The sequence below is a fragment of the Bos indicus genome, chromosome 14, assembly GCF_029378745.1.
Source record: "Bos indicus isolate NIAB-ARS_2022 breed Sahiwal x Tharparkar chromosome 14, NIAB-ARS_B.indTharparkar_mat_pri_1.0, whole genome shotgun sequence".
Taxonomy (NCBI): Eukaryota; Metazoa; Chordata; class Mammalia; order Artiodactyla; family Bovidae; genus Bos; species Bos indicus.
In genome coordinates this window covers 68,686,344-68,758,432 of record NC_091773.1, presented here as the reverse complement: position 1 = coordinate 68,758,432, position 72,089 = coordinate 68,686,344, and the positions used below count along the sequence as shown (strand labels likewise).

Sequence of the window (72,089 nt, the reverse complement as noted above, 5' to 3'; positions counted from 1 at the left end):
CAGGTGCTGCAAATGTGGACAGATCTATTTAGTTTAACATGTCCATGTTATCTATAGTGGTGCTAGTCCTAAGAAAGGGAAGGGGTTATTCTATCTGGGATGTCAAATGGATTAAAAGAATAACATTTCATCTGCTACTTTCATTCAATGCTGGTAATTTGGTTTTAGATACACATATATTTAAAACCAAATTATATATATATATATATATATATACACACACACACACACATACACACATGCATGCATGATAAGTCACTTCAGTGTTTGCAACTCTATGGACTGTAGCCAGCCAGGCTCTTCGGTCCTTGGGGATTCTCCAGATAAGAATACTGCAGTGGGTTGCCATGCCCTTGTCCAGGGGATCTTCCCCACCCAGGAATTGAACCTATGTCTCTTATGTTGTGTTAGCAGGAGGCAGGAGGGTTCTTTACCACTAGAGTCATCTGGTATATATAATTCATTTCACAGGTCTTAAACACATGTATTCCATGTGGCCCGGAATCTCACTTCCAAGAGTTCATCCTAATAAAACTATTTAGCATACACCCAAATATTTAGATACAGGATGTTCACTGAAACACTGTTTATAAATTAATGATGCTAAAACATATACTGAGACCATTTAAAATGATATTATAGAAATATGTTTACTCACATGGATCAATGATCATAAAATATTACATTTTAAAACAGAACCTGAAAAAGAATAGATACATATATATGCATAACTGAATCTCCTTGCTGGACACCTGAAACTAAGGCAACATTGTTAATCAACTATACTCCAATATAAAATAAAAAGTTAAAGAAAAGATTGCAATGTATGATTCAGTATAGTATGTGTGGATGAGTGTCAGCAGTCTATGATGTTCCTTTAAAGACAGCTACCACTAATACTTGAATTTTACTAGTTCTTTGATCCTCTTTTCATGCTTAGATTAAGGAGTCCTACTGCAAGGTTGGTTGGAATCCTACACTTGAAGCACTTGTTTTTGCTAGCTCAGTGTTTTCTTCTCCAGAGTACACTAAGCTGAGGCCTTGCGAGTGACATAAATGGGGACTGAAATTATAGCTACACTCTGAATCCAGACTCATGACACTTCTCCTCCAGTCCCTCTTTCTATGTTTATATGATCTTGACACTTGGGATGAATTCCTTCTCAGGAATCCCGTAGATCATCTTTGATAATTTGACTTCTACTGGGGAAACAGCACCCAAACACACGCGCAGTTTGCCAAACATAACTATCCGTGTTTGGACCCCACATTTGGGCCTGTCTTAGTTCTATCCTCATGATGTTCCCCAGCCTCCATCTGAATCATGTGGACGCAAACATACCCTTGGGAAGACGAGGTGGTGGGCAGCAGTGACATCTAGAAGCACACAGCAAACATGTCTGAATCTTAGCTCTGGATTACTCAGCTTATTTTGTCACGTTTTTGTGTATCTAACTGTGAAAAACATTAATGTGAAGACCTGAAGGATATGCACCAAAAATACTGACAGTCCAGTGGTGGGTTATGGGTAATTTGTTACTATTGTCTTCTTTTATCCTACCTATGTATTCTAATCTACAGGGATCATGTATTCCTTGTGAACATTAAACACCAGAAGTAATTTTTAAAAGACACTCTCAAAAAAAAAAAAAAAAAAATGCTTCTCTGTTGACTCAGCTGGTAAAGAATCTGCACGCAAAATGTGGAAGACCTGGGTTTGATCCCTGGGTTGGGAAGATCCCCTGGAGAAGGGAATCGCTACCCACTCCAGTATTCTGGCCTAGAGAATTCCATGGACTGTATAGTCCATGGGATTGCAAAGTCAGACACAACTGAGAGACTTCACTTTCACTTTTTTGAACAAACACTCTGAGGTGTCTATTGCGTCACTTCCAAACATTCTATAGTGATACCTGTCAGGTGAATTCTTGATTCCAGGGCCATCAACTCAAGTGTTTTTGCATTATATAGCAATTTTTAGTAATTTTTTTCTGATCAAACCCATTCCTTCACAGTAATCCTAAAATGGCCTATTTATTTGGGATTGATAACTTTGATGAATAATGTGAAGAGAATAGACAAAGTATCCAAGTTTGAAAACATGAGAGAAATCATTACAGAGAAGATTCACAAAGCATTTGGGAAACAGTTGGGTATCACTGTAGGATCCTCAGGGAGGCTTTACAAGCTTAAGTGTTTGTAGTGTGATGAAAGTGGCCAGATTTTTGGTAAGACACTGGCTTCAAGTCTGAGAGATGGAATGTAGTACAGTTGGATGCAGAGAACAAATACGGACTCCAGTTAAGTTTGGGAGGTGACATAAAAGAGATAAGGGCAGATTTCAAATTTACTGTAGAGGAGGAGAAACTTGGCAACAGCCATGGGCTGACTCCTTCAGTTTCTGTTCAAATTTTCCCAGCCCCTCCCACTCTATGTGATACTCAGCGGGATGCTCCAGCCTGTGGATCCACCCAGGCTTGATCTCAGGAGTGACCTCCACGTTCAAGAAAGCATCTGCCACTATTTGGTCCAGTCTTAACCCCCCAGCCTCCTCAGAGACAGGGCATGCCAAAGTTCTTTTGTAAGTATGTAGTGAGAGTTTGAGTCACACTCTTGCTTAAGAGGATATTCTATGCATTTTCAGACATATGACTAACTGGGCAAAAAGCTTAGAAAATATAACTCGGAATAACACAGTGTTCAGCAGGAGAGTTGTTCTTTGCTTTTCGCGTTGTTGGAGGGGAGAGGGAGGAGGATTGGCCTGAAATATGGAACACCATAAAGAGACAGATAGAGAATCAAAGTCCCTGAATGGCATTTAATTCCATGTTGCTGTTTTTCCTGGTCGGGTTTCAGAAATCCTCTGACAGTTGGACTATTTGCTATTTAGTCATTTTACTGTACAAATTTTACTGACAATCAGCAGGCATTGCCTAATTTCACACTCAAGCTAATAAAAAAGACCAAAGCAGACTACAGCATCAAGTATATGTTTAACTTGATGGGATTTTTAAAGAACATTTCCAAGATAACACATAAGTTGTAAGAGTAGCAAATATACAAGATTGGACGACATTTAAGTACATTCAGGTTTTAGCCAAAACAGCTTGCAATAACTAGACTGAAAAAAGAAGGACAAGAAGCCTAATTGGAGGCTTTCACATTAGGTTCTGAAACATTTTTTGGTCCCCTTGTGCCTTGTTTCCAAGATGGTAGCACCTGGAAAAACATGCAGCTTGATTTCTGTAATAGATATGAGCTCAGATAGTATGGGCTGCTTTACACCAGCCCCTTTGAAATGGGTGGCAGTTACTGCCAGAGTCCAAGTGGCTAAATCGCATGCTTGGAAATAGGAGTATATTCATCTGTTTGTGAAAATCACCAGGCATAGACTGTTTCCACCCAACACACCGAAGAAACTCGCAAGCCTCCTGTTACCAGCAAGAAATAAAGCCAAAACTCAGCAAGAGCAATGCCAGATGATCACGGCTGTTTTCCCGAAGCCTCGATTTTGAATGCTGTGTTACTATTTATTCTTCCAGGAGTCAGAAGCTTCTGCCAGACTGACGACAGTGTCTTCCACGAGGCAGTGGCAATTTCCACCCAATCCTGGTCCCCAAAGCGTCTAGCGTGTGTTCACTTTTCATCACAACTTGATCAATTACCCCCAGGAAACTTCATTTCATTTCACTTGCTACAATGAGAGTAATTAGAGCAGCCTTTGACCCTTTCTTCTCTACCCCACTTAGTTTACAGTGAGCTGTGAAATGTGATAAGTTAATTCTTAAATACATGCTTTTATGCCAAGAACAGATATCTCTTATTTGACTTGCTGTTCCCCCACAGGAATTTGGTATTGTTTATCTAAGAATTTGACATCCAGCAATTTTGTCAGATAAAATTGGGAAGAAATGTCCTCCAGATGACATAACTGCCCTATCCATGGACAGTTCAAAACTTGCCCCTTTATCTTTATATCTGTAGTAATAACTGGACCCTTTTCACTCCACGTAGAAGGTACAGTTTCATCCCCAGTTTGAACTAAAAATGCTACAGGGCTAGAGATATAGTCAGAGTCCATTATAATAAAATGCGCAAGCACCTAAAGGATCCTACTTGGAAGTCCAACACTAAATTTTTCAAGCACTTGGAAACATAACCTTTATATACTTGAGGGGGCATCATGGGCTAATTGAAAGCTATCTTGCATTAACCCCAAAGTACGAGTTTTCAGCCTTTTATTAATATGTTCATATAAACTAATAGGCAGTTTATATATACTGAAGAAAACCTGGGAAACAAGAGCTTAAAGAAGAAAACGAAAATTAATTCTATCTACAAAGATAACTACTCCTCAAATTCCAGTTTCTTTATTTTCAGTCTACCTTTTATACAATTATATAAACTTACATTTCACCAAAAATCTACATCTTGTGCTATAGACAATTTTAGCTTTTTTTCCACTTTACTTTTTACTATAAGCATTCCCCCCCGTCACTAAACATGTATCAAAAACATGATATCCCATGGTGGCAAAGATTTCACAGCCCATGAACTCTTTGGCATCAGGGTTACCTGCATTCTCCTTGAAATGCAGTGACCAGGCAGCATCATGTCCGTGCCAAGACGCCCCAGTCACAAGAGGTAGAAACGTAAATAAGAGAGTTCATCGGCTTCTATTAAAAGGACTCCCGCTGGCACCCCTGTCTTCTGGGCTTCAGTTACGGTCTTCAGGCCTCAGTCTCTGTCTCCCTGTGTCTCCTTACCTCTGCTTGGCTTCCTACCCAAGCACGCAGGAAGGCTCCCTCTATGTGGAAGCACTACAGCACTAACATCGCCATGCCTGTATCCACTCGCAGATCCACGGCAATCAGAGAAAACGAGAAAGTACTTTTCTCAGTGGCCCCCTGAAAGGCTCATGGAGGTCTCCGGTTGGTCTCAGAGAGATCACATGCTCATCTCTGAGGATGGAGTGCCCTGATTGGCCAAGTCTAAACCACGTCAGGGTCACGCACAGGGGTCAGCTCCCTGGGACGGGGGCCCAGGCAGGGAAGTTGTGAGAAGAGTCTCCACCCTCTGTCCACTGCGTTTCTTTCCTTTTCTTAAAATTTGTCCTCACTACGCATCAGCACCAGTTCAGTGTGTGATTCAGTTCTTGCCTCATAGGCTTTCTTAAGCTAAATGTGCTCAGTACATTTAGGAACAGTTATATTCCCTGAACTCAGAAGAAAAACTAATCCCAGACTCATTTCATGAGAATGCCAGTTATCTTTACATGGTCTAGCCTTGGGTCTGCCATTAAGATTATCAGCCAGTCACGTAGATATCAAGTGACCGTATCTTGATTGTAGGATGTTGAATGGAAGCTAATGATACAATAACTTTGAAGGAGAATCAAGATCCAGAATCACAGGTGCACTTTATTTAGTGCCGCCACCATCATTACCGATCCACCGTAGTGCCATCCTTCTCAGAAGGAGAAGACCAGGTACGGTTTCCCATGGCTTCTCAGCCAGCACAACAGAGAAGGCACATCTTGGAATCAACTGTGGCAAGCATGCTTGATACAGTGCCGTCCCCAGTCTCAATGGTGCTGAGAAATCGTTTTCTTATTCCTGTAGGGATAGCTCTTTTTGCTATATTTGACCAAGAAAGACTAAGAAAAGCTATACATGGAATGGTTTCAGAGAGGCTGTGTGCTATCTTACTGCAAGTTAAAATATGCAAATTCTACCGCAGGTTGAGATACCTTCAAGGGAATGGTCATGGACGCAGGGACTCCAGCTCAGCAGTGTTTGAGAGAAGTCCTCTGACTTTGTGAAGGTCACCTTCAGAGTGCCGTCTTAGGAGGATCGGTCAGTCGTGGTAAGAAGGCCAGCTGGAGGACAGCGCTGCTGGTGGTGTACTGTGTTAATCTATTGAATCTGCATGTCTCTTACTAGACTGTGGGCTTTTCCTAGTATCCACCTAACGTCCTATAGCAGACCTCGCACTCACCCCTTCACATCCTCTTGGCCTCAGTTCACAGCTCTGGAAAAGAGTTTCACAAGTTTCCAGCTACTCTCCACTGACAATGCATGCATCAAGCCTGCACCAAACCCCTGTCTTCCTGCCTGGGGGGTCCCCTCACTCCCTAGGAAGGGGTACAGGGTGCCTGCTTGACATCCATGTATGTGCAACCCAGAAGTGTGCAAGCAGTTATGCTTTGAGGGGTAGCTCCCAACCGCAGCAGCGCATGAGCCCTCTGATGCTGCTGTACACTCTTCACAGGGTGCCGGCAGACTGGATACCAGCCGCTCTCACTGGTGGCCCTCTCACTACGTGTCCTTGTATTGGCTTTACTCCCTCCCTCCCTGTTTCATTCTTCTTGATCCCTCACTTCTGCCTTTTACAATCATTTCCCAAATCCATCTACATGTAAACCTTTAGTCTCAGTATATTAAGGGAAACCCAGGCTGAGAAAACCACTGCACAAGAATTGCTTAGCATAGAAACTGGCTAGATCAGGTATACAATAAGTATTTTTAAGTCAACAAATAAACCAAGTATAAATAAATTAAAATTATTTTAAAAACTAAGAGGTAGAAGAAGAAGACAAAAAAAAAAAAAAATGAGACCACTAATACAGTTTAGTACAAGAAAATTTGGGGCTTCCCAAGTCGTGCTAGTGGTAAAGAACCCACAGGGGATGTAGGAGATGTGGGTTCAATCCCTGGGTTGAGAAGATCCTCTGGAGGAGAGCATGGCAACCCACTCCAGTATTCTTGCCTGGAGAATCCCCATGGACATAGGAGGTCAGTGGGCTGCAGTCCATAGCATCGCAAAGAGTCGGACAGGACTGAAGCGACTTAGCATGCACGCACAAGAAAGTTCAGCATTGCTTAAACCTACCAGCTCAGCAGAGACCCTCCCTATGCCATACTGGTGGACTCAGAAATGTGCTTTCTTTGTACGTAGGTGAATTTTCACCAAGACCTATCTGTTTAATCCTTCCTCTCTCAGCTTGAGAAAGCTTGGGATAGTGGAAAAAGAATGAGAGTTGTCATGACACCCAGCTGGGCCTGACTCTCCAGGTTTGCCACTGCTTCCTACCAACAGGACCTTTCCATATTCTTCAAGGTCAGTTTGCCTGTCTGGGCTTCCCCAGTGGCTCAGCAGGTAAAGAATCTGCCTGCAATACAGGAAATTCAGAAGACATGGGTTCAATCCCTGGATTGGGAAGATGCCCTAGAGGAGAACACAATAACCCACTCCAGTGCTCTTGCCTGAAAAGATCCCATGGACAGAGGACCCTGGCAGGCTACAGTCCCTGGGGTCAAAAAGAGTTGGACATGACTGAGTACCAACTCATGCAATGGGAACATGAATATTGTCTTATAGAATTGTTGTAAAGATTAAAAAATAGGTCCTCAAAAATTCCCCATATTCTCTGCCCTCCTTTGCTCCCTTCTCTGGTGATACCTATACATTTTCTCTGAGGACTTGTTTTAAACTTGTGGTCCATGGCTCTGAGCTGCAACAATCTTCTGACTCCATTTGTTTGTCTTTACAGTTTCTACACTTGCAGTACACCAGCCAGCTGTCCCAACACTTGAAAGACAATCTTCCTCAGGTAAAGATCTTTATAATTACTTTAAAAAAATCTTTCCAAGGCATTTAGGTCCAGGGGGCTCCCCCCTAGGGACGCCACGGTGTGTCATGGGCCCAGACGAGAGGTGCACGTGCACACACGGGGCCCTGTGAGCCTGCAGCTCTCCACCCTTCTCTGGCCAATAGTGCCTTTTGTCTGCCTGTGCTCCTCTCAAAGGTCAGACCCTTGTGAAAAATACTTGCTCTATTAATCATCTTGGAAGACTGCTCCAGACACATTTTCAGAAGGGATGCAGTAAGTTTTGTCTGCACTGTGCACCCTGGGAAAAGAGTTTCCCCTTGAAAAGCAATCTTGCCCGCAGCCAAGTCTTTTTTTTCCCCCTAACTTTTTAAAAAGTAATGAAATTATTGCATGTTCTTAAGGTGTCGGGAGGCAGCGCCACCCCTTTGGTGTGGGCATGTTTGTGTACTCAGGAGATGTGTGCCCAATTAGTGGACTGCACATGAATGCTGGTGTTGGCGAATGACCTACAGCCAGCTGCTGCTCAGTCTTTTGGGGGAACAGTGGAAGGTTTAACCATTATTTTGCACAGACTTGTTCAGTCAGGGACAGAGTGGTATGAGGATAGCTACATGCCCAGAGCTAATGAAAGATGAGCCAGTGATTAGACTGGCTCACAACCTGGGTAATAATTTTTATACTCACAATTAGATCATGGAATTAAACAGAATGAGACTGATTCCCCCGCTGTACTGCATAGCAGGGGTCAGGATACATGACGTTCTATTCCCTTTTTTTCTCATCTGAATCTTAAAGCTTTAGATCTTCAAAGGGAGAGGTACTTTCACCAGTCATTTGAATGAAAGCGAGTTTTTCATCCTCCTGTCTTGTTCAGTAAGGGATCACTTCATGTGTGCAAAGAAGTGGGCACAGAAGAGAGAAATTCCTGGGCTTGCTTTTGTCTCATGTAGGATTTTCATCTTTTGCCTTTTCCACTTGTGTGGAAACTTTTCCTAGTCGTTACATGATCTCATATTCTAGTCCACGCAGCCAGTCTTGGTAGCAATGAGAACGAAACCTTGACAAATGTGCCATTTGTTCATTAAGTCTCGCATCTTATAAGGGTCAGCTTTTTGGCAAAATCATGATAATATCTATTCTATTTCAGATATAGTTTAACAACTCTGCATTCTGAATGGAAGCAGGATTGATTTCTATAGTAATTCTCAGTTGAGATGAGAAATAACTAATTAAAAATGTCTCACTGAGACTCCTCCCAAACGTCATGCCAAAGGAGGTCGACAGCCGTATTCAGTAAAAACTGTTTAACACCTTGGACTGCTTCCCAGTGGGATCAGACCAGACAAGAAGAACAAGGCAGGCTGCTTAGGAGACAGTCTGGGGATTTTTGTGAATGACATTTGCAATAGATAGATACGCCGCCCCCACGCCCCGCCTCAGATTCTTGCTCTTGTGCATATGTAGGACTTACAACTGAGTCATAGCTTTCAGGAATGAATGTAGGTATCATAGTCAGTGACCTGTGGTCATAAATAGCTTGCATCAAAAGTACCCCAGGCACGGCTGAGCCCAGACAGTCCCTTGAATGACTTAACTCCAAGCCCACTTCAATAGCCTCTTTTTATTGTCCACACCCCCTTTTACTACCATGGCCTTGCATAATTCCCACAATCTCCTAGAAGATTTTCAGTGAAAAACCATCTTTGAACAAGAGCACTAAGAACTGGGAAGTGGACACCAACTTGTAACTGAGGTATCCTGAAAATAGTCCTAACACATTTCCCAGACCTAACCACTTAGGGTAATTTGGAGTCAACAACTAGCTGTCATGCAACAGACAGGGAGCGTCTGCCGAGGGCCAGACACTTGATTAGGTTCCTGCTGAGAGAAACATGGAAGGAACAAGTCTTACTCTGCCCAGGGGGAGGTCTCAGGGACAGAAAATGTCAACAATCTTTCTCACCACAATGACGCTCAAACAACTGTCTCAAGTGAGAACTGGAGAAGGTGCCACACAAGAACTGGTCTTCTAGAGGGAAAGGGAGTTGGTCTGTTAGAAAAGAGAGAGTATACCCATACCAAGATTTGACCAACATTTCTTTGGTCAAAAGCATGGAAGTGTGAAAGACCATGGCATGTAGAGAGTACTGTATAGCAGGAGAGTGCGTCAGGGATGGATGGATCAGGGCACAAAATGCACTTGTTGGGCAGTTGCAAAAACCTTAGAACTTTTTGAACTAGATATACCAGGGGAGATTTATTATGAGGAGGCACAAAAAGTTCATGGATCTCAAGGGCAAGAGGTACAACTAGGCTTAGGAATGGAAACACTATCAGGAGCTAGAGCTGGAGTCATTCTCTCTACCTTTTTCTTCTCTGGGCCATGAGGTTCCTTATTTCTGCAGATGGACAGCTCTGAATTGATCATTACTCTATCGAATAGGAACTGATACTCTTCTCTGTGCTCAGCATGCTCACATGCAGTAGGAAGTAGATCAGGGCTGGCTTCATGGGAACAGACACATGCAATCAAATGACCCCCACATTAGGTTTAATGCACAGCTGTGGCTATCTTGTAATTCTGAATATTTTCACTGAGCTTCTGTTTTGGAAGTGAAGTCCAATAGGATGTGGAGCATGGACATTGAGTAGAAGAGATGCCCAGAGAACTTTGCTTTCCCATTCACATATAGCATTTGAAACGCCCCACAGGCACACAATTTGAGTGGCCCACAATACATGGGCATTCAAGGAGACTCAAAGCAAGTAGAAGGAAAGTATGTTACTGCTGCTGCTAAGTAAGGTGGGTGAGGGAGGTGCGGACATCCTAGAGGCCATGCTTTCCATTTGTCCTTTGAACCAGAACAAGGACCAAGGAATCCTTTCACGTTCTTATCCATGTTCTTTCCCTGGATTAGCCAACTACTTCATGCTGAAATGATGCCATAGAAGGAAAGGGAAAGATAGGGCAATATAGACTTCTTTTTCCTTTCAGTCCTTCCTTACTCATTATTAGGCTGAAGGTGGAGAGCTTTGGTGGAATGCATCAGGAAGTGAAACAAAACTGGTGAGTGAGTTTTGTGCAGCATTTCCCCTGTTCTGGTAGGAATGACATGCATAACAAGTATAAGCCATGAAATACGAATCATGTGATTTTCATGATTTGCATATGAGTTAAATGCTGTTATATTTGCATTTAAAGCTGGCATTATATAATACAAAAATGAACTGTAAAATCTGTACTAATAATTTACAATTTCAACTTTTTCTTTACTTAGAATGTCATTAAATTAGCAAATAAAAAGCACAATAGCAAGTTGAATGATCACTCAAGAAAGGAAAACATTTTATATCTTACTGCCTTCAACAGTATTCAATTCCTGCTCTTTGAACAAAGCACTCAACAACCTCATTTTGTACCAGGCTCCACAAATTGTATAGCCAGCCCTGTTCTGGTGATGAGTGGGCACACAAAATAGACAGGATGCCTATTGTCTGTGGAGTTTATTTTCCACTGAGGAAAACAAGAGAAAATAAAATCAATAAGTAAATAAACAAGAAAAACCTCACTAGCTTATAACTCTTTGGAGGAAATAAGCAGGGTGACATGATTATCAAGGGAAGGGGATCCTCTGTAGCTGGGGCAGTAGAGAAAGCCTCTTCAAGAAAGTGTTCTTTCAGCTGAGACCTGAAACAGGAGCAGTTAATGATGCTGACACAGTGAAGTCGGCCCCCTCATTCTTAGACTCTGGTCCACACTCTGCGGCCAGCCTGAACAAGCCTGGCCCTCTCACAGTTTTACAGGTGATGGCCAGGTCTCCCCAGGAGTCTTCACTGTGTCTGTGCCTGTGAGTGAGGCTCCTCTGGACTTCCTGTCGAAGGAAGTTCCAGAGACTCTTCTCATCAAACTATCTAAAGACCATGACAAGTTGAAGGGAAAACATGAGATGCACCTATTTCGGCCCAAGAGTTTGAGGAGCCTAGAAATGTAATCCCTGGAGGACAAATCCCCCGTTCCAGGAACTCTTTGGAGGGGCTACCTGGCCAATGCCCTGCCTTTTGTCAGCCATGCAGAGAAAGTCACATCAGAAGGGAGGATGATTTGAATGAGCCCAGATGTTTCACTTAAAACCACAACCAGGCCTAGCATTTCAGCAGGTTTTTTTTTTCAGTCATTTCTTTTCACATCCTGTACATACTTGAAAGTGGTCTAAGGAGACAGCATGCCTTAAAAGAGGGACAATTGCAAATGGCAGAAAATAGCAAACACGATAATAACTTGTCATGTCAAACAAAGTTACAGCCAAGGCAAGCTGTCTAGCAGTGAGCAGATGTGGACCGAGAGGGAGATTGCAGAGAGCTAAATGTGGCAGGCCTCAAAGCATTTTGGTCAAGGATTGTAGAATACTACCCATGGTAGAACATATAAAGTAAATATAAAATTTCAAGAAGGATTTAGAAATATGCAAGTTTTACTATGTGAGAGTTTAAAAGAGAGCAATTGAAGTCTCAATCAAAGGGGGTGAAGAGTTTTGCCAAGTGAAGTAGAATATGATTATGTAGAGGATTGGAAGCTACGATTATTATTATTTTTTTCCAGAAAGAACACTGCACTTGGCAGCAGCCCCAGTTCCAGTACACAGAAGTTAGTAAACTAATGACGTAGCGAGGGATTCATCTAGAGAGGCTGATTTCTTTGTCACCTTCTGCCAAGACCATTTGGAAATAAGCCCTTCTGTCCTATTTCTGCTGTTGTTGGAAAGAGATGGAGGTTGACCACGAAAGACTCAACAAGTAACAGGTGAATTTAGGCATTTGGGCATGGTATGTTTTCACTAAATATTTGTAGAATGAACACAAGGACCCTGAGGGATGGGATGGAGAGGGAGGTGGGAGGGGGGTTCAGGATGGGGGACACGCGTACACCCATGGCTGATTCATGTCAATGTACGGCAAAAATCACTGCAATACTGTAAAGCAATTAGACTCCAATTAAAATAAATAAATTAACAAAAAGAGAGTCTAGAAGTTTAGGTCGGAGGACAGTTTTCTGGACTAGGCTATGGGTATGCTACATCTCGCAGTGGCATGGGTACAGATCCTTATACGTATGGATATATGCATGTGTAATTATCTGACCTATTCCACCTGTTGAGCCCTAACTGCATGCCCATAATGAGTTGGAGAAGTTTGGTCTACACATGAAAAAGATGGGTTCACTTGCCACTGGGGGCACCATTGTGGAGAAAAGGGAGAAAAGGCAGCTTGACACTTGATTGCAGTCAATAGCACAGGCTGGTGTGCCAGACCACCACTGCCTCATCCCGCGAGGTTGGGGCCAGCACCTCTGTGGGCAAGTCCACGGGGTGATGTGATGCAGCAAGTGATTCCACTTGTGAGTGTTCTCCAAGCCAGTCCCCACAGACACCACCAGTTTATGAGATATTTGGGAGCAGTTAAACCAGCGTGTGGCAGATACCATTTATTTTTATGCCATCAGATGGGGAAACTGGATGACGACAGTTACTGAGCTGCTTCCTCAGATCAAAGACTTTCGGGAACTGAAGGACCGAGAAAGCCAATTCGTCAAAGTGCTTGTTTACACAGAGGTGCTTTCTTACAGTTATGACAAAACATGAAAGTACATTGAACCTGAAATGTCGAGAAAGAGAGAGAAAGCAATGAGCATCACTGTACTTTCCGAAGTTTGCTTATTTGTGTTAAAACTGGACAGATAACTTTTAAAGAAGGCAATCATTATGCAAATTAAAAATTAATGTGAAGCATTTTAGGATTATCAGTGAAAACAGTGTTGCAATTTCAGAAGCACATTGTCAGCATTGTTGGATTAGAGTCACAATTTTAAGGAACAAACAAAGATTTCCTCTGAAAGAGTAGCACATGTTAGCAGCCTTTTGTAAATCTGAGAGCACAGCAGTCCCCTCCAACAACTTTGTGGATAAGCATGTGAATCCAAGAACTTATATTTCTATGACATGTCAAACTCTGGCAAATGTTTCGATTCCTCTGGGCTTATTAAAATCTATGATTTCTTCATTCTTCGGATAACCCAAGAAAGAGTCACCATCGACACCACAAACCTGGAGTGCATCCTGACTGAGGGTTGAAGATGATCATCATATTAGGTATCAGGATTCGAATCCTTATGCATGTGGGAGACCAGGATTCGATCCTTGGGTCGGGAAGATCCACTTGTAGAAGGCATGGCAACCCACTCCAGTATTCTTGCCTAGAGAATACCCATGGACAGAAGAGCCTGGCAGGCTACAGTCCATGGGCTTGCAAGAGTCGGGCACAAGTTAGTGACTAATCCTCCACCACCGTTTTGAACAGCTAATGAGTTTTACCGTTGTTTTTATTACCTTTTACCTTTTGGAATTTCTAATCATGTGGCTTACTACCAAAAAAAAGTTAGATTTTCTAGCTTTGGGTCGTAACATATGTAGAAAGTGAAACTTGCCTTAGAATTCCCTCCTCCGAGGCCACTTAGTGCTCCTTTTGGGTAGGGAGTGAGATCCGTCTGTTTATCTTTAGCCTTGCTCTTCTGGCAAACTGGCTCACACACTGGCAATGTGATGTCTGTTACTTTGTATTTCATGGAGGATTTCCCCCAGCCCCAGGAGTTCCATGACCTTTGCGACTCAGACATTTATGGTCAATTCTCTTCCATGCTCTCTGGATCCAAGATACTGGGTAGTGACATAAATGACGAGTCATTGGCTGGTTCTGAAAAGATTTCCAAGAATAACTGCCACAAAACTTTTTAAAGAAAACGATGACTTTTAAAGATCTAGAAATGCTGTCTGTCAACTGAGGTCTAGAATGGAGACTGCTGGTGGCCAAATCATCTCACAGGCATGTTTTGCTTGGCCAGGCTAGTGTTGGCCTGCAGAGTGTTTAAGAAATATTTAATTAGTTCCCAACATTTGAAAAATCAGGACATGTCATGTAAAAAAATCCAGATTTCTGGCATCATCTGATTTGGTAGCTCAGAGTCTGCATACCCACCTGGCAATAATTGGCTACCCCTCTATAGCAGTCATCCCAGCTGGTTGGGCCAAGCGCACTCCACTCATCAGTCCCTACCACTCCACACCAGACTTCTTCACTCAACTCCATAGCATGCCTGGCTCAGTAGGCGATTTGAGGTTGAGATCTTTACTTTAGAACTTCACTGTGCCTAGCATGCTGCTAAGAACTGTGGAGGAAACAGGAAAAGGATTAGCATTGTAAGCTGGTTAGAGAAAACAAGAATATTAACAATAAAAAAAAAGTTAATTTATGGATCAATTAAGGTCTCCATCGTAAGGTATCAAGCACAGACGTGACCCCTGACCTACACACAACACACACGTGTGTCCTGTCTGTAGAAGTGATGATGAAAAAGAGCCAGCACTGCAGGAGACCAGTTGAAGAACTCGACAGTTTGTCCAGTTAGGTCATGAAGGTGCCTCCACTGTGGACGTCAGAGACTCATTCATGTATTTATCTACTGTTTCATTTGTCAACAAATATCTGTAAACTGATGGGGAGGCCCCAGAAGCCCACCACTCAGCCCTCTCTCCAGGGAACCTTCCTGGGGACCTTGGTGGACGACAGTCACACATACTGAGCCTTTGCATTCACTGTGGATCCAACCTCCCAGAGACCACTTTCTGCCACGATCTGAGCTTGGTGGGGGTTCTGGACCGAGGCCATTCCTGCCCAATATGGGATTTCTCCAGGGAGCAACCTTTGTGTGGGCCCCACCTTCAGTCTAGCCAAAACTTGCTGAGAACTGCACCGTGGTCTGAGGCTCTTCTTACCCAATCTCCCTTCCTTCCCTCTCTCCTTTCACTAGCCTCCTGTCAGACCTGTGTCACAGTCTAAAACCTCTCCCAGCCTTCTCTCAGCTTCCTCTATGTTATCCCTTATAGGTGTTTCCACTAATAAGCTGCTTGGGTGTCTAATCCTTGGCCTCTGCTTCTCAAAGAAGCAGATAGAACTTGCAGTTGTATGTCAGACACTGTGCAATTAAGTGAGGGTACATACACCATAAGCAGTAGAAATAAGTTATTTAAACTAGGGAAAGGCTTGAGAATGACTTTCAGATTTATTGGGTGGTCAGGAAGGTCTTTCTAAGGAGATAATGCTTAAGCTGACATTTAAATAGTAAGAAGGGGTGCATGCATGTGTGTACTTAAGCGCTTAGTCGTGTCTGACTATTTGTGACTCCATGGACTGTAGCCCACCAGGCTCCTCTGTCCATGGGATTTTTCAGGCAAGTATACTGGAGTGGGTTGCCATTTCTTCCAAGAAGGAAGAAGAAGGAGATAGATAGTCAAATGAAAGTCTTAGGAGGGAACATTCCAGGCGGAGGGAAGAGCAAGTACAAAGGGTGGAGACAAGAACATCTTTGGTGTATTTAAGAAGAGATAAAAGGTCAGTGTGGTTGAACAGTAATCAAAGAGGGAAAGAATGGAGTGAGCAAAAATGTCAGAGAACTAGGGAGGAGCCTGATTGCTTTGGGATTGTCAGTAACAGTAAGCAGTTTAGAGCAGGTCAGGGAGAAGATTATCCTCTATCTCCAAGGACAGATGGAGCTCTGTTAGGTCAAGACAGGACTCTAAAAGACTTGTGTCTCCTGCTAAATGTCACAATAAAAAGACAGAGGTTTTAAGCAGACTACAAATACAGAGCTATTGGTTGCATTTATATCATGCAGGCCTTGTGGGCCATCCTGAGAAACTCACAAATGTTACATCGGTAGAGAATGCTGGGTTCCAAGCTGTGTGTGTGTGTGTGTGTGTATGTGAGAGGGTGAAAACAGCCATTGTCTAAGCTGAAGCTCATTCCTATGTGCTTTCAGAGTTCAGAGAAGGTATAAAGGGCTGTGAATTACAGTAAGTTAAAGAGAACTTCTTGGAGAAATGGGAAGTTAGCTTATTGAAATCATGTTGCCTGCTAAGAAAAAGGAAAAAAGCCACAGCATTTGTCTTGCTAAAGCTGGCTGACTGGATTTCCATTCTAAGAAAATAAGGAGTCAACAACTCCTATTGCAAGTGTGCCAGCACTTTACCTGACCACTAGCAAGTCTGCAGGAGCTCCTGAACAAATGCTAGAATGCAATGACATTGGAAAGGGACTGTGTGCCTAGGTATAGACAGAAGACGTGCAACTTGTTTGGAGAATATTCCTTGAATACCGGCTTCAAGAGTCCACGCCTCAGGCATAAGCTACTGCTCTTGGACTGGAAGTTCCTGAGAATGTTTTTTGACCAGAGGACCCTTGAGGCTATTGTTATTTTCTGCTCCTACCTGGTTTGAGTTCTTCAAGAGGCTTTGGATTTTTCTGTTTTGTTTGTAATGTTGCCTTCCCACCCCATCAGGGGCAGAACAATGAGAAACAGGTCTGTGATAGTTCACTAGTCCTTTCCTTTGGAGAGTAACGGGACAGTTACATGCAGTAGGAAAGTTTCCTGACATAGGACTGTATTATCCGATGACTGGAAAGGATGACGGAAAAGTTCACTTAACTATAAGGAAACTGATGAAAGGCCTGGATGGTTTCCCATTGTCCAAGGAGCTCAGCTTCTCTAAATAGATCTCAATATGTTCATCATTCAGCCCTTGTCATGGCTAGGTCAACATGATGGCAGACAACGGCCCTGAGCATTGAGAAGTCCAACTGCTATCTCATAAGAGAATGCCACCTATTTGAAATACTTGTTGTTTTTTTTAATTTCCATCTGAATATTTTTAAATCAACTTTTTGTTGAAACTTGTGCATTTATACATATGAATTTTAAATAAGTGATCAATAAATTTTCAAAAAGTGAATATAACTGTATACCCACAACAGATCAAGAACCAGACATTATCAGCACCCCATGAGTCCTCCTGTTGCTCCCTTCCTGGAGAAGGCAATCTACTATCTGGGATTCTAACACAGATAGGTTAACTTTTCTTGTTTTGTATTTTATATATTAATGAATTGAATCTTACTTTACGCACTTCCGATTGCAAGGAAAAAGTCTTTAGTATTTCACCATTGAATATAACATTTTTATATGTCAGATTAAAAAAGTTCTCTCCTATTGCTACTTTGCTATGAATTTTCATCATGAATAGATATTGAATTTTGCCAAACGCTTTCTTTTATTCTATTGAAGTGGTTTGCTTTTTAAATATTTTTCTTCTATTAACATAGTGAATTATGTTAGTTGATTTTTCTAATGGGAAAACCTTCCAAAACCAAAGTAAAGTCTATTAGCTATATTGTATTATTCTTTTTATATATCACTGGTTTCAATTTCCTGACATTTTGCTTAAAAGTTTTTGCATTCATGTTTATGAAAGAGCTGACTTGTAATTTGAATAGCAAATTTCATTTTTAAATAGATCTTTAGACTGTTCAGAGTTTTAATTATATTTTTAGTTGTAGTAAGTAATATATATTTAAGAGGTTTGTACATTTTATCCAAATTGCTAAATACATTAGTGTCCAGTTTACTGTAATACCCTGTTACTATTGTTTGGTGTCTTTAGGATTTGTAGTCATGTTGTCCTTTTCAATTTTGATACCAATCATTTGTTTTTATTTCCTAACAAGTTTTGCCAGCAACTTATCAATTCTGTAAATCTTTTTAAGAAACTAACTTTTGGTTTTGCTGATTTTCTCTATTGTATGTATGTGGTTTTTTAAAATTTGTCATTTTATTATTTATTTCCATTTACTCCTCTTTACTCATTTTTTGAGATGAAGGTTTAAATAATTCATTTCCTGACTTTTTTAATTTTCTCCATTTAGAGGTATGAATTATCCTCCTTCTACATAGATGGCTGTATGCCACAGTTTTGATATATCATATCTTCATCATCATCCAGTTCAAAATATTTTAATTTTCAAAATGATTTCTTCTTTGATACATGATTGTCTATAAATTTATTTTTTTCAATCTCCTAGTAGTTAACTTTTTCTAATCATGTTTTGTTGCAGTTTTTTCTTGATTCCACTGTGGTCAAAGGATCTATTTGAATTCTAAGTAATTTCAGTCCTTTCAGTCAGTTCAGTTCAGTCGCTCAGTTGTGTCCGATTCTTTGCGACCCCATGAATCGCAGCACACCAGGCCTCCCTGTCCATCACCAACTCCCGGAGTTCACTCAGACTCACGTCCATCAAGTCGGTGATACCATCCAGCCATCTCATCCTCTGTCGTCCCCTTCTCCTCCTGTCCCCAATCCCTCCCAGCATCAGAGACTTTTCCAATGAGTCAACTCTTCGCATGAGGTGGCCAAAGTACTGGAGTTTCAGCTTTAGCATCATTCCTTCTAAAGAAATCCCAGGGCTGATCTCCTTCAGAATGGACTGGTTGGATCTCTTTGCAGTCCAAGGGACTCTCAAGAGTCTTCTCCAACACCACAGTTCAAAACCATCAATTCTTCAGTGCTCAGCTTTCTTCACAGTTCAACTCTCACATCCATACATGACCACAGGAAAAACTATAGCCTTGACTAGACGGACCTTTGTTGGCAAAGTAATGTCTCTGCTTTTGAATATGCTATCTAGGTTGGTCATAACTTTCCTTCCAAGGAGTAAGCATCTTTTAATTTCATGGCTGCAGTCACCATCTGCAGTGATTTTGGAGCCTCCCAAAAATAAAGTCTGACACTGTTTCCACTATTTGCCCATCTATTTGCCATGAAGTGATGGGACAAAGTGCCATGATCTTCGTTTTCTGAATGTTGAGCTTTAAGCCAACTTTTTCACTCTCCTCTTTCACTTTCATCAAGAGGCTTTTGAGTTCTTCTTCACTTTCTGCCATAAGGGTGGTGTCATCTGCATATCTGAGGTTATTGATATTTCTCCCGGCAGTCTTGATTCCAGCTTGTGTTTCTTCCAGCCCAGTGTTTCTCATGATGTACTCCGCATAGAAGTTAAATAAGCAGGGTGACAATATACAGCCTTGACGTACTCCTTTTCCTATTTGGAACCAGTCTGTTGTTCCATGTCCAGTTCTAACTGTTGCTTCCTGACCTGCATACAAATTTCTCAAGAGGCAGGTCAGTCTTTTAAAATTTATCAATTCTGGCTTAATGGCTTAACATATGGTTAATTTGTATACCAGTACATTGTTAATTATGTATACCTAGAAAAGTGTTATTTTGGGGTGTAATGTTTCATATTTGTCAAATAATATAAGCTTGTTAAGTTCAGAATTTTTATCATTTTGAGTTTTTTGGTTGCTTATTCTATCAGCTACTGACACAAGTATATCATAATTTCTTACTATGATTATTTATCTATTTTAAGATTAATTTTTCCAATTTAAAAATACTTTGAAGATTTGTGGGGTTCAATCAAATGTAAGGATATACTGTCTTTGAAATGGAAAGTCCTCTTCATTATTAGAAAATGCTTGTAAAAGATCCAACTGACTCACCTTTTTAAAATAAATTCTAATTTTCTTTATGTATATATATCTACAGATTGTCTGTTTAGATAGATGTATATGATGTGAAAGATATAGATATCCATATGCATATCATATAATGCAGAGAGAATTGATAGATAGCCTATCTCTGTCTCTCTTTTTTTTTCCATCTGTTTCTCTGAGACTCTGATATACCAGCATTTCATGTAGCCCCGAAATTCAGCAAATATTCTGTGAGGAAAAGTGATCATGTGTTTGAAGTTTCTGATTTTCAATTTGTTATTCTAGTCTTGTAAGACCACTAAAATCTTTGTTTTTTCCTCTTTTGCCCAGCAAAAATTTGGTGCCATATATTTTCATGACTTCTTATCTCTTCATAGGCAACTTCCAGTATTTGTAATGTCAACTTTGTTTAGTGAATAACTTAATTTCAAAACTAGCATTTCAGATTATTTTTGCAGTATCTTTTGCATAACTACTCATCAATATATCCACTTCACAAATATTTGTTGAGCTTTTGTCATATCACAAAACTGAACTTATTGCTGTAAATGAGTTTTTTTTGTTTCTATGAAGGCAGTTAAACCTCAATACAAAGAGCCATGATTGGTGATAATGTTTTTACTTGAACACTTTGAAATGAGATAAAGGTAACATAATATACATGTCAGTAAAAAATAATCAATTTCCTTTTTCTTTGAAAAGACTCCTCTATTTTAAGATCAGGACCTTAATATTTTCAAAGCTAAATATTTTTCATTGCTTCTCCTTTCAGAAATCAGATGGTAGGTTACAACAGCTTCAACAACCAAAAAAGCCTGACACATTTTTAAAATCATATTTTTAAGTTTCAGAGAGCTGTGGAAGTAACAAGGACTCAGTTCAGTTCAGTTCAGTTCAGTCGCTCAGTCGTGTCCGACTCTTTGTGACCCCATGAATCGCAGCACACCAGGCCTCCCTGTCCATCACCAACTCCCGGAGTTCACTCAGACTCATGTCCATCGAGTCAGTGGTGCCATCCAGCCATCTCATCCTCTGTTGTCCCCTTCTCCTCCTGTCCCCAATCCCTCCCAGCATCAGAGTCTTTTCCAATGAGTCAGTTCTTTGCATGAGGTGGCCAACGTACTGGAGTTTCAGTTTTAGCATCATTCCTTCCAAAGAAATCCCAGGGCTGATCTCCTTCAGAATGGACTGGTTGGATCTCCTTGCAGTAACAAGGACTAGATGAACTAAATCAAGAGAATAGAAAACATTTCCTAAATGGCCTGGGAGCATTTGTTGATTGTGGGTGTGAACTCATGGTGGTCTTCCCCTGGGGAGTGAATTCTCTCTCTATCCTTCATCTCCGTGTTTTTAAATATCTGCTAGTCACTATCAATTGCAAAGAAAAAATTTGCTGAAAGAGAAAAAAAGGAAAATTAAAATTTTGTTTTGTATTACAGCAACATACTAGCTCTGATAAATTTTTGGTGGGAGAGAGAGTTCAAAAGTTGTGGTTAAACTGAGTTTTAAGAAGTTGTCTATTGATTTTCTTTACCCCTGTTAATTGTATTTTGCCTAATTATGAATTAGTCACAGTAGCAAAAAAAAAAAAATTAGTGTGAGACATAATTGCAAATAATGAGTATGCATTTTGTGTTTTCCATGGGCTATTTGTCATTTTATTAAATCTTGCTGCTGCTGTTGCTAAGTCGCTTCAGTCGTGTCCGACTCTGTGTGACCCCATAGATGGCAGCCCACCAGGCTCCCCCGTCCCTGGGATTCTCCAGGCAAGAACACTGGAGTGGGTTGCCATTTCCTTCTCCAATGCATGAAAGTGGAAAGTGAAAGTGAAGTCGTTCAGTCGTATCCAACTCGTAGCGACTCCATGAACTGTAGCCTACCAGGCTCCTCTGCCCATGGGCTTTTCCAGGCAGGAGTACTGGAGTGGAGTGCCATTGCCTTCTCCGTATTAAATCTTAACAAGGACCTATTAAGGTAGGTGTCATTATCCCCCGTGTTATTGAATACATTTGAGGAAAATGAGGCTCAGGAAGGTAATGTGACTTGAACAAAGTCAAAGAACAAATGGCAGAATCTGTTTTAATCCCAGGTGCCAAGATTTTGAGTCCAGTGGTTTTCCCACTACACCAGCACTGTCTTAATATTCTGCTTTGGTTTCATATTAATTGTACTGTTGGTCATGGTAAGAATACTAATGAATACAATTACCAATGATTTAGTAAGGGAACAATTTTAAAAGCTGAAGTTTATTAGAAATGGCCAATTTAGTTTTATAAGGGATAGGTCATACTGAAATAAGTGACTGAGTTTTTCTAGGATATAATTTCCATGGTGACCATGGAAAGATTGACATTATGTACTTGGAATTCCAAAAAGGTTTTGGTAACATCTCAGAGATCATTAGCTCAGATCTTGGACTGAGGGTAAAGTACCTTAATAGACAGAAACCAGGCTCAAAACAGCAACTGAAAGAATGGATTTTTCTAGCTGGAAAGAAATAGTAAGTAGGGCACCCTGAGGTGAGACTGGATGTTCTTTTTTGTAATTTGTAGAAATATTTAGAACTATAAATATGATATCCCTGGTGTGTTGACAATATACAAATTAGGGGAAAATTCATCTCCTCCTGCTGCTGTTGAGTTGCTTCATTCATGCCTGACTCAGTGCGACCCCATGGACTGCAGCCCGCCAGGCTCCTCTGTCCATGGACTTCTCCAGCAAGAATGCTATAGTGGGTTGCCATGCCCTCCTCCAGGGGATCTTCCTGACCCAGGGATTGAACCCAGGTCTCCTTCATTGCAGGCAGAGTCTTTACCACTGAGCCACCAGGGAGGACCCAAAAGTCATCTAGCCAAATTCAAAAAGAACATGTTCAAATTAGCATACCCCAAATAATTATTACAATTAATCTAACTCCTTTTGAAGGAGATAATGGGCCATTTGGTTAGATATCTGGATGTGGAGACCCAACTCAGAATAATCCCCAAAGAAAGAAAGTACACAAAGCACTCTCAAGTCGATTATGGGTTTTTGTGGGGTTTTTTGGTAGTAAGAAAAGGTATAAATAATAAGTATATAAGAAATAAAAAGAGTATAGTCAGAAATTAATAGGCATATATGCAACTCAAAGTCAAAAGAAACACTTAATTGTCCTCTGTGAGTGCTCAGTCACTCAGTCGTGTCCGACTCTTGCGGCCCCATAGACTGTAGCCTGCCAGGCTCCATGGGATTCTCCAGGCAAGAACACTGGAGTGGGTTGCCATGTATTTCTCCAGAGAGTCTTCCCGACCCAGGAATTGAACCCAGGTCTCCTGTGTTGCAGGCAGACTCTTTACCGACTGAGCTACGAGGGAAGCCCTCTACCTTTCTTTAAAAAAATTTTTTTAATTTTTTTTTTCCCCTGAACCTAAGGCTTCATTCAGTACTTTTCTCTCTCATGGGAGCCTTTGACAATTTTTTCTCACCACAATTAAAAAAAAAAAAGAATAGTCTTCCAGAACAGAGAACAAAATATCTTTTCCAAAACATTACACAGGCTGTCTGAGGGTCAAAGCAGTTCCTCTGTGTGTGTGTCTGTGTCTGAATATTTGTTTTGAATATTGAATTTGTGATTCAATATTATACATTACAAAATGATCACCACAATAAGTCTATTAACCATCTGTCACCTTGCAAAGTTTTTATAATATTTTTGGCTATATTTCCTATGCTAAACATTATCCTCATGAATTATTTATTTTAGAAATGGAAGTTCATCTCTCTTATTCTCCCCCACTTGCTTCATTCAGTCCTCTCTCCTACACCTGTTTTCTATGTATATATGTACAGTTTGTTCTCTGTATCAATGAGCATGTTCCTCTTTTGTTATTTGTTTTGTTTTTTAGATTCCACATATAAGTGGAATCATATACTCTTTGTCTTTCCCTGTCTGACTTATTTCACTTCGCATAGAACTCTCTGTTTTAATGTTGTTGTTGTCGATGTTCAGGCACTAAGTCATTTCTGACTCTTTTCGACCCCATGGACTGTAGCATGCCAGGCTTCTCTGTCCTCCACTATGTCCTGGAGTTTGCTCAAATTCATGTACACTGAGTCGGTGATGCTATCTAACCATCTCTTTCTCTGCCACTCCCTTCTCCTTTTGCCTTCAATCTTTCCCAGTGCCAGGATCTTTTCTAATGAGTTGGCTCGTCACATCAGGTGACCAAATTATTCAGCTTCAGCAAGTCCTTCCAATGTATAATTCAGAGTTGATTTCCTTTAGGATTGACTAGTTTGATCTCCTTGCAGTCCAAGGGAATCTCAAGAGTCTTATCCAATACTGCAGTTTGAAAGCATCAATTCTTCCACAGTCAGCCTTCTTAATGGTCAAACTCTCACATATGTACTTGACTACCAGAAAATCATAGCTTTGACTATACTAACTTTTGTTGAAAAAGTTATGTCTCTGCATTTTAACATGCTGTCTAGGTTGGTCATAGCTTTTCTTTCAAGGAGCAAGCGTCTTTTAATTTCATGGCTGCAGTCAATATCCTCAGTGATTTGGAAGCCCAAAGAGAGGAAAATCTGGTGGTGTTCCCAGTTTTTCCCCTTCTATTTTCCATGAAGTGATCGGACCAGATGCAATGATCTTTGTTTTTTGAATGATGAGTTTCAAGCCAGCTTTTTCACTTTCCTCTTTCACCCTCATCAAGAGGCTCTTTAGTTCCTCTTCACTTTCTGCCATTAAAGTGGTATCATCCACATATCTGAGGTTGTTGATATTTCTCCAGGTAATCTTGATTCTGGCTTGTGCTTCATCCAGCCTCCCATTTTGCATGATGTGCTCTTTGTATAAGTTAAATAAGCAAGGAGACAATATACAGCCTTGATGTACTCCTTTCCTAATTTGGAACAAGTCCGTTGTTACATGTCCAGTTCTAGCTGTTGCTTCCTGACCTGCATACAAGTTTCTCAGGAGACAGGTAAAGTGGTCTGGTATTCCCATCTCTTTAAGAATTATCCACAGTTTGTTGTGATCCATACAGTCTAAGGCTTTAGCGTAGTCAGTGAAGCAGAAGTAGATGTCTTTTGGAATTTTCTTGCTTTCTCCATAATTCACTGAATGTTGGTAGTTTGATCTCTGGTTCCACTGCCTCTTAAAAACCCAGCTTGTACATCTGGAAGTTCTTGGTTCACATACTGCTGAAGGCTAGCTTGAATGATTTTGAGCATAACCTTGCTAGCGTGTGAATTAAGCAAAATTGTATGGTGGTTTGAGCAGTCTTTGGCATTGCCTTCCTTTGGAATTGGAATGAAAACTGCCTTTTTCTAGCCCTGTGGCCACTGCTAAGTTTTCCAAATTTGCTGGCATATTGAGTGCAGAACTTTCACAGCATCATCTTTTAGGATTTGAAATAGCTCAGCTGGAATTCCATCACCTTCACTGGCTTTGTTTGTAGTGATGCTTCCTAAGGCCTACTTGATTTCACACTCCAGGATGTCTGTCTCTAGGTGAGAGACCACACCATCACGATTATCTGGATCATTAAGACTTTTTGTATAGTTCTTCTTGACACCTAATCCCTTGAATCTATTTATCATATCCACTCTATAGCCATAAGGGATTTGATTTAGGTCACACGAGTAGCCTAGTGATTTTCCCTATTTCTTCAATATAAGCCTGAATTTTGCAATAAGAAGCTCATGATTGAATCCGCAGTCAGTTCCAGGTCTTGTTTTTATGGACTAAATAGAGTTTTTCCATGTTCAGCTGCAAATAACATAATCAATCTTATTTCGGTATTGACCATGTGGAGATGTCCATATGCAGAATTGCCTCTTGGGTTGTTGGAAAAGAGTGTTTGTTATGACCTGCCTATTCTCTTGACAAATCTCTGTTAAATTTTGTCCTGCCTCATTTTTTACTCCAAGCCCAAACTTGCCTGTTATTCCAGGTATCTCTTGACTTCCTACTTTTGCATTCCAATCCCTGATGATCAATAGAACATCTATTTTTTGGTGTTAGTTCTAGCAGGTCTTCATAGAACCTGCCAACTTCTTTGACATGAGTGTTTGGGGCATAGACTTGGATTACTCTGATCTTGAATGGTTTGCCTTGGAAATGAACCAAGATCATTTTGTCAGTTTTGAGATTGCACCCAAGTACTGCTTTTCAGACTCTTTTGTTCATTATGAGGGCTACTTCATGTCTTCTAAAGGTTTCTTGCCCACAGTAGTAGATATAATGGTCATCTGAATTAAGTTCACCCATTCCCATCCATGTTAGTTTACTGATTCCTAATATATCAATGTTCAGTCTTGCTATTTCCTGCTTGACCATGTCCAATTTACCGCGATTCATAAGCCTAACATTCTAGGTCCCTATGCAGTATTTTTCTTACATCACTGGACTTCACTTTCACCACCAGACACATCCACAACTGTGTGTCATTTCCACTTTGGCCCAGCCACTACATTCTTTCTGGAACTATTGGCAAATGCCCTCTGCTCCTCTTCTGTAGCATATTGTACACCCTCTGACTTGAGGAGGGGGGGTGCTCATCTTCTTGTGTCATATCTTTTTGCCTTTTTATACTTATACATAAAGATTACCTGGAGTGGTTTGCCATTTCCTTCTCCAGTGGACCACATTTTATCAGAACTCTTCACTATGATCCATCTGTCTTGGGTGGCCCTGCACAGCATGGCTCATAGCTTCATGGAGCTATGCAAGCCACTTCACTGTGACAAGGCTGTGATCTATGAAGGGGATAATACCCCCTTCAGTTCAGTTCAGTTCAGTTGCTCAGTCATGTCCGACTCTTTGCGACCCCATGAACCGCAGCACGCCAGGCCTCCCTGTCCATCACCAACTCCCAGAGTTCACCCAGACTCATGTCCATAGAGTTGGTGATGCCATCCAGCCATCTCATCCTCTGTCATCCCCTTCTCCTCTTGCCCCCAATCCCTCCCAGCATCAGAGTCTTTTCCAAGGAGTCAACTCTTCGCATGAGGTGGCCAAAGTACTGGAGTTTCAGCTTTAGCATCTCCTTCCAAAGGAATCCCAGAGCTGATCTCCTTCAGAATGGACTGGTTGGATCTCCTTGCAGTCCAAGGGACTCTCAAGAGTCTTCTCCAACACCACAGTTCAATATCCCCTTAAGTCCATCCGTATTTTCACAAATGGCGAGATTTCATTCTTTTCATGACTGATTAATATTCCATCGTGTATATATACCACATCTTTTTATTCATTTATCTATTGATGGCCACTTAGTTTGCTTATATTTTGGCTATTGTAAATAACGCAGCAAATAGTATTAGTGTTTTTATTTTCTTTGGGAAAATACCCAGAATTGGAACTGCTGAATGGTACTTCTTTTTTTTTTTTTTTTAAGTTTTTGAGGATGCTTTATACTGTTTTCTTTGGCTTTCCAGGTGGTGCTAGTGGCAAAGAAAGTGAAAGCCACTCAATTGTGTCCTACTCGTTGTGATCACGTGGACTATCCAGTCCTTGGAATTCTCCAGGCCAGAATACTGGAGTGGGTAGCTGTTCCCTTCTCAAGGGGTTCTTCCCACCCAGGGATTGAATCCAGGCCTCCAGTATTGCAGGCGGGTTCTTTACCATCTGAGCCATGAGGGAAGACTAGTAGAAGATAACTGGGGTCCAATTTTTACCTGCCTACTCAAGCATAGAAAAATCTCTTTACCCCACACCTCAGCTACTACTGAAGTTGGGTCATTGTGGGTAATTGGGAGATCCACCCCCAAATATCTAGTAACTTAAACCATAAAAAGAGTCAAGAATTGTGGTATGCTTCAGTTTGAAGTATAGAACTGTAAGATAAAGCCATCATGATATTAGAAGAATCCATTTTAATATCCTGGGGGAAGAAATGGCATATTTTGCTAATACTGTATCTAGTTCAATGTTTGATGCTAGTTATTCTTGGCTTTTCATATGAATATTTCATCTTTGACACCTTCTAAATAAAACCACTCTGCTTCATGGGTTGGCAATTTATTTCAATTGTTCATTCTACCATATCCGTTACATTCGATGAAAGTATTATTAATTTAGATCTATTTCATCTTATACCTAATATAAAATGCAAGAAAATGAATGCTGAATTCATAAGGAGATTCCCATCCCACAGCTGTTACATTATTTATCTAGATTTTGACCATTGTATTATTCCAGTCAAAATCCAGTTAGAAGAAACATACTTTTCTCAATAGTAGCAAGAAATTTAAGAAATAATGCATCTATTTCTGAATCTTTTTTTTTACATATAACCTCATACATTTTGATCTGCTTTTGTTTAAAATAAGAAACAATACATATCCTGAAAGCTTTCTTAATATTTTATCCTTGGAAACAACTTATTTTCTAAAATTGAAAGGTTTCTAACTAACCCAACTTTCCATTTATATTGCTTAAGCTTCCTTTATCTTCCTATGTAATTTATTAAACCAACAGATAGTTCCATTCTCTGAGAGAAAACATTTCAGAAAGTTCATACTGCTGCTGCTGCTGCTAAGTCACTTCAGTCGTGTCCAACTCTATGCGACCCCATAGATGGCAGCCCATCAGGCTCCCCCGTCCCTGGGATTCTCCAGGCAAGAACATTGGAGTGGGTTGCCATTTCCTTCTCCAATGCGTGAAAGTGAAAAGTGAAAGTGAAGTTGCTCAGTCGTGTCTGACTCTTAGCGACCCCATGGACTGCAGCCTACCAGGCTCCTCTGTCCATGGGATTTTCCAGGCAAGAGTACTGGAGTGGGGTGCCATCGCCTTCTCCACTGATAGCTTTCAAATATCATTGTTGTCAATAGAAATAGGCCAAAATCTCCAAACTCCAAATTCCCACATAATCCCCAATTCTCCCACCAGGCTTCTGAAACTATACGTTGAAAGACACTCCAAGCACATTCACACTTTGGTGGGAGCTTCATTCCTGAATCTCTCTCTCTGATTTCCTACCATGTGAGGTTCTAAAGGTCCCTGTCATTTCTTTAGCATCTTTTGCCCTAGATCAGAGGCAGAACAAAGAGGTCTGTTCTGAGTTTCCTGTGCTTGTGTTCCACATTGGCCTTGCCTGGACTTCTAAGCTGACAGCACCTTCCTTCCCCACCATCACTTTGCCACAACTCCATCACAGCATGTAAGAGAGAAGGGAGATACTGTTCTTGTTTGTTCTCATTTGTTTGTATACATAATCCCTTTGTTTCTTCCTCTAAAATTCCATTCTTGGCTAATGCTATAGGGTCCACTAAGAAACTCCATTCATCCTTGAACTTCTTCCTCTTTCTCTCACCGTGTATATGCCAGGCACTGTGCTAGGCACAGGGATATAATGATGGCCATGGAAACAATGTTTGAGCCCTCTGAAGGCTCAGAGATGCTTCAGATTCCCACATTCATCCATAGTCTATAGTTTGGAAACTATGATTATCATGTTTCCAGATCAAAGGGTAGCCCAAATAAGACTTAAAATTAAAATAAATGATAATGGAACAAGGTGCATACAAAGCACATTCACACATTTCTCTTCACTCAACACAATGAAGTGTTGAATGAATACCTTTCATGCTCCAAGCACTGTCATGGTCCCTGGGAGTAGAGCTGTGAACAAGCTTGACAAAGGTCTACCCTTTGTCCAATAGCCCATACTCTGGTGAGAGGAGTTAGATGATATGAGTGCACAAGTAAATGAATCAATACAATGAACTCAGAGAGTAATATGGGCTATGGAAGAAATTAAAGTATATCATGAGCCTGAAAGTGACTAGGATAGAGCAAACAGATAGGTCTATACTAACCAGGGTGGTGGAGGAGAGGGTACATTGACTGAAAACTCCACCTGAGCAAAAGTCTGGCATCCAGAATGTTCTGGAAAGAAGGGCCAGCAAAAGCCTCAAGCCAGGAGAAATATGGCATGGACTGGGAACAGAAGTGCCCCTAGGAAGTGACCTGTGCTTAATGAATATCTTGGGCTGCCAATGCAAGATGGGGTGGGGCTGGGTGGACGACCAGGGCTAGATCCGTAGAACCTGATAGGTCAAAACCTGACTTTGGACTTGACCCTAAGTGAGATGGGAGCGTCATGGAAGGTTTTAAGTCAGGGGTTAAAAACACCCTGCTGGTTGCTGTGTTGCTTCATGAGAAAAAGAAGCCCATCAGGGAGGCAAGAGTGGAAGCAGGAGGTTAGCAGGTTCAACACAACATACGACACATCTAAAGTTTAATCCAGTGACCACCTGCAGACAGTGAAAGAGGACTCCTCTCGCTTGGTCACGCCTAAACACAGGTCTAGAGGTAGAGGGCCTTAGTCTGTTACAAGACGTTTGGGAACAGACCTCAGGGTCTTCTCCTATAGACTCTTCCTCTCTCCAAACAGTGTAAAGGGGAGGGTAAGTGAAAGTGAAAGTGTTAGCTGCTCAATCATGTCTGACTCTTTGCGATCCCAAGGACTGTAGCCCACCAGGCTTCTCGGTCCATGGAATTCTCCAGGCAAGAATACTGGAGTGGGTTGCTTGCTATTCTCTTCTCCAGGGGATCTTCCCCATCCAGGAATCTAACCCGTGTCTCTTGAGTCTCCTGCATTGCAAGCAGATTCTTTACCATCTGAGCTACAGAGAAGCCCAAGAGGAGAGCAGCTGGCTTTCGAATAAGTCAGGCTGTTTTGGAATCCCAGCTCCATCACAACACCTCTCCAGCCTCAGTGTTTCCGTCTGTGAAGTGGAACTAATGAGCCCTCCTCTCAGGAAGGCTGTGGGAGTAGATTAGACAACATAGGCAGAAGGTTATCTTCTCTTCTCCCTGGGGTGGCACATATCAGGGAGAAGTGCAAGGAACAGCAATTGTCCTCTGCATCCCAGACTAGAAGGAGCCATGTTTAGAAGGGACCTTGTGTTTCTCACTTGTCCATAAGAAGCATGAAAGTAATATGACTAGAGAACTAGAAGGGTCATTGGAACCTACTTTATTCAATCAACAAGAAACTAAAGCTGAGATTTTTTTAAGTCAAGAAAAGCAGTCATGGAAAAGGTTTGCCCAACTCCACACCAAACGGAAACCCTGCGTCACACCTTCTCAGAGACAAAGGGGTGAGGACTAACGTTTACATAGTCGCAAAATATTTCAGTCATTCCTTTCGGCAATATGCCATGGGAATGTGATTTGAATAGTGAGGCAAATTTGGAGTTTGGATCTGCATGTAAAGAAAGGGCCAAGATGAAAGTTGGAGTAATAACTTTCACCTGACAGCCAGTCGAGGGGTTTACGTGGGTAAATGGTTTTCTAATTGACAGTTTTAGACCCTGGCAACGGTGATAGAAATGGAGTCCAAATCTTTTTGAGGGATTGTAACTCTAAAAGCTGTGTTAATGCGATAGATTAAATGTACCAAAGCCGAGGCAGCCGTCGGCAGACCCCGGGCCTGGGGATTGCCTTTTCCTGGTTTCACAACTGTTTATTTTGATTGCTTTAAGTGTTGCGAAGCCCTGTTGCTTCCCTTTCAAGTTTCTGGCCCACCTCTACCCATACTGCTGGTTCATTTAAGCTTCTTTCCAACTTTGGCTTCCTCACAAAGCCTGTGCTAATTACGTGGTCAAAGATTTTGGGTGGTCATATTTGGTTAACCTGCACAGTCGTAACCTCCAGGATTTGCCCTTTGGCATACATTTTCAGAATTTGTTCACACACCTTGCATCTGTAGTAGTCAGTTTATACTGAATAACAAACAAACTCACAAATCTCTGACCTTATGGCTTGACAGTACAGTTCTCATGGACTAAATTTTGGCTAATTTGATCTGAGTTCAATGACTCAGTAGCTGTATTTTGGGATGCAAGCTTGTTGGGTTGGCTCCATCATTGGGTTCCATTCAGAGGTAGCCACCCCCCATGTCCTTTTGCTTACTGGGAACAGCAGCTATGTAAGGTCTGTCCTAATGGCAAATGGAAGAAGCTCAAGAGGGCCAGTAAGTACACATTTCAAGCCTCTGCTCAGATCACTTCATTCCACACAGGCCAAGGCAAATCATATAGCCAAATCCAAGATCCAGGAGCAGGAAAATATACTCTTCCTCTGGAGGGAGAAAGGAAATTCATATGACAAATGGCATGGATGTGTGATTCTAACATAGAGATGCTTGAAGAGTTGGAGACCAATGAGTCAATCTCCTACAACCTCTTCTCCAAGTCCTGGCTATGTCCCTGATCTTGAATAAGAGTGGAAAAAGGAGGTATGGAGCATATGGAACCCCCATGGGGAATTATGTTTATTTCTGCACCTTCTACTCCACTTACTCTCATATCTGGAGTTTCCTTGGGTCTTACTAGTCTGTTATACTGATTATACGTATACTGACAACCTCACTTGAAAAATAATTCAGACTTCACAGGTTATGCTCCCATTGGTGTAATGTAAGACCCACTTCAAAAACTTCCGTAATTCAAGCTGGGACTCCCCAGGAGTGTTTGACATGATGTTACAAAAGACTCCTCTGTGTTCTGCCCTGGCACCCCCTTGCGGACACCAGCACAGATGCTAACGCCTGTGACTCATCCAAGAGAAGGAGTCTCATCAGCATCTGTATTATCAGGGCCCCTGCAATAATGTCCCAGGACTCAAACTCCAAACCTCAGGGTTTAAAGAACCAATGCATTTCCAATCTGAAGCCAGAGAAACAGAGCTACATGTTTCCCTGCCACTCTCTTCCTTGTATTTTGAAAAGCTGCTTATCGTCCCCACCCAAATGAAGTGTTTGTGTGAGCGCTAAGTCGCTTCAGTGGTGCCCGACTCTTTGCAATCCCACGGACTGCAGCCCGCCAGTCTCCTCTGTCCCTGAGATTCTCCAGGCAAGAATACTGGAGTGGGTTGCCATGCCCTCCTCAAGGGAATCTTCCTGACTCAGAGATCGAACCAGCATCTCTTTCGACTCCTGAATTGACAGGCAGATTCTTTACTACTAGCACCGAACTAAGTGCAGCAAGTGCTATCAGCGTCCCTAACTGTGTCCCTCAGCACTTTGACTCCGCTCCAGCTAACTTCTTGCTACCAGGATCCGCATCTCTCTGACTAGAGGATATTTTTTTCAGAACTGGAAAAGTCTTCTCTGTCCTCGCATGCAGCAGGCCAGAGGTACCATCCCTGGTACCACCAGAAGACGGTAAGAACCACCAGAAGCTCTCAACCACGGACTCTCAAGGCTTGGTCTATCCTTCTCCTCGATGAGGGATAATCCTAGGCTTCAGTTTTACACTGTTGCCAGAGTTTCCCTGCAGGACGAAGTTCAAGTTATCCACCATGGTTGTCAGCTTAATATCCTTCCTTTTATTAGCTGCCCTTCCTTTTCTGTGGTGGTGGTTTAGTTGCTATGTCATGACCAACTCTTTGTGACCCCATGGACTGCCTGGCTTCTCTGTCCATGGGATTTCCCAAGGAAGAGTACTGGAGTGGGTAGCCATTTCCTTCTCCAGGGCATCTTCATGATCGAGGGATTGAACCTGTGTCTCCTGCATTGCAGGCGGACTCTACTGCTGAGCCACAGGGATTCCCTTCTTCCCCGAATCACTTCCCTATTCTTTAGTTGATGCTAATTTCACCATTCGAATAAACTACTTGCACCTAAATCTCAGGATCAGTCTCTGGGAAACCAAACCAAGGCACCAAGTCAAAGCGGTTTTTTCAAACCCCAGAGGGCTGATTTGGATAACTTCCAATATGCTATTTTCCATATACCCTGTCTTTCCATCCCTCTTGTCAGGATCATAGAACCTTCCTATAGACCCCTTTGCCCAGATAATTGCAAGGAAGCTGGTCTCATAGACCCACCAGACTTGCCTAAATTAATGTCTGGATCCAGCGTGTACACAACTCGGGCTCAAATGGAAAAATCCACCATATTGTCAACACATTCATCGTCACATTCTGGGATGCTTCTTGAGTCATTTCTGTGTAAAAAGGACGGACAGAGGAGCTAGGAGCATCAAGTCATTCGAGAAATAGTCCATGACCACGAGGAAAGAGGGCTCTGATGGAACTCTTCTCATTGAGGCAAGGGCTGCCTTCTGAGCTTTATCTTCACTCTTCCCTTGATATTTTGAAAAGAGAATCTATTAACCCCTGTAAATAAAAAAACCCCAAACTGTTCAATTTTGGTTAACCTAGCAGGTTGAATAAGTGCTTAGAAGACAATATAGGCCATGGGATGAGTCCTATTTTCCCTTATTTGTCTGTGCTGTGATTCATGGGGTCGCAAAGAGTCAGACACGACTGAGCGACTGAACTGAACTGAACTGAACTGAGAAGTAGGTCTTGCCCAAAGTAGGCTCTCAGTGGACATTCAGATAAATGTGGATAAAGTGCTCACCCAGGCTCCATTGCAGCCCAGAACTCACTTGAGGAAGTCATTTCACTTCCAAGAACGTCCCTGTGGCACTGAAAAATTAAAGCATTGAACCTACCTGACTCTAAAGTCCAAACAGTCTATGGATCTGTATACTCAGAATATGTATTCTTAAAGGAAAATTTTACTGATATCACTTTAGGAATGTTTTCTTGGGCCAAAGAAAGAAACTGCTAAAATGGTGCTAAGTAAGTAAGTGAAAGTCATTCAGTCGTGTCTAACTCTTTGCAACCACAAGGACTATACAGTCCACGGAATTCACTAGGCCAGAATACTGGAGTGGGTGGCCTTTCCCTTCTCTGGGGGATCTTCTCAACCCAGGGATCAAACCCAGGTCTCCCGCATTGTGGATGGATTCTTTACCAGCTGAGCCACAAAGAGTGGGAAAGTCATTTGAGAGAAATGCGGGAGTTTTCTGTTAGATTTTATTTTCCAATTTTGTCCCAAACTCTGATTGTTGATCAGAGTCATGACAAGGAAGAAGAAAACCCATACTCAGCTCACCAGATGTTTATTCCGTGTCTACTGTTAGTGTCAAGCTGTAGCAGGCACTGAGGATATAACACTTAACAAATAGACACATTCTCTAATCTCACTGAGCTCACTGTCATCTCAAAGCCCAATGTGCCTGAACTGGTGGGTTCACTTTCCCACACATCAGTCCCAACCCCACTTTCCCAAAGTAGTCAGAATGCATTCACTGCATTCATACATTTCTATACATCATTTTATCCTATGATCTATTTGGGGTTCAATGTCAAATTCTAAATGCTAAATTCAGATGTGCTCATCCAAATTTAGATGCATTTTCTAAATTTAGATAATGCTCCCCAAGCATCATCTGAGAACAAGAGGAGAGGCCACACCCACAAATTACTTTTCTGGGGAGTTCACAGTCCCCTTGCTCTGGTGTAAAAAGCAGTTGCTCAAAGCAGAGCAAAGAAGTATAGACAAGACAAAACCATCTTCCTGGTTGGCAATTTCCCTTAAGATTATAAAGAAATGTGTCACAGGAAATATGGAGCTGGAGTCCTCACAGCTGCCGAAGACAAGGCAATGAGCAGAGAAGGGGACTGGGAGGGAATTGAAGAAAGATTAAAATATCAAAAGGGAAATCAGTAAATTTGAAACCTCAGACCTGGAACCAATTAGAGGTCAGCTGGCAACTGTCAAGAATCAATATAAGAAAGATGTAATTTTTAATAACTCAGAAATAAAGTATGCTGTTAACATGCTAGGAATTGGGGCAGGGGAGGAAAAAGAGTGAGGAAAAATGTAATCTGTTAGCAATTATTGTGTGCATGCCAGGACCAGCTTAGAGGAGTCACTCTCACCTTCTCAGGGCTCCACTCTGGGTTGCAGCCTCAGTGCAGTACCCTTCAGCCTCTGCCTGGCACCCCACAGCACAGCTGGCATGTCTGCTGCTCAGCGAGTGCAGAACTCAACGTATCAAAGATTCCTCTGGGTCATCAATCCAGACTCTTTTTCTCCAAAGAAGTTGGGGCTCTGGGAAACTTTATTAAACAACCCTTGGTCTTTACATAAGTAAATGCTTACCTTTCTATTTATTTATACACCAAATTGATATCTTTAAATATCAAAAGCTTAATCAAGGATTTTCACATTTGGCAAGTTCTTATGAATCTCACCCAGATAGGTGTGTAGAGTCAAATTGGGAAACATTTTCTAAGGACTGAAGATGAGTACAATTTGAAAATCACTTTGGAGATGGACACTCCTCCAAAGAATGAAAATGTATTTAAAGACCATAACACATAAGCAGACAGGGGGATCCCTGGAAATATCATATAGGCGTTTTCCAGAGTGTCCTCTGTGGAATATTTATTCTGAGTGATTTGAATAGGCATGACATTAAATTTAAAAAAAAAAAGCAAACAAAATGGATCCCGATAGCAAATAAGTCTACAAACTCCTGTGTTACACAAAGTTAAAGAGATTCCTTTATTGCAGGACTTTTTAAATCCTTTATGGGGTCTGAGCAGGGTTGTGAATCTAAGAATTTTTGCATGGGGTGGGGTTTAGTCTTGGACCACTGAGGAGTTATTTCACGATGGACCATTTTCTTGTTGATCATCTTGTCAAATTCAAGTTCAGGTTGGCTTAAGTTTTCTCTGACTCAGCAGGTATCAGTGTTTTGAAATTAAAATGGATCCTTACAAGGACAAGGTTTACAAAGAACATCTCTGGCATCTTTTTCAAATTTTCTTTCTTCTCATAAGACATCTAGGATGAAAGAGAACTCTAACGTTGCTTGCTTCCGAATCCCTCTGATCTTTGAAACTGTATACATTTCATCGGAGCCCAGTCAGCTTGATCCCCATTCAGGATCCCAGTCAAGCATCTGAATGCCAGCCATCTGAATACCGATCTGAATGCCGATCTGAATGCCAGCCTCATCTGACCTTGGTGTACAAGTCATTGTGTCTTGCTCTATCTCCAGGTAACTGAAAGCTTTCTTAGAGGTGACAGGGGAGAGGTTGCCTTTCAGAGATCAGAGATTGCCTCTCCCAGCAACATCAGCCTATCGCTTCAGAAACTGAGGCTCAGAGATGGGAAGAACCTTAAAATCACACATCCCCTTTTTTTCAGAAGCCAAAAATTGCTGAGCCCACCAAGATGACCAAGCTGTGCTCCCCCTCCCTGTACCCCTTGAGCATAAAGAACCTCACGTTTCCTCCAACTTCCCATCCCACTTGCCTCTTCAGGGGTCTGAAGCAATTTGAATGAGCCTCCCCCTGCCCTGTCACAGACTGGAGCACATTAAGGGCAGGAAATTAGGCTGGGGCATGTTTGTAGATCCGGTGCCGATTACTCTTCCCCTCCGATTGTACATCCACCAATACGGAATGGATTTCTCTCTAATTTATTAAAGGTCGGTCAGCATGGAATGATAAAGGAAAGGGCCATGTCTGATAAATTCACCTAAATTGAATTCTTGGGCCACATTACCAAAACAGCAGACATAATTTATCTGGATTGCAGGAAAGCATTTAGGGCTGTACCATATAACAGATGCATTTACTAAGGCAAACCATTGTGTGATGGTTAAGTGTCAGGTGGCAATTTTGGGAACAGGTTTAAAATGGCCCAGAACCCAATGCTGGGTGCACCGCCAGGAGACACTTAAGAGTATAGACAGAGGGGTCAGTCTGGGGGTCATTATTTCAAAGTCCTTGACCCTAATTATAATTTAATTTCCACAATGGTCATATCTCTTGAGAGCAGAATTGGGATGAAGGGGTGGGGGGGGAGACAGTTTTGAAAGGAACAGACTGAAAACAAGTTCTGTGCTTCTTTTTTCAATCAGAGTGGCTCAGTGAGGGATGAATGAGTTATTCTTCCACCAAATGAACACAAATAAACAGGAGAATAAAGGAAGCCAAAGACTTCTGAGCAACAGAGCACTGCAGCGACAAACTCGGAACAGGACAGGGATGGGAGGCAGTGGGTTTCACTGGTACTTCAAACGCGGAAAGTCTGAATTGATACCATGAATAGCAAAAGAAATGGAGTTCAGGGTTCTTGAGATAGAAATAGGCTCAAATAATTACGTAACTGTGAGTCATTAATACCCTTGCTATGGCCTCGAAAGGCACGAGCTCCAAACTCTGGTTTGAATTTGCCTCTTCTTAAAGTCAAGATTTATGCATCAGCCTTACATCTTTATCCAGGCAATGTGGAATAGATTTCTGTCTAATTCATTAAAGGTCAGTCAGGATGGATTGATAAAGGGAAACCCATGTCTGATACATTTGCCTAAATTGAATATTTCCTCTGGGCTACTGCAAAGGTGACCTGAGGTGACCGTCATCACGAATTCACCCAGGCAGTCTTAAACTGAATCTCTAACATCCTCACTGACTCCATGGAATCCAAGAAGAGGGCAGTAGCCTAGTGCAGGCTCATTCTCTTAGGAACAAGCTTTGGCATTTGGGTTTGGCCTCAATAACTAGTCCCCAGGTCTATCCCATATATTGAGCTGAAGGTGTCCACAGACGTTGAAGCCCTCACAGAGGCGCTGAGCGTGGCACGCTTGTGCAGATGTGTTCTGTCTGCTCACCTCCCTCTCCGACTCCACCCTGGGCACCTAACCATGCCAGCCAGCACCAGAGCTGCCTGTGACAAACACTCTCTTCTTCCTGGAAGCTCTTTCCTTCTTCAAGACTGTATCATGCAGTATGTGGTGGTTAGTTGTATGTGTCCAATTGGAGAGTGTTTGGGGATGAGATTAATATTTAAATTGTTGAACACTGAGTGAGCAGACTGTTCTCCACAATGTGGGTGGGCCTCATCCAATCAGTTGAAATTCTGAGTAGAACAAAAAGACAGCCTCCCTAAGCACTAGGAGATTCTTCAGCAGACTGTCTTTGGACTGTATCCACACCATTATCTTTCCTGGGTCTCCAGGTGCTGGCCCATACAGCAGATTCTGACTTGCTGGTCTCCATAATCATATGAGCCAATTCCTTATAATAAGTCTCTTTCTGTAACATAAACTATCTTGCTGATTCTCTTTTCTCTGGAAAACCCTAATGGATACACAGGGATATCAGTAGTTATACTTCTGTCAGATTTCTGGAGCCTCCAGCTCGAGGTAAGTTCTCACTTTAATTCTCTGTTTAAGGAAACTCTTTGGATCTACACGAAAAACATGCAAGCATGGAACAGGTGTGTCACAGACTTGCATTAGCAGGAACTAAATTATGGATAATTCTTGGAGTAGTCCAAGAATTAAGGGAAACTTTGGGATCCTTGGACTGCAAGAAGATCAAGCCAGTCAATCCTAAAGGAAATCAACTCTGAATAATCTTTAGAAGGACTGACACTGAAGCTAAAGCTCCAATACTTTGGCCACCTGATGCGAAGAGCTGACTCATTGGAAAAGATCCTGATGCTGGGAAAGACTGAAGGCAGGAGGAGAAACGGACGACAGAGGATGAGATGGTTGGATGGCATTGCTGACTCGATGGGCATGAATTTGACTGAGCTCCAGGAGTTGATGATGGACAGGGAAGCCTGGCATGCCAGTCCATGGGGTCTCAAAGAGTTGGACTTGACTGAATGACTGAACTAAATGTCGGATCTTCAAGCAGGAGATTCCATGAACTGATATAAATAGGACATTATGGTATCAAAGGGAGTTTAGAAAAAATGCACAATAGAATCCTGATACTATTATTATGTCATTGCAGACTTTCCCTAGCCTCCTGATGTCTTGGATCTCATGAAACTTGGTAGCTAAAGTGAAGTAAAAGACAGAACTAAGGTAATAAACTCAAATACATTTTCATCTCACTAATGTGAACCCCCAATTGAGTCAGAATTTTACTAATGCAAGTTTTCATTGCCTCTCAAATAAAAACATCACTTTGTTCAAATGACACTTTTAACCACAGGCTTGCAGATATTATATAGGATGTACATTCATTTATTTATCCATTCAACTAGTTAGCATACATTATATATCCAAAGCCCTATGCTGAGTGCTGCAGGAATTAAAAGAAATGCCTTCAATACCTGTTTTTAAGACACTGTATAATCTAATTGGGACAACCAACAGAATGAAAGTTTGCAAAGTGTTTTTTCTTGATTTAGAAAAATAAACAATCACAGAGTCCAGATCATAATGTATTTAACAACACCCACATGTGCATCAACAACTCATGACCTGCCTAGGCGCATGCAGTGATGGCAGAGCCAGCCATGGTCTTCCGTGAACCTCCAAAGCATGAAATAAAGTTGGGAAAAAATAGATATATTGACTTATAGGGATGGTTCTAGGGTAGAGGTGGGCTGAGAACATGGAGAGAGAAACTGGGTCTATCAGTCTTCATGACAAACCCAGAACAAATATAGTATTTGGCCTTTTGTAGGTGCTAAATACAGAGTAGGAAATGGCAACCCACTCCAGTATCCTTGCCTGGGATATCCCATGAGCAGAGGAGCCTGCCAGGCTACAGTCCATGGCATCACAAAGAGTTGGAGATGACTGAGTGACTGTACATGCTCACATGCACAGGTGCTGAATTAATAGATACTAAATGAATGAATTAATGAAATTGTTGTGATGAGGAGGTACAAGTGTATACAAAATATCTTATAAACTCAAGGGACAGTGAGGCACTAGCTTCCAAGGATGAAGCCAGGCTGAACAGCAGCCAGGCTGTATATAACTTCTTTCATCATACTTCAGGGACCATGGTATTGCTAAGGAGCCCCAAGCAAGAATAATAAACAGAATCAAAATTGTCAATTTCATTAAGTGTGTTGGATTGAATGAAAGAGTAAACCACAAACTAATCAATGCCTATTACATGTAGGAAGTTGAATGAGATTAATCTAGGAAGACTTCCTGAAATAGGTGAGTTCTGAGCTTAAATCTTTTTTACTTTGGGACTTGACAAAATAAGTCTTATTAATAGTGTTTCATATGCATTTAGAACTGCTGGACATGGAACAACAGACTGGTTCCAAATAGGAAAAGGAGTCACCCTGCTTATTTAACTTATATGCAGAGTACATCATGAGAAACACTGGGCTGGAAGAAGCACAAGCTGGAATCAAGATTGCCGGGAGAAATATCAATAACCTCAGATATGCAGATGACACCACCCTTATGGCAGAAAGTGAAGAGGAACTAAAAAGCCTCTTGATGAAAGTGAAAGAGGAGAGTGGAAAAGTTGGCTTAAAGCTCAACATTCAGAAAACGAAGATCATGGAATCTGGTTCCATCATTTCATGGCAAATAGATGGGGAAACAGTAGAAACAGTGTCAGACTTTATTTTTGGGGGCTCCAAAATCATTGCAGATGGCGACTGCAGCCATGAAATTAAAAGACACTTACTCCTTGGAAGAAAAGTTATGACCAACCTAGATAGCATATTCAAAAGCAGAGACATTACTTTGCCAACAAAGGTCCGTCTAGTCAAGGCTATGGTTTTTCCAGTAATCATGTATGGATGTGAGAGTTGGACTGTGAAGAAAGCTGAGTACCGAAGAATTGATGGTTTTGAACTGTGGTGTTGGAGAAGACTCTTGAGAGTCCCTTGGACTGCAAGGAGATCCAACCAGTCCATTCTGAAGGAGATCAGTCCTGGGATTTCTTTGGAAGGACTGATGCTGAAGCTGAAACACCAGTACTTTGGCCACCTCATGCACAGAGTTGACTCATTGGAAAAGTCTCTGATGCTGGGAGGGATTGGGGGCAGGAGGAGAAGGGGAGGACAGAGGATGAGATGGCTGGATGGCATCACTGACTCGATGGACGTGAGTCTGAGTGAACTCCAGGAGTTGGTGATGGACAGGGAGGCCTGGTGTGCTGTGATTCATGGGGTTTCAAAGAGTCGGACACGACTGAGTGACTGATCTGAACTGAACTGATATGCATTTAGATGAATATATACTATATATTATAGTATATATGTTATAGTATATAATATATATATTATAGTATATATATTAATACTATCATAATACTATATATTATTTAGATGAATATATACTGGACTTGCCTGGTGGCTCAGATGGTAAAATGTCTGCCTACAATGTGGGAGACCCGGGTTCGATCCCTGGGTCGGGAAGATCTCCTGGAAAAGGAAATGGCAACCCGCTCCAGTACTCTTGCCTGGAAAATCCCATGGATGGAGGATCCTGGTAGGCTATAGTTCATGGGGTCACAGAGTCAGACACGACTGAGTGACTTCATACTATACATATATTATATATGTTCTATACACACATGACATAGATATAAATGAAGCACATGTACTTCCCGAAGTATATTCTCAGATATTAAATCAAATAATTCTGTCCTTCTGTGATCCTTATTTTCCTGTCAATCAACTTTGGAGACAAGTCACAGTGGAGTAGAATTCCAACTTGGAATTCCAAAATCCTCAGTCCTGTCCCTTTACTGGACAGTCTGGGGTGGCTGAACTCTTTTTTGCTTCTTGAGAGCTGCCCATATCCTCTGCAATTGCTGTTCCCAGGATGCTTGTCCTCTAGGCAAGAGATCTAGTCCTCCCTCCTAGAGTTAAAAGCCATTGCTTTTTCAGCATTTAACTGGCATAAACTCTTTACATCCTCTCCGTAGCTTTGTAAAAAATAAACTTCTACTGGGAAACTGTGGAGTTTCCCAGAGAACAGCCTGGAAGTATCTGAATGCCAGTACCCTGAATTTCCTTCCTAACAATCTCCTTGGACCATCACCAAACCCTTCTCAGGGCATCATCATTCTATCCCTACGGACCAGAGGCAGTTCATATTTCCTTTCTTTGGCCAAAAGCTTTAGTTCCATCATCCTAGAGTCAATTGCTATTTCTCCCATGGTATTTGGTTGCCCTGGGGAGAGGGTCATAAGAGCAGGTCTAGGAGTGAACTGAATCAATCCAGTTCCAGGGTAGTCACTGAGAACCAAAGGGTCATCTGGCCCAATGAGAAGGGACAGAATACGGTTTTTGGATGAACAAATTGGAATCACTACTAGTGTCAATTAAACTACTGGTTCATTCCCAAAACAAGGCAAGGAAGACCAGAACAAGCTCAGCTGGGATGAAGACAAGAGTGCCTCCCTTACCTGCCCAGTAACGTAGAAACCCCAAGGTCCTCATGAGACCCAGGCAGAAGCAGAGCAGGCAGAGCCTAGTGCCCCGTCTCAGGGGTGTGAAGAGTGGGGAAAGGCTGGTCCTGACAGCCTTGGGAGAAGTCATGGCACCTCTGTCCTTTAGTGCAAAGTTCCATGGTTTGTGTGTTGAGGACTCTTACAAGGTATTTTCATTGTCTGAAGAAATAAAATGGACCACCTCAGAACAATGGATGCTCCTTGAAGTCAAACGAGGTTAGAACATGGGCTTTTGTGAGAGTGGAATTTCCGAGCATCTGAACTGATCATCTCAAAGTGTATTTCAGGATATGTTTGCCCCATCCCGTAAAAAAACAAACAAACAAACAAAAAAAACGATGAAAGTTCTTTTCTTCCTACCAGGTCTTCAAAGTTATAACTAGATTCTTTTCTTTTTGGTTATTTTTTTGTTTTTGTTTTTAAAAAATATATCTGAGTGAAAGATACAGAGCTCTAAGAATAGATCTAAATCTAAAAGATTTTTCATCCAAATTATCCCTTCATTTCTTTTTTTTTTTAAATCATAGCAGCATTGAGTAATAAAATATTTGACCATATTGGTTTCTTAGCCCTCCAACAGCATCCCTAAATGTTTCTGAGCTCTGAGCAGAGGTTTAAGAACACCTCCCTGGGCCCACATGTATCCCATCAAGACTTGGACCAGTCAGGCAGAAAGAGCATCACCCATGAACATGTTCTAGTCATTCTGTATTTCTTCTCCTCTTCTTATGGCCTACTTCCCTCTTTTACACTCAATATAATTGACAGTGATGACATCCGATTACAGCATTTCCTTCCAAATATATTTGGAGCCCAGACAAGCAGGTTTCTTTAATTCTCTAATAGAGAATAATAATTTTTCTTTAATTTTTGTACTATCAAATAGCAATGTTACCAAAAAAAAAAAAAATAAATAAAACAAGTTTGCCAGATTGTCTCTTGACAAAATACAGGACATGGAGGCTGGAAACCATCTTATGCTCTGTTCGTTTCCCTCATAGTGATTATATAAATTATCTCCTGGGTCTGGAAACACCAGTCATTATTTCAAAAGGATAGCTTTCCAGATCCATATGTGGAAGGACGAAGAAAATATTGTCTGTGGGAAACTGTCCAGAAGAATCATCAGCATACAAGATCATTCAGGGTCTGTGGCCCACGTGGATATGCACAGAAAATCTCGCTGGCACTCACACACCCCATTCAAATGGGTGGTTGGGTGTCACTGTGCCCACTGTACTGATAGTGAAATTGAGGGTATCCTGTATCCAGGTTAATGTAAGCTGTTTAGAAATGGAGCTGAAGGGACTCACTCCTGGGGTATATCCTCATTAGTCAAATGGACCTTGAGCAAGATCGCAACCTGGTCTTCCTCTAGAGGAATGTTGCCATTGAGAAATCTTAAACTTGATTTAAAATAGAGCCTCCTAAACACGGTCCACCACCCTTTACCTCGTGTAGCTAATCTACTGCAAGGAGGGTGAGGGGGGCAAAAAAACAAAAACCATGGAAATAGGAAAGAAGGAATTTCCTGTCTTCTTGTCTTTTGGTCCTTCATGATTCAGTCACAACCTTCAAGCATTGCACGTTATGTTTGCTCTGACCTGGTAGATTAATGACTTCTTCAGCTGCTAATGCAGTGATTTTTATCATTATTATTGTTTTAATTTCAAACAATGGGAGGCAAGGAAGAGGGTATTTACTGCAGCCATTCAGTGGAAACGTTTGGGTAAAACTACATTTGTAGTACCATAAACTAGCTTCCCAGTGCCATTTGAAACACTGCCAATTCGCTTATCGCTAACATTTCCCTGAAAAACAGAATTTCTTTTCCCTCCTTCTTCAGTCAGCTTGCCAGAAAGCATTATGTTGCCACAGCCAGCTACAGGATGGGATAGGAGAGAAGTGTGCATTAATTGTATTCTGAAGCCTGCCATAAATCCACTGCAGTGACTCTGGATGGAGAGATTAAACAGCATTCAAGAACATTTTCCAAAAAAGTACTCGAGTACACAATAATGGTTTGTGTGGGGCAGACAGATGACACAGGATGACTGTGATTTATGTTCACAGTTGGGTCATTTATGTCTCATGTTGGGTCACCGCTCCTCAAGGGGAGGAGTGGAGTCTTTCTCCTGTACTGCTCTCCGCAGAAACTTGCTCAGGACTCTGTGTACAGCACATAGCTACGGGATGATACATGGTTTGATGGGCTAGACTGTGAGCTGGACTGCTTGAGGGACACCCAGAGAACACAGCAAATACTGAGGTTGGAAGAAAGTGACAAGGACTTGACAAGAAAGAGACTGAGACTGTGAGAGAAAACTGCAAATATTAGACTCAAGAGTTAGACAAATTTGCGGTGACCTCGCGAGCCCAGGTGGTGCTAGTGATAAAGAACCTGCCTGCCAAAACAGGAGACATAAGAGATGCAGGTTTGATCCCTGGGGCAATCTCCTGGAGGAGGGCACAGCAACCCACTCCAGTATTCTTGCCTGGAGAATACCATGGACAGAGGAGCTTGGCAGGCTGTGGTCCATAGGGATGCAAGGAGTCAGACACAACTCAAGCAATTTAGCACACACACAATTTATTGTTCAAACCGAGATACTTTTGTGAGGATAACAGGGCATTGTAAACATTATGCCAGGTCAGCAGGCATAAACTGGAACCATCCTGATAAATTATCATATGTGATCACCCCAACTGCAATGTTCTTTGGCAAAGGAACGTAATGCTGCAAAGAAAGCATATCCTTGAACTAATGAAACGCTCAGGAAGAGGTACTGTATTAGTCTGCCACCATTACAAAGTACTGGCTTCCCTCATAGCTCAGTTGATAAGGGATCTGGCTGCAATGCAGGAGACTCTGGTTCAATTCCTGAGTTGGGAAGATCTGCTGGAGAAGGGATAGGCTACCCACTCCAGTATTCTTGGGGTTCCTTGTGGCTCACCTGGTAAAGAATCTGCCTGCAATACAGGGAGACCTGGGTTTGAGCCCTGGGTTAGGAAGATCCCCTGGAGAAGGGAAAGGCTACCCACTCCAGTATTCTGTCCTGGAGGACTTCACGGACCATATAGTTGATGGGGTCACAAAGAGTCAGATGCGACTTTCACATTCATAACAAAGTACTGCAGATCGGGTGGCTTAAACAACAGAAATTTATCTTCTCACAATTCTGGATGGTGGAAGCCTGAAATCAAAGTGTTGGCAGGGTCAGTTTCTTCTGTAGCCTCTGTCCTTGAATTGCAGATGGCCATCTACTTCATGCGTCTTCACGTGGCCTTTCCTCCATACCTGCCTTTGTCCAGATTTCCTCTTCTAAAAGGACACCAGTCATACTGGTAGGGCCCATCCTAATGAGCTCATTTTGCCTCAACTATCTCTTTAAGGATGTAATCACAAACATATCACATTGTAACCTATCAGGGGTTAGAACTTCACCATATGAATTGGGATTTGGATTGTACACAACTCAGTCCACAACCCATTCTGATTCCTAAACAAAACCCAAAGTTTTACAAAAGCACTTTATACCTTCTCAGAATGCCCAGGCTCGTCAAGAGATCAAGAATCCAGGTTCTGAGATTCATAGACTTACCAGGGAGAGATGACGGGAGGTGTGGTCACACTCATGACAGCACACAGATGAAGCAAAATTTCACAAAGAGTGATGTTTAAAATATGCAATTGAGATACTATGTTGCTGCTGTACTAAGGCGCTTCAGTCGTGTCTGACTCTGTGCGACCCCGTAGACGGCAGCCCACCAGGCTCCCCCGTCCCCGGGATTCTCCAGGCAAGAACACTGGAGTGGGTTGCCATTTCCTTCTCCAATGCATGAAAGTGAAAAGTGAAAGTGAAGTCACTCAGTCAGGTCCGACTCTTCGTGACCCCATGGACTGCAGCCTCCCAGACTCCTCGGTCCATGGGATTTTCCAGGCCAGAGTACTGGAGTGGGGTGCCATTGCCTTCTCCATGATATACTATAGGCACTGACAAACTACTATGAATATCAGCCACCACAAAGCTAGAGCAGGGCCTGGATGCTCTGAATATGTCCAGGGCTACCCTTTAGTGGGAGGGTTATGAGGGAGGCTTGAGGTAGGGTTAGTCCCCAGACAAAGGCTTGGAGAACTAGTGCAGCAGGGACTCGAGGAAACAGCTGTTTACTAACTAGGTAGAAGTGTTCTAATGTTTTAACAACCAGTGCATACACCTGTGATCACCAACTGTCTATCAGCTGCTGTTAGAAGATGAGCAATTTGAGTCTTACCACTTATGAGCTCTGCAGTCTTGTCTAATAGCATCACCTCTTCAGGCATTAAGTTTACTGATCTCTGTGAAAGCTGCATGTCCACGAGGCTCAGGTACTTGAATACTACTGTCATGTCAGCAGTTTTTCCTTAGGTTTACTGGCACACACACACACGCACGCACACACACACACACACACACACACACAAAATCCCATCTTCCAAGGAGCACCTTGATATCAATTTCCTTTCACTTTCTTTTCACTTTCTTTCCCTGTTTTCCTTCCTATTTCTCAGAAACTATCTGGGAGTGTCATAGAGGGTTCCCACACAATCAGAGCCCAATGCTTTTGGCTTGACATTAGGAAGTTAGCATCTGAAGGTAACCAGTTGATACCTTGAAGTTTTATTTGAGAATAAAACTCCAGAGACGTTTCCATGGACCAGGGAAAGTTTTCAGTCTCATTCAAAACCCACTTATGTGGATATTTAAGATCTTTTGCATGCATGCTAAGTCGCTTCCGTCAAGTCCAACTCTTTGCAACGCTGTGGACTGTAGCCCACTAGGCTCCTCTGTCCATGGGAGTCTCCAGGCAAGAATATTGAGGTGGTTTGCCATGCCCTCCTCTAGAGGACCTTCCCCACCCAGGGATCGAACCCTCGTCTCTTAGGTCACCTGCATTGGCAGGCGGGTTCTTCACCACCAGTGCTACTTAGGAAGCCCTCAGGATCTTTCAGTGAGCAACAAATTGTGCACAAACAGTTTTGCATGTATCTAGATTGAACAGTGCCCAGTTCCCGGGAACTGGTCCTCTTGTGATCTGGGCACTGGATTTTCCAAATTTGAAAAGAAGAAACAAGTAAGGGATAGAGAAAGGGGCAAAGTATTAAAGGCAAGGCAGTAGTGAACTGTCGGTAACTCCCCAGCCTGGAAACAACTCATCGAGTAAATATTTTCATCACATCAAATTATGTCTCTCAGAAAATAATGATGGTCTATTCACCCTTTCTACTGTAACCCAAAATAACACAAAATGGGTGGGATAATCATTGTAGGAAAGTATTCCTGCGGTACCAGGGTTCCAAAACGAGACAGCAGAATCTCATACCTTTACAATGTTTAAAATCAGAGCATAGTGTCATCTATGGAGACAGAAAGATAAACAAATGACTTTCAAAGTTCCATTTAACTTTAGATGTAAAGATTAAAATGCATGAAAAATGTATGAAAGCCAAGAATTCTGTGTGAGGTTTTATGGGCAAGAAATGGGTATCAATCTTTAAAAAAAATTTTTTTTTAAATACATTGATTTCTTCCTGAGATTTATTATAAAGCCATTTGCAGAAAATTCATGTTAAACCCCAGAACAGGAGATCATTTTATGTAGTAAATAACTCTAGCCATAGGTTAGACATGTGTCTCACCCCAGCTTGACAGAAGGATTGGGAACCCCCCACCCAAGCAAAGAGGATTATGCTGCATTGGAGCTAAACCTCAGAAGAAAATATTGCTGTGAGGGGCTTCATATTTTGCCTCTAATATGGGGGATGGAAAGCAGGGAAGATAATGACCACCAACAGCGTAAGGAAAATGTAACTAAATATGGCAGCCCCGAGAAGACAGATGAGTTATGGAATCCCAAAGTGCCCAGATTCACTTTAGAGTTTACAGGTGATGATTCCCTTTGATTCATGGTCATGGTTCTTAAGGGCAAAAGAACTTAGTTAGCTGGAGAAGGGGATGCAAACAGAAAGAAAGCCTTCTCCAGCTGGGAAAACAAAAGATGTTTGGGATGATGTCGATGAAAGCTTTTTTAAAGTGAGAGGTACAGAGAGTGTAAGAGGAAGGCAGCTGGAGTGTTTCCAGATCCGCTAATGATGCGTGGTGCTGCTGACAAAGCAGTTCACCAACCGGTGCGAGAGACAGCTGCCTGGGGGACCTGCCCTTTCTCTTAGGGCTGGATCCTAAGAGTCCAGGTCGGGGGAGCCTTCACCGCTTGCTTCAGAGAGCTTTTTTCTTTTGCTCTAATTTAAATGCTTACCACTGGGACATACTTAAAGCTTAGCTTATTTTTTCCCCCCTTTTCAGACTTCATTTCCCTTAGCAAGTATTTGGTTTCTAAGATCAGAAATCAACAGGGGAGAGGACATTAGCCTGGGTTATAAAATGAAATGAAACGCCTTCACTTTTTCATCCACTTTTACCAAAATGCTTGGTTCTTTGCTCACAAGACTGAGAAAAACCCAACCTGGGTTTAAACTACTCACCCGTTTGGGAATCAATTGCCCATCCCAGGGACCCAGGGACCTGTGGGTCTTGGTAATTATGTCTGGTTGGGCCTGTGTGATCTGAAATGTAAAATACGGTGCATGACAACAAAATTCATTTTAGTCTCTTTTTTTCATGTTGTTTCTCCAACTGAAGCAAGATGACATGTGCCACAAAGCCATCATCTGTGATGGTCTTAGAATTTATAATTTCAAGTTGCAGATCCCACATCACCTTCTCCCCATCATCACTAATTGACCTCTAACTCCTCCTTACCCAATTTCAACATGGGGACTTCCCTGTCTCTGGAAGCAGTTCACTCTATCATCAGACTTTACTGTACGATGCACTCTAAATTTGACAAGGTTCTTTCCAGGTGACAGCAGTAAGGCCAATATGTTCGCCATCTAAACCCACACTGCAGATACTGCCCTCCTGTTTGTGACCATTATCTATAGCTAAGCTCTTCCCAGCCCATGGAGCTCTATAGAGAAACTATTCAGATTGTTTCAACTATTCAGTGTTGTTTGCAGTTTGGTTTCATTTCGTGATACAACCTTCCCTCTAGCACAGCTGACTAGCACAGCTGATTGAGTTTGGACATGGGGAAGAATATTCTCAAATGAAGGTTTTTACACATTGGAACAGTTAATACAGGGAGGAGTGGAGTGCAGGGAATGTCCTCAAAATGCCCTTCCAGTATTTAGAATAGAAGTAAATATTTTACCAACTCTAATGCCTTTGTAAGAGTGCTACACAAAGTCACACCTGAGACAAAAGAATGCACTGGTTGCTCTCTCTTCCGTGCAGTCAGGTACCTCTCAAATGATGGCAAGATGGTCCTAGAGATTATTTCATGTCTGGAGTCAGCACAGTACGGCACATGAGCCAAATTTATTCCATTTCCTGTTTCTGTAAGCCCTATGAGCTAAGAATGGTGTTTACATCTGTTAACGGCTGAAAAAAAAAAAAAAAAGAAAGAATACTTTGTGACACATAAAAATTAAATTCAAATGTCAATGCCCATAAATAAACACAACTTAAAAGAAAACGATGTTCATCATTTATGTGTTTTCTGTGGTCAATTTCACATTCAACATTTCAACTTTCAGCACAGTGGGATAGTTGTGTCAGAGAGCATTAGGACTGTAGAAAGCCTAAAATACTATCTGTCTAGCCCTTAATGAAAAATATTTGCTGGCTCTTTCCATCTCGGGCGGCCACAGTGAGCGGAGCCACCACCCTGACCATGTATCTATAATGTATGGTCATGCAGAACTGCTCCAGCTTCTCAATCAAGAGGAACGAGCAGACTTACAACACCGAAGAGGAACTAAAGAGCCTCTTGATGAAGGTGAAAGAGGAGAGTGAAAAAGCTGGCCTAAAAACTCAACATTCAAAAAATGAAAATCATGGCATCTAGTCCTATCACTTCATGGCAAATAGATGGGGGAAAAGTGGAAACAGTGTCAGATTTAATTTTCTTGGGCTCCAAAATCAATGTGGACAGTGACTGCAGCCATGGAATTAAAAGACGTTTACTCCTTGGAAGAAAAGCAATGACAAACCTAAATAGTGTATGAAAAAGCAGAGATATCACTTTCCCAACAAAGGTCTGAATAGTCAAAGTTAAGGTTTTTCCAAAAACCAGTAGTAATGTATTGATGTGAGAGCTGAACCATAAAGAAGGCTGAGCATGAAAGAATTGATGTTTTCAAACCATGGTGCTGGAGAAGACTCTTGAGAGTCCCTTGGACTGCAAGGAGATCCAACCAATCCATCCTACAGGAAATCAGTCCTGAATATTCATTGGAAGGACTGATGCTGAAGCTGAAACTCCAATACTTTGGCCACCTGATGTGAAGAGCTTACTCATTGGAAAAGACTATTGCTGGGAAAGATTGAAGGCAGGAGGAGAAGGGGATGACAGGATGAAATGGTTGGATAGAATCACTGGCTCAATGGACATAAGTTTGAGCAAGCTTTGGGAGATAGTGAAGGACAGGAAAGCCTGGCCTGCTGCAGTTCATGGGGTCACTGAGTGACTGAACAACAGCCCCAAACCCAATAACCTGAAGGCCTGCAACTCCTTCCACTATAATGGGCTCATTCACAGCAAGACTGTGGGCATGCACCCGGCAGTCGATGGCAAAAGGGTCGTGATGGTGCCAGAGATCTGGCCAGCACAAACTGGTTACTTCCGACGTGCAAACCACCGTGAGCAAGAATGCTCAGGTCACCTTTAGGAGCATCCAGCACATGATCTGGAAGAACAAGTAACACCCAGATTTGCGCATGGCCACCATCCCCAGAGCCAGAGCCATCCTGTGCAACCAGAAGTCTGTGATGGTGAAGAAGAAGCGGACCCACCCCATCAAGAAGCTCCTGAACCAACTATCCCCTCCTCAAAGCAATAAAGCTGTCAGCCGCTTTGTTTCTCAAATTTGTTCCTCAAATTAAAACAAAAAACTTTGCTGATGACTGATACATGTCCTTCCCAAGTCTTCCTGATCATGTTCCTTGAACTTAACAGTCTGTTGCTTTGCCTGAATCTGTATTCTCTACTCAGTGTTTACAAAGCTCTCTGTACAACACCAGGCACATATTATTAAGCAGTAAGTACTTGATGAATGAATATAACCACCAATTTCATTAGAAGACAAATAGAATAGCATATCAGAAGCTCAAAAGATGAAAAGCCAATGGTACTTCTTGTTACAAACAGCTCAGCACCATTTTTCTTGGTGAATATGCAGTTTGAGCTGAAATGTCTGCCATTCTCTCTGTATAAGATCTACTGGTTCTAGACTCCCTGGCTTGTAATTACAAAGCAAAATCTTCTAATGCCAATAATAAGACCAACTTCTATACCTTTTAAGTGCAATCTTCTTGATTATAAGCAGCCACTGACTGAAGACTTCAATTAGAGAGGGAGATTTCTTAAACCCTGGGGCAAAAGTTTAGTTCAAAACAACTTGGAAAGTGGTTTAACTCTTTGAGGATCACCTGCCTACCAGCATACAGCATTCACAGCAAACCCATGATTTTGCACAGTTTAAAAAAAAGAATCATTCTGTGTTATTGGGTGGCTTCTCTCTCCTGAATACTGTCACCCTGGTTAAAGTTAACATGGAAGAAATGTGGGTAGGGAAGACAGAGTTCAGTTTGCTTGTTTAAGTCTCTTTATTCTATTTCAAAATAGCTGGTCCTGGATTTAGAAGTTCGGAAACTTCAAAACCCTTTGGAAGAGTGCAGACATAAATTGAAGCTATGCCTACCCAGCAGAGACTCCAAGAGACTGTTATCATACAGCATATCCCAGGAAGAGCCAAACATTCCTGTACAGAAGCCAGCCAGGCTGGGAAGTAGGACGACAAGAAGGAACCTAGAGAAATTCCATAAACAGAATTAAGAAATGTCTCATCTCCCAAACAGAAATATGTATTCTATAGCTTCTGCAAATTTGCAAATATTCAGAATGAGAAAATTTGGGCAATCAAGTATAAACTAAAGCAATAAAACCCCCTGATGCTCATTCATTCAATCACTTGCTCCTTCTTTCTGTCACCTTCTCTATGATGCCTTCATTATTTTACTATTTAGTTTAGACTTAGTAAATTCATTATTCTCACAGTTTTTCACACTTGGCTTCCTTTCAACCCCTAAGCATTATGTATTCTTCCTTACCCTTAAGTGTCACACTTCAGCCTCTAGAGGGAGTTCAAGTCCCCAGATCCTCAAGAGGAAGAGTTCTGCTGTGACGTGTGGAGGACTCAGTCCTGTTGGACCCGGGGGGTCTGGGATGGAGCCTTTGGTGAGAGGAACCTTGAGGTTCAAGGCTCTCCTCCTGCCTGGAGTACTCACCAGGATTCCCTCTCCTTTGAGAATCTCTCTTGTCCTCTTAGCCTTTTCAAAAAAAGCTCTAAAAATGGTTTCACTTTTTTCTTCCTCTTTCTGGCTGTATAGCTTCTATGATAGTCTAAGCAGAGGGATCCTCCCAGTTCAAACACAGTCTAAACTAGCTTATGAGGAAAGGAGATCAGAGAAGCATTTCATAAAAAGTTCTGATTAGTAATGTGACAAGATAAATGTTAGTGCAGTCACTATGGAAAACAGTATGGAGGTTCCTCAAGAAATGAAAATATAACTAATGTATGACCCAGCAATTCCACTTTGAAGTATTTACCCAAAGAAAATGTAAACACTAATTCAAAAAGACATATGCATCCCCAGGATTATTGCAGCATGGTTTACATTAGCCAAGATACAAAACAACCTGTGTCCATTGATGGATAAATGGATAAAGATATATATGTATATAGGTATATAGATAGAGATAGATAAATTTAATGGAATATTATTCAGCCATAAAAAGAATGAAATCTTATCTATGACAACATGAATGGGCCTTGAGGGCCTTAGGCTAAGTGAATTAGGTCTGACAGGGAAAGGTCAGACAGAGGCAATCAACATTTTATTTCTACAAGTTTAAATTATGCTATAAATTAATTACCATTAATATGGTACCTTGTACGTCAAGAGATTTATTATAACAAAGAATTTAGAGCCTATAAATTTCTGACTGCTAGTACAGATGACTTACCCCAGATTTCCTGGGGTATGTTTATAAAACATTCATAAAGTGGACTTACCCAGCGAGAAAAATGAAATGACATGGCAACACCACATGAAATATATTTGCCATAGAATTAAAAAAAAAAATCACTATTATGAAAACATACTAGTTTTTATTGCATTTTAGGGAGTGTGGATTATTGGAGATTATTCAGGAAACAGAAAATGTTTAAAACACAGAAACTTGCTTAACAAAATGTTGCAGTCTGATTTTGGTGTGACCATTTATTCCCTACCTGCCTAAAATATTTTTTCTTCTCTTTTGAAGGTCATAATTGTACATCTACACCCTTTGTTCAATTACTATCTCAGTAATGTGGAGAAGGTATTCAAACTGACCCACAGTTTAGAAGAAGTGAGAAAGGGAGACAGTGTTGGTTAAATGCACGAACTTCCATTTATAGAATAAATAAGTTGTGATGTAATGTACAGCATGGAAGGAAGGAAGAAAAGAAGGAAGAAGAGAGGGAGGGGAAGAGAGAGAGAAAGAGAAGGAGAGGAAAGGAATACAGCAGTGTTCCAAGACTCTAGCCCCAACCCTCCCAACCATTCTAGCCTTCCCACTAGAGAAAATCCTTTGTCAGCTCAATTTCCAAAGCCTCTTCTCCCTTCTTAAAGAAGGAGGCTTTTTACTTTGTGGGGGAGGGCAAGATTAAGTTGATTGACTTAATAAGGTGTGTTAGAAGGAGGTACAGGAATGGACACAAGGAGAAGTAAAGCACTATGCAGGTTGGAAGGAAGACTGGGGAGCAGCTGCATGAACAAAGATGGGAACTCCATTTTTTTGGAGGGGGGAATCTGAATTTCTGTTTTTATTAATTTTTAAATTAGTTTGCATTGGATGTAGAAACTCCATTTTATTTACTTTAGGCTTTGAATTTGTTTCTGGGACTCAGCAATGCTCTGAGACTGAATTACACAGGTCTCCAGGTTAATTTGAGCCACACAGAAAATGTTCATGTGTGTTCAGTCCTCTTTGTACATTCTCTTTGAAGCCCGTAGTGGGTGGCTGGCTGAGGGTCTACAGATTCTGGAGGTTTGCCGCCCTCATCATAATGAGTATCTGACAAGTCCAGCAGATGAGGACAAATACAGGCATGGAGACTAGGATCTTGGTGGTAGGTCCACTCAACATCAACACACTACAGCAACAGCCCAGCCTCTCAGGACAAATTCCCAGGTGGGAAGTAAGACTCCTGGACGAAGACTGAATCTGGAGAAAGTAATTCAGTATCATCAGGGATAATCGTTCATTCTAGAGCCAGAGCAGCTTGTCTTTTCATGAATGAAGTCCCAGAGAAGCCATGGGTGAGACTTTAAAATGAGTCTGCTACTAACGGGTGTTCTCTACCTATAATCGCAGTTACATGGACTGTTGGAGGACTTTCACAAATATCATCAGGAATCTGGTCTTGGCATTAGCAAGAGCTCAGTTCTAGATTCAGAGCCAGATCACCTGCAGAATCTTGGTTTGGTAAATGGGCAGGATATTTGATTTCTCAATTCTCCTTGGTCTCTTTAACTCACCATTGAATCCCTAGGGCTGAAGGATGAACATATTAATCCAGAAGGAACATATAGGATCTACTTCAGTAGGAAAAAGGGCATTTCCCAGAAGAGAGGTTTGTGCTGGTATTAATGTAAAAGAGTTTACAAAGGCTCTTAGCTAATGAGGACTTGGGCTCAGGACTGCCAGAGTTTGAATCTTAGCATCACCACATACTAGCTAGATGACCTGCGATAAGCTCCTTAACTTTTCTCTGTTTCAGTGTCCTCATCTACAGAAGGATAAGTTGTACATACTTCATGGGGTTGTTGTAAGAATTAAATAGGATAACACTTGTAAAACATTGGAAGAGTGCTTGACACATGGCAAATGCTCACTAAATATTAGCTGTTGTTCCCAGCCTCAGAAAATCAAAGACTGAGGACAGATAAAGTTGGAAGGTTAAATCTGATTAAGTGTATTGTTTAGCTTGAAAATGTACTTTAATTTTATAAATAATTGGGTATATAATTCTAAATTATTGTAGTACTTTGTATCATACATTTTGAAAGTTAATCTAAATTCATTTTGCAAGGGAAAATACATTTTGATCATGCAAATGCATATGTTCTAGAATTTGCCAAGAGATCATAATTTCTAACAATATGCTAACTTCATTGGTTATAGCAGAATACATAAGAGCAAGGTTGAAGAAAGAGCAAGGGTGAAGAAAAAGTTGTCTTTACAATGTCATATGTAGGAATTTACTAATACTTTGGTGATTCTCCTCTATGGAAAAAGACACTCACGTTTCTGATTGATCATGGAATCTAGATATCCTTGGATTGACCAAAGAAAGGAAAAAAATGTGGTGTGTAATGGCACTGCCCCATTTCTAGGGAAGTATTTCCTTAAAAGCAAGCCATGCTCCAGTGCCATGCTGACTGCCTGAAAATCCCTTGGGGAACTTGTCTAGATTTTTTCCCAGAATTCTACTCAGATTTTAATAACCTCTTCAAGTGATTCTGATCAGTCAGACTGGGGAGCCATTGTTCTAGGAAGAGTGAAATCAGCATGATTCCCTTCCTGTAGGAAGAGGAGCACATGTGTGCACCCAAGGCTCACAATCAGACCAGGGCCAAGAGAAGGGGGTTTGTGGTAGGAGCAAAGTTCCGACTTCCATTAGGATTGCTCTTTGGAGGATGACCTCGTCCTTCTGGAGATCTTTCCTACTGAATTACTTGAAGGGGCTCTTTCTTTCTCTTTCCTCCTTATGACATGGTGATGTGGTCATTAAGGTTAGGGCCTCTGAACAGCCCAATGGATGGCTCAGGAGAAAAAAAGGATTAAAGAAGTCTCACATTTCATAGTTGATCCAACTCTTTTATCAGAGTGGAAGGCTACAAAATAACGTGGGCCCAAAGTGCTGCAGTGCTAGGTTGCTTCAGTCGTGTCTCTTTGCAACCCTATGGACTGCAGCCCTACAGCCCACCAGGCGCCTCTGTTCATAGGATTCTCCAGGAAAGAATACTGGGAGTGGTTTCCATTTCCACCTCCAGGACCCAAAGTACTAACTAGTAATAACAAGGGAGCATTTTTCCAAATTATCATGCTGACTTGCTCTCTCTCAGAGACCTAGAAAAGAAGACTGTAGCTCTGGTAGATATGGGTCAGGATCAGCAAACTGGAATTCCAGATTTTCCACTGGAGTCACTTTTCCCCAGAGTCTTATGCTACACTCTGCCACAAGTCAGCTCATGTTTCTTTTCTCTCATTGGTCTGTGCCTGTCAAGTATACACTCTGCACCCAATACTCTAGGACTACAAAATAAATTACATAATCTTTGCTGTTGAACTTACAGGATGGTAAGAAAACATACCTTAAACATTAGGAAAGTCATTACTGCCCTGGGGTCCAGATCAAGATGATAGAGGATGTGAAGCTCACCTTCTGCCCACAGATATATTAAAAACACATCTACAGGTGGAACAACTCTCACAGAACATCTACTGAACACTGGTAGAAGACCTCAGACTTCCAAAGGGCAAGAAAATCTCCACTTAACTGGGTAGGGCAAAAGGAAAAAAAAAAATAGAGAGAGAAAGGAATCAGGACGGGACCCAAACAAGATGAACCCAAACAGACCTGCACCAAGACATAATAAAAATGGCAAAAGTTAAAGAGAGGATTCTAAAGGCAGCAAGATAAAAGCAGTTCTTTACAAGGGAAACCATAAGGTTATCAAGCTGATTTCTCTACAGAAACACTGCAGGCCAGAAAGGAGTGGTGAAATACATTTGAAGTCTTGAAAGAGAAAAATATGCAGCCTAGAATACTCTACCCAGAAAGACTGCCATTTAGGAAAGGAGGAAAAATAAAGAATTTCTCAGACAAGCAAAAAGCTAAAAGAATACAGCAATACTAAACCTATCTTAAAAGAAATATTGAAAGGTCATCTTTAAATGGGGGCCTTTCCAGGTGGCGCTAGTGGTAAAGAACCCACTTGCCAATGCAGGAGACATAAGAGATGTGGGTTCAACCCCTGGGTTGAGAAGATCCCCTGGAAGAGGGCAAGCCAACCCAATTTAGTATTCTTGCCTGGAGAATCCCACGGATAAAGGAGCCTGGAGGGCTGTACTCCATAGAGTCTCAAAGAGTTGGACACAACTGAAGGGACTTAACACACAGCATGCATTCTAAATAGAAAAGAAGCAAGAAGAAATAGGAAGGAAGAAATAACAATTGGAATGTAAATCACTTAAATTAGCCAGTATACAGATCAAAAAGAAAAACAAGCACAATACCTACTTGTCAAAGCACAGCAAAAGGATAAATATGAAGATGTAAAAAGGGGCATCAAATCATAAAATGTGGGGAAGGAGATTAAGAAAATGAAGATTCTTCTTTTTTTAAAATGTGTTTGAGTCTATATGACTATCAATCTAAAGCAAACAGATATAGGAAGGGTTAACCACGGCACAGTTGCACTCATCTCACACGCTAGTAAAGTAATGCTCAAAATTCTTCATAAGAGAATACTATAAACAATTATGGGCTTCCCAGTGGTAGTGGTTAGTAGTAGGGTTAGTGGTAAAGAATCCACCTGGCAGTATAGGAGATATAGAGATGCTTCCCAGTAGTAGTAGTAGTAGTAGGTAGGGTTAGTGGTAAAGAATCCACCTGGCAGTATAGGAGATATAGAGATGCAAGAGACTCAGATTTGATCCCTGGGTTGGGAAGATCTCCTGCCCCCGAGTAGGAAGTGTCAACCACTTCAGTATTCTTGCCTGGAAAATTTCATGGACAGAAGAACCTGGTGGGCTACAGTCATGGGTCTCAAAGAGTCAGACATGACTGAGCACATAGCACATGCATAAAGAATTATATGCCAACAAATTTGACAACCTAGAAGAAATGGACAGCTTTCTAGAAACATACAGTTCACCAAAATTAAATCAAGAACAAGTAGATAATTTGAACAGACCAATCGCTAGAAGTGAAATAGAATCTGTAAAAACAAAAAAACAAGCAAAAAAGTCCAGGACCATATGATTTCACAAGTGAACTCTACCAAACATACAAAGAACTTATACCAATTCTTCTCAAACTCTTCCAAAAGATCGAAGAGGAGGTAACATTCCCAAAGACATTCTATAAACCCACTGTCAACCTGATAACAAAACCAGACAAAGCCAACACTAAAAATAGAAAATTACAGGCCATTATCTTTAATGAATATAGATGCAAAAAATCTCAACAAAATATTAGCAAATCAAATCCAGCAACATGTAAAAAGATCATACAACATGAGCAGGTGGGATTCATCCTAGGTTCACAAGGATGATTACATATGAAAATCAATCAATGTAACACTTCACATTAACAAAAGAAAAGTCAAAAACCACAAGATCATCTCAATAGATGCAGAAAAAGCATTGGACAAAATTCAATATCCATTCATGATGAAAGCTCTTACCAAAGTGGGAACAGAGCGAACGTATCTCAACATAATAAAAGCCACTTACGACAAACCCACAGCCAATATAATACTCAATGGTGAAAAGATGAAAGCCTTCCCACTAAAATCTGGAACAAGACAAGGATGTCTGCTCTAACAGTTTCTCTTCAACATAGGACTGGTAGTCCTAGCCACAGGAATCAGACAAGAAAAAGAAATAAAAGATATCTGAATTGAAAAGGAAGACATAAAATTCTCACTGTATTCAGATAACATGATACTATATATAGAAAACCCTAAGGACTCCACACACAAAAAACTACTAAATCTAATAAGTGAATTCAACAAAGTACCAGTTTTCAAGATTAACATTCAGAAATCAGTTGCATTCCTTTACACTAATAATGAAATATCAGAAAAGGACTGTAAAATTCTTTTAAAATCATGCCTATATATATATATATATATATATATAGGCATCAGATCAGATCGGATCAGTCGCTCAGTCATGTCCGACTCTTTATGACCCCATGAATCACCTCGCTGTCCATCACCAACTCCCGGAGTTCACTCAGACTCACGTCCATCGAGTCAGTGATGCCATCTAGCCATCTCATCCTCTGTCGTCCCCTTCTCTTCTTGCCCCCAATCCCTCCCAGCGTCAGAGTCTTTCCAGTGAGTCAACTCTCTGCATGAGGTGGCCAGAGTACTGGAGTTTCAGCTTTAGCATCATTCCTTCCAAAGAAATCCCAGGGCTGATCTTCTTCAAAATGGACTGGTTGGATCTCCTTGCAGTCCAAGGGACTCTCAAGAGTCTTCTCCAGCACCACAGTTCAAAAGCATCAATTCTTCAGCGCTCAGCTTTCTTCACAGTCCAACTCTCACATCCATACATGACCACAGGAAAAACCATAGCCTTGACTAGATGAACCTTTGTTGGCAAAGTAATGTCTCTGCTTTTGAATATGCTATCTAGGTTGGTCATAACTTTCCTTCCAAAGAGTAAGCGTCTTTTAATTTCATGGCTGCAGTCACCATCTGCAATGATTTTGGAGCCCCCAAAAATAAAGTCTGACACTGTTTCCACTGTTTCCCCATCTATTTGCCATGAAGTGATGGGACCGGATGCCATGATCTTCATTTTCTGAATGTTGAGCTTTAAGCCAACTTTTTCACTCTCCTCTTTCACTTTCATCAAGAGGCTTTTGAGTTCCTCTTCACTTTCTGCCATAAGGGTGGTTTCATCTGCATATTTGAGGTGATTGATATTTCTCCCGGCAATCTTGATTCCAGCTTGTGCTTCTTCCAGTCCAGCATTTCTCATGATGTACTCTGCATAGAAGTTGAATAAACAGGGTGACAATATACAGCCTTGATGAACTCCTTTTCCTATTTGGAACCAGTCTGTTGTTCCATGTCCACTTCTAACTGTTGCTTCCTGACCTGCATACAAATTTCTCAAGAGGCAGGTCAGGTGGTCTGGTATTCCCATCTCTTTCAGGATTTTCCACAGTTTATTGTGATCCACACAGTCAAAGGCTTTGGTATAGTCAATAAAGCAGAAATAGATATTTTTCTGGAACTCTCTTGCTTTTTCCATGATCCAGCAGATGTTGGCAATTTGATCTCTGGTTCCTCTGCCTTTTCTAAAACCAGCTTTTAAATATATATAATATATATGATATATTATAAATAAATATATATAATTTATAAAAATAAAAATAAATATATAATATATTATTATATAATATATTATATGTTATATATAATATATTATATAATATTATATTATATAAAATATATTAATTATATTAATATTATATAAATATTAGTTATATTAATGAATATACACAATATGTTACATATAAATAAATAATTTTATTTATATATAAAATATATAATTATATATTATAAATATAAAAATATATAATATATAATTATATATAGTAATTATATATATACATATATATATGTGTGTATATATATATATATGCAAAATACCTAGGGATAAATCTGACCAAAGAGGTGAAAGATTTATACTCTGAGAACCATAAAACATTAATAAAGAAAATAAAAAAGAATTAAAAGAAATTGAGATATCCCATGCTCTTAGATTGGAAGAATTAATATTGTTAAAATGGCAGTACTGCTCAAAGCAATCTACAGATACAATAAGATCCATAACATTTTTCATAGAACTGGAATAAATAATCCAAAAATTTATATGGAAAGTGAAAGATTCAGAATTGCTAGAGTAATCCTGGGGTTGGGGGGAGATGAGGGGAAGCAAAGCTATAGTAGTCAAACCAGTGTGTTATTGGTACAAAAACAGGGATATGGCAAAATGGAACAGACAGAGAGCGCAGAAATAAACCCACACATCCACAATCAATCTTTTACAAAGGAGGCAAGAGTGTAAAATGGGGAAAAGACAGTCTTTTCAGCAAGTAGTGCAGGGAAAGTTGGACAGCTGCATGTGTGTCATTGAAGTTAGAACTCACCCTCACATCATGACCAAAATATATTCGAAATGGCTTAAAGACTTAAACATAAGCCATGATTCTATAAAACGCCTAGAAGAGACCATAAGCAATACACTCTCTGACATAAATCATATCGATGTTTTCTTAGCTCAGTCTCCCAAGACAATTGTTATTGTTTAATCGCTAAGTCGTGTCCGATTCTTTGCAATCCCATGGACTGTTTCCCACCAGGACCCTCTGTTCATGGGATTTCCCAGGCAAGAACAATGGAGTGGGTTGCCATCTCCTTCTCCAGAGGATTTTCCCAACCCAGGGCTTGAACACAGGTCTCTGGCTTGGTAGGCTGATTCCTTACCATCTGAGCTACCAGAGAAGCCAAAGACAATAGAAATAGAGGCAAAAATTTTAAAAAGGGCCTTCCAGGCAAGATGGCAGAGTGGAAGAATGTGTACTCATCCTGAAAGAGCACCCAAATCGCAATTAGCTATTGAACATCTATTGACAGGAGGATGCTGGAACCCACCAAAAAAAGATAACCCATGTACAAAGACAAAGAGGAAGCCACAGTGAGATGGCATGAGGGGCACAATCACAGTAAAATCAAATCCCATACCCACCAGGTGGGCAGCCCACAAACTGGAGAACAGTAATACCAAAGAAGTTCTTCCACTGTTGTGAAGGTTCTTAGCCTCACATCAGGTTTCTCAGCCTGGGGATCCAACAAAGGGATTGGGAATATCCAGGGACTCTGACCTAGAAAGCCAGTGGGATTTGATTATAGGACTTCCACAGGACTAGGGGAAACAGAAGCTCCACTCTTAAAGGTCACACAAAAAAAATCTTGCACACATCAAACCCAGAGGAAAGGAGTAGTGACCCCACAAGAGACTGAAGCAGACATAACTGTTAGTGTTGAAAGATCTCCTATGGAGGCGTGGGTTGGCACGGGCTAGCCACAGGGATGGGGGCACTGCAGTGTGACAGCAGCCTTAGAAGGTGCCCCTTGGTGTAAGTCCTCTTGGAGGTCACCATTAACTCTACCATAGATCTCAGGCCAAACAGCTAACAGGGAGAGAATGCAACCCTACCCGTCAGCAGATAATTGAATTAAAGTTTTACTGAGCAAGGCCCTGCCCATCAGAGCAAGATCGTTCCTCCTATTAGGAAGCTTACACAAGCCTTTTAGCCTCATCAACCAGAGGGCAGACAGAAGAAGCAAGATGAACTGTAATTTCACAGTAGCTAGAACAAAAACCACATTACAGAAAGTTAATCAGGATGAAAAAACAGAGAATAATGTCCCAGATGAAGGGACAAGGTAAAATCCCAGAAAAACAACAAAATGAAGTGGAGATAGCAAATACCCAGAAAAAAAATTCAGAATGATGATAGTGTAGATGATCCAGGATCTCAGAAACAGAATAGAGAAGATGCAAGAAATGTTTACCAAAGACCTAGAAGAACTAAAGAACAAACAATCAGAGATGAACAATACACTAGAAGGAATCAATAGCAGGATAACAAAAGCAGAAGAACCAATAAGTGATCTGGAAGACAGAAATCATTGTGGAAATCATTGCCACAAAAGGGAACATAGAAAAAAAAAAAAAAGAACAGAAATTAAGGCAGCCTAAGAGAACTCTGGGACAACATTAAACACACCAATATTCATTTTATAGGGGTCCCAGAAGGAGAAGAGAGAGAGAAAGGACCTGAGAAAAAATATGAAGAGATAATAGCTGAAAACTTTACTAATATGGGAAAGGAAATAGTCAACCAAGTCCAGGAAGCGCAGATTCCCAGGTAGGATAAACCCTAGGAGGAACACAGTAAGATACATAGTAATCAAACTGACAAAAATTAAAGACAAAAACAAAATATTAAAAGTATCAAGGGAAAAACAACAAATAACATACAAGGAAACTTCCATAAAATTATAAGCTAATTTCTCAACAGAAGCTCTACAAGCCAGTAGGGAATGGCAGAATATATTTCAAGTGATGAAAGGGAAGAAACTGCAACTAAGATTACTCTACCCAGCAGGACTCTCACTCAGATTTGATGGAGAAGTCAAAAGCTTTACAAACAAGCAAAAATTAAGAGAATTCAGCACCACCAAATCAGCTTTACAGCAAATGCTAAAGGAGCTTCTTTAGGCAGGAAAATGCAAGAGAAAGAAAAGACCTACACAAAATAAACTCAAAGCAATTAAGAAGATGATAATAGGATCATGTGCATGTGTGCATGCATGCTGAGTCCCTTCAGTTATGTCCAACTCTTCACAACACCGTGGGTTGTATCTGACCAGGCTCCCCTGTCCATGGGATTCTCCAGGCAAGAATATTGGAATGGGTTCCCTTGCCCTCCTCCAGGGGATCTTCCTAACCCAGGCATTGAACCCTCATCTCCTGCATTGAAGGCTGCTGATTCTTTACCCACTAAGCCACCTGGGAAGCCCAATAGGGTCATACATATCAATAATTACCTTAAATGTAAATGGAATAAATGCACCGAACAAAAGAAACATGAAAACATGTGCACATATGCACTTTCACTAGCCACATCACTATACTTAACCCCCCAAATGTATGTAATTATTTTGTATTGTTAGGTTAATCATGTTTCCATTATGACTTGCAATTTTAATTATATTTTATTTTTTGTCTGGCTATTGATTGTGAAAACTGATAAACATCTTTTACTGTTGTGATTATGTAACTACTATTCACCTAATACCATAGTATCATGATTGGTCAACAGAAAATAATAGACTTCTATACCACCAAAAATACAATTTAATAGAAGAATCTGTAATTGATTTTTTAAATCCAGATGCATATCAGAATTATCTTGGAATTTTTTGAAAAATACAAATGCCCAGGAATTGCTTTCTTTCCCCAAAGCTCTAGATATGACTCTAATGAACAGTCATGTTTAAAAACACCTGGACTATATGATGATCTTTTACTTTTATCTAGTTTGTTTCACTTTTTCTATTTCATATTCAGTGCTCCCATTTCATTTAGTTTATGTTTTCCAATTTTTCCTTCTCTTCTTTTTTTGATGTTCTTTCTCAAGCCTTTATCAAGTGTAGTGAAAAGTCTTTGTAAACATATACATAAATAGTATGTATGATATATATATTTTATGAAAGTGATGACATTTTTTCCAAGCTAAAAAATTTGACATTTTGATTCTACTTGTTTGACTCAGTATGAAGAGAATGCTAGATTTCTAACTAAAAAAAAAAAAAATATATATATATATATATATAATTACAATAAGCAACAAAGTTTTACTGTATAGAACAGGGAACTATAGTCAATATCTTGCAATAACCTATAATGGAAAATAATCTGAAAATAATATATGTGTATATGTATAACTGAATCTCCTTGTTGTGCACCTGAAACATTGTAAATCATCTATCAATTCAGTTCAGTTTAGTCTCTCAGTCATGTCTAACTCTTTGCAACCCCATGGACTGCAGCACATCAAGCTTCCCTGTCCATCACCAACTCCCGGAGCTTGCTCAAACTCATGTCCATCGAGTCAGTGATGCCATCCAACCATCTCATCATCTGTCATCCACTTCTCCTCCTATACATCAACAATATGTCCTCCTATAAATCAACTATACATCAATCAAATATATATATTAAGAAAAAGAAAAAAATAAAAAATGTGACCTAATCAAACTTACAAGTTTTTGCCCAGCAAAGAAAACTAGTTTAAAAAAAAAAATACAACTTACAGATTGGGAAAAGTATTGCAAATGATGCAATACCCAAGGGCTTACTCGCCAAAATATACAAATAGCTCATACGACTCAACAACAACAAACAACTCAATCATAAAAAAATGGGCAGAAGACCTTAATAGACATTTCTCTAAAGAAGACATACAGATGGCCAGTAGGCACATGAAAAGATCAACATCATTAATCATTAGAAAAATGCAAATCAAAGCTACAATGAGGTATTACCTCACACCAAACAGAACGGCCATTATTAAAATATCTACAAATAAAAAATGTTGGAGAGGGTATGGATAAAAGGGAATCCTCCTACACTGTTGGTGAGAATGTGAGTTTGTACAGCCACTGTAGAGAACAGTATAGAGGTTCCATAAAAACCTAAAAACAGAGCTACCACATGATCTAACAGTCCCACTCCTGGTCATACATCTGCAGAAAGCCATAACTCAAAAAGGTATATCTCCCCTGTGTTCACTGCAGGGCTTCCCTGGTAGTTCAGCTGGTAAGGAATCCATCTGCAATGCAGGAGATTCTGGTTCAACCCCTGGGTTGGGAAGATCCCCTGGAGGAAGGCATGGCAACCCATTCCAGTATTCTTGCCTAGAGACTCCCTATGGATGAAGGAGCCTGGAGGGTTACCGTCTATGGGGTTGCAAAGGGTCAAACACAGCTGAGCGACTAAGTGCACACACACATGTTCACGGTAGCACTATTCACAAAAGTCAAAACATGAAAACGACCCAAACTCCACCAACAGATGAATGGATAAAAAAGATTTGGTACATACGTATAATGAAATACTAGCTGGCCATGAAAAAAAAAGAAATAATGCCATTTGCAGCAATGTGGAGGCAACTAGAAATTATCATACTAAATGAAATAAGTCAGAAAGAGAAAGACAAATGCCATATGATATCCCTTATATGTGGAATCTAAAATATAGTACACATTAACCTATTTATAAAACAGAAACCGGTTCACAGACATGGAGAACAGACTTGTGGTTGCCAAGGGAGGTAGGGAGGGTGGGAGGAAGAGGATAAACTGGGGATTTGGTGTTGGAAGAGACAAACTGGTACATTTAGAATGGATAAACAGCAAGGTCCTATTCATAGCACAGGAAACTATACTCAATATCCCGTAATAAACCATAATGGGAAAAATATTGTAGAAAAAGAATGTATGTATAACTGAGTCATTCTGCTGTACAGCAGAGATTGGCACAACATTGTCAATCAACTATTCCTCAATTTAAAAAAAGAAAAAAAAATTAAGAAGAACTGAATAAAAACAAAGATAACAGAAGGACTGAAAATAAAAGGAAAAAGTTATTACTGTCATAAAAATAACTTGGACCTATTCATCTAATGGTAATAGCCAAGAAAGATAGTATACAAATTCATGTTGTTGAAATAAGTTACTACCCTTGCTGATTTTTCTGCTACTTGATTGATCAGCTCTTCCTCCCATTCTGTGAGTTCTCTGCCAACCTTCCAAAATATCTTTTTTTAATGCTTATGTTGCTTATATTTGCTTTCTGTTGCTTTTAACAATGATTCCGAATTGACATTGATAAATTAGAGACTATACTCTCATGGATTGGTTTGGGAAAGAGAGAAACCTGAGAACCAAAAGATGAACCAGGAGGCTACTCCAGTGAACAGCATGCAAAGCATGGATGGAAGTGGGATCTGAGAAGTGAGGAGAGGCCAGGAGACACTGTGAAAGAACAAAATCTCGGATGAGTCTTACCAAAGGAAAAAGGAGAAGAGCAGTCAAAGATAACTCCCAAGCTTCCTAGCCCGGCCTGGAAGATGAAAACAGGAGTAATTCCTTCATTCAGCTTTATTGTGTGCCTACTATGTGCCAAGCATGGGCTAGTTGCTACTGGTAGAGAGATTAAAAAGTGACTTGCTACACAGTTGAAAGGAGAGAAGATAAGTTTTACTTTGGACTGGAAGAGTTTAACGTATCAGGAAGAGGTGCACTGGAAATAAGGAATTAAAGCACGTCCATGGATCAGAAATTGAGCAGTAGGGCTTCCCTGGTAGCTCAGATGGTAACGAAATTGAGCAGTAGATTTGGGTATCATTAATGAGTCAAGAGGTTACTTTGGATGAATTCTCAGGAGTGGGATTACCGAAACAAAGCTATAAAAATATTACATGGTTGCTAATAATATTGTCAAATTATTTCCTAAAGTGGCTGTACCAATATATAATGTCATCAGAAAATGATTCCTTACTATCTACTTAGCATTGTTTGCTATCAAGAAAATTAAAACTTTTGCTTATCTAAAAGATAATAATTATAACTTGTTTAAACTATATCTTTGATTATTAATGAAGTTTAACATTTTCCTCTATGTTTAGTAATTATATTCTTTGGACAAATGATCTATTTATGTTTCTTGCCAGTTAGCTTTTTAAATCACGCTATATTACTAAAGGGGCTTCCCTGGTGGTTCAGATGGTAAAGAATCTGCCTGCAATGCAGAAGAGCCAGGTTCAATCCCTGGCTTCCCAATTTGTGATATTTCTTTTGATCCCATGTTGGCTATTTTTATTGTACAGTTGAATTTTTTAGTGTAGTCCAAGCTGTTAAATTACCTTATTGCTTCAATCTGACATAACGCTTCTCCAAACATAATAAATACAGTTCCTACTGTTTTCTTTGGGATAACATTTTTGTAATTAAGTCATCAGTCTGGAATTTATCTTGTGTTATAAGATGTGAATCTAAAGGATTTACCTCAATTTGGTGTTGAGTTATTTCAATGGCATTAAGTAATCTTGAATCGCTACATATTCTAAGCCAAAACAGAAGTGGTAAAACATATGCATACTGACTTTTGACACGAATGGACGAGTCCTGTTGCTTTGGTAGCTGTCAGTTTATGCATCTCTCAAGTGAGTGGATTAAATTATGGTCTCTTCCAGAATTAACCCTTGATGATTCTCTGAAATCCTTTCTCAGGAAAAGATCAGTGCTCCATGAGCCCTCAGCTAGAACACTATGACCCACTGCTTTGGCTGTTGCTGTTTGGATTTCTCAGATAACTTACAAACATCCCTGGCCACACAGCCATGCAGAAAGGCTCAGGATCTAGCATATTTACTTCATTTAGGAAGGCTGCACAGGATATGCCTGGCTGACATGAATGGTGTCTAATGGGCAGTAAATAACTTTTGACCACTTGACCTTGGTCATGTTGATATGACCCCATCAGTTCTCCTCAGTGGTGGGATCATGCAGATGCCCACGAACCACTTCATAAATGAGCAGAGTATTTCCCCTAATTGGGGAGAGGAAGTATGGTAAAGCAGAGCAGTGGAAAGACCCACATTTTGTGAATGCGTGGCCTGATTGGATCCTATGGTAAATCACCAATGGCCCAGCCCTGTCACTTTCTCCTTTTGAGCTGAAAGGAGCCACTGCTTTGAATTACTTGTCTAAACATCAGTTTAACCTCACTTTCTATCCCTACGCTCCCCCGACCCAGAAGCATTTTCCTCTGTTAGATCTTGTTCTTGCCATATTTGCCAGGAAAATAGTTAAAGTCATTTTCCCTGTTACCCTATACACTTCAATATTTTTCTTTCAAGTATTTGCTCAGAATCCAGACTCCCCAAGATAGTTTTCTTGTGTGATGATAACCACCACTATTACTATCACCACCACCACCACCACCACCATCATAAACTGAGCCCCGCTGTATGACTGACACAACTCTATAACCTCATCTAGCTGTCTGGCCACCTGAGTCTGAATCTTATCTCTGCCATTTACTGACTGTGTGATCTCGTTTAAGTCACTTAACCTCTCAGTGCCCCAGTTACCATCTGGAAACTGGATGTATTAACAGCACATATTTTGTAAGGTTTTTAGAAGGTCTAGATGTGAAGTACTTAGAACCATGCCTGGCATATAGTAAGTTTCCAATAAATGAGAAGCAGAAATAATATTGGTGATGCGGATGTTGTCTCCATTACACAAAAGAGGAAACTGAGCTTCAGAGAAGTTAAATTATTTACCCAAGTGTTCAAGTTATCTACAATTACCTACTAAAAAATTTGATTTAAATAATTTTATTCTAGCCCATTATTTCGTGTCAGGGGTGAAAACCTGTTGAAACCCAGGCTGTGTCCTAGAGATAATACCTTGATTAATGTACAGCCTAGGTTTCAACAGGTTTTTACCAAGAATTGTCCACAGACATGTCTTATTTCCCTACTGCGGCCCAAATTTCCCTGAGAAGAAGATCTCACTTTGTTTTTACTTAAATTCCTCTCCATGCCTGAAACAATTTAGTATACTCAAAAATAATCCAACAAAATCACTCAACAAATGTTCATTAGTCATGAAATAATAAAAAGAATAAATGTTTATGTATATTACCATACATAAAGTAGATGACCAGTGCAAGTTGATATATGAGCCTGGGCACTCAAAGCCGGTATTCTGGGACAACCCAGAGTGGTGGGTGGGGAGGGAGATGGGAGGAGGCTTCAGCATGGGGGGACACATGTATACCCATGGCTGATTCATGTTGACATATGGCAAAAACCACTACAATATTGTAAAGTAATTAGCCTCCAATTAAAATAAATTAATTAATTTAAAAATGTTTAATAAAGACATCATTTTTAAAGAGATTGTTTACTCCCTAAGTAAGTGTTTGTTAAATGCATAAAAATGCATATTCCATGTAAAGAGTCTAAGTTCATGGATACAGAGAATATTAGAACTGGAAAGAGTGTAGTGATCATTGTTTTTACCTATTCATTTTGCACAGGGAGAAATTGAAATCCAGAGAGTTTAATTAAAACTTGGATAAGTCTGAGTAGAAAGTCAGGTCTCATGATTCTTATTACCTTTTCCACTATGTCAATCGACTCTTTCCTGCTATGTAGTAATTATTTTACTCTTGTTCAAAATTAACTGTCAGGGTAAATGGTATAGGGGTTAGGATATTAAACTTAAATTGGAAACATTAAAATGATCCCATAATTTTGTCTCTTTTTAAAAAATACATGTCTCTTAATGCTGTCTACTGGAAAAGCTCATACCCAAAACAAATCCAGTGACAGTGAGTGTACTTAACACCAGATTAAATGGCTTGCAATATAATTTTCAACAAAGAGAAATAAGAGATCTCTGAAGAAGTGAATGATTTCTCATTTGAAGCATTGTTTTGTGCCAGAAAGCTAGAAAGTATCAAAGACTAACTGGATCAACGAGACAGCAAAAGAGACACCGATGTATAGATCAGTCTTATGGACTCTGTGGGAGAGGGAGAGGGTGGGGAGATTTGGGAGAATAGCACTGAAACATGTATAATATCATGAATGAAACGAGTCGCCAGTCCAGGTTTGATGCACGGTACTGGATGCTTGGGGCTGGTGCACTGGGACAACCCAGAGGGAGGGTAGGGGAGGGAGGAGGGAGGAGGGTTCAGGATGGGGAACGCGGGTATACCTGTGGCAGATTCATTTCGATATTTGGCAAAACTAATACAATATTGTAAAGTTTAAAAATAAAATTTAAAAAAATAAAAATAAAATTAAAATAAATAAAAAAAATCAAAAGATCACTTAAAGGGATTCCCAATAACAAGATTATTTCAAAAAATAACAACTGCAATGTATTTGTAGGACATCAAATATATTAATATAAAGTTCCATCAGTTTATATCACTATAAATACCCTAATTGAACATGATTCAGAATGTCAGCACATCCAACTATTTGCTGTGAAACTTTATCAATGAAATAAAGCATTTATTCTGCCTTTCCCTTAGAAATTATATTTCAGATACCAAATAGATGAAAAAGCTAATGTTCATCTTTATAGAGGAATTCCAGCCTGTAGAAAAAGGAAGAACAGTTAGAGAATCACCATTGTGACACGCCCAATGAAACAGTGGCTCCAAGTGGTGATTACCGCTGGATGCTAAAACCATTAGGCACAAGTGGATAAAGGAAGGCTGTGACGGACAGGATTACTAAGAATTATAGACATCACAATGTGATGTAGTAGGAAATGTACAGCGGTACTTGTGAAATATTATTGATTAAAAAGTTAAAACTGGCTTTATTTTTATCACTAGTATGACAGTATGATATAAGTAGAAATATGTTTTAGATTTCATACTCTACTTCT

At 40.8% G+C, this 72,089-nt stretch overlaps 1 pseudogene; it reads left to right on the top strand.

Moving 5' to 3' along the window:
• Window positions 1-50,790: 50,790 nt before the first annotated feature.
• LOC109568262 (large ribosomal subunit protein eL28-like) lies at window positions 50,791-52,067 on the top strand (annotated as a pseudogene).
• The last annotated feature ends 20,022 nt before the right edge of the window (window positions 52,068-72,089 follow it).